General features: G+C 35.9%; 3 protein-coding genes across 6 annotated transcripts; 1 reads left to right on the forward strand and 2 right to left on the reverse strand.

Moving 5' to 3' along the window:
* Window positions 1–2,113: 2,113 nt before the first annotated feature.
* On the reverse strand, window positions 2,114–18,688 carry PLAA (phospholipase A2 activating protein). The gene is made up of 14 exons (XM_058827667.1): window positions 18,479–18,688; window positions 16,021–16,214; window positions 14,972–15,072; window positions 14,774–14,894; window positions 14,286–14,453; window positions 13,153–13,288; window positions 12,496–12,665; window positions 10,968–11,125; window positions 9,650–9,869; window positions 7,518–7,586; window positions 5,893–5,964; window positions 4,973–5,074; window positions 4,222–4,386; window positions 2,114–2,830 (listed from the first exon to the last, which is right to left on the reverse strand). Exons 1-14 carry the CDS (start codon window positions 18,625–18,627, stop codon window positions 2,265–2,267), a joined length of 2,391 nt encoding a protein of 796 aa, XP_058683650.1. The 5' UTR covers window positions 18,628–18,688; the 3' UTR covers window positions 2,114–2,264.
* A 44-nt stretch (window positions 18,689–18,732) lies between these two features.
* On the forward strand, window positions 18,733–57,472 carry IFT74 (intraflagellar transport 74). 3 transcript variants are annotated; one of them, XR_009276221.1, is made up of 21 exons: window positions 18,733–18,857; window positions 19,428–19,574; window positions 20,016–20,151; window positions 20,662–20,710; window positions 21,529–21,627; window positions 21,803–21,863; window positions 22,297–22,356; window positions 23,321–23,382; window positions 34,018–34,156; window positions 35,188–35,250; window positions 36,001–36,144; window positions 37,270–37,310; window positions 38,590–38,669; window positions 41,762–41,815; window positions 45,245–45,342; window positions 46,291–46,417; window positions 50,223–50,386; window positions 50,945–51,070; window positions 53,435–53,495; window positions 55,135–57,022; window positions 57,371–57,472. XR_009276221.1 is itself a non-coding variant. In XM_058827668.1 (20 exons), exons 2-20 carry the CDS (start codon window positions 19,452–19,454, stop codon window positions 55,248–55,250), a joined length of 1,803 nt encoding a protein of 600 aa, XP_058683651.1. In that variant the 5' UTR covers window positions 18,783–18,919; window positions 19,428–19,451; the 3' UTR covers window positions 55,251–57,129. The 3 variants fall into 3 exon arrangements, 1 of the variants encoding a protein (XP_058683651.1); XR_009276220.1 differs by having other exon boundaries at window positions 18,783–18,919; XM_058827668.1 differs by lacking the exon at window positions 57,371–57,472 and having other exon boundaries at window positions 18,783–18,919; window positions 55,135–57,129.
* LRRC19 (leucine rich repeat containing 19) lies at window positions 21,500–30,796 on the reverse strand. 2 transcript variants are annotated; one of them, XM_058827669.1, is made up of 5 exons: window positions 30,510–30,796; window positions 28,034–28,126; window positions 26,590–27,100; window positions 26,197–26,391; window positions 21,500–24,971 (listed from the first exon to the last, which is right to left on the reverse strand). In XM_058827669.1, exons 1-5 carry the CDS (start codon window positions 30,534–30,536, stop codon window positions 24,646–24,648), a joined length of 1,152 nt encoding a protein of 383 aa, XP_058683652.1. In that variant the 5' UTR covers window positions 30,537–30,796; the 3' UTR covers window positions 21,500–24,645. The 2 variants fall into 2 exon arrangements, with proteins under 2 accessions (XP_058683652.1, XP_058683653.1); XM_058827670.1 differs by lacking the exon at window positions 28,034–28,126 and having other exon boundaries at window positions 30,510–30,567.
* Window positions 57,473–63,833: the final 6,361 nt, after the last annotated feature.

A 63,833-nucleotide genomic window follows, 5' to 3' on the forward strand; every position in this document is an offset into this window, starting at 1 on the left:
CAATGCAACAGGAACTTCATGCTGCTGACATTCCTAAGGCATTCTTCTTATTGGTGGTCCCAGCAGCAGACTGTGCAGTACCCTAGCATGCATTTGTGTGTTTATGCATGTGCATGCTGACATGAACCACAATCAAGCTCTAAACAGCACCATTTAAAACAAAACAAAAGCAACTCCCCACTCCCTGTTTCCTCAGATGATGCTAGATCATGGAAGAGTGGGTATCACAGTACCCTGAGGCAGCATGCATCTTTCCCTCCAAACAGTCCTGGCCTGCTTTATCTCACCTAACACTTAGTGCTGCAGTTCCCAGAAGGATTTTTTGCTGTGCCCCATCATTTCTCTAAAAATTTAAGTGAATTTTATCTTTTAATATACCATTTCTTGGGAGTTGCCAGAGTATGTTTATTAATATAAACATAAATTTTTGGTCTGGGAAATTCATAACAATTTTCATGTAAAGAGATAATCTATAACAGAGCAATCCCACAATAATAGAACAAAAGTATTAAGACAAGTATAATTTTTTAAAATAGCACAGGTACAAACACAGTTGAAGAGTACAACATTAGAAAGCTGAAGCTTCAAGAACAATTGTATAGTAGGCAACCAAAACTCAACAGACAGGCACATTATTTCACAGACATGTTTCCTAAAGGTAGCTTCTTAGATGCTTTCCCGAGAAGGAGTTCATCTATTAAGCACTGTAAATCACAAATAATTTGTCGGATTGTCTCATATAAGAACCTCCAATGGATCAAATCAGGAAATGTGTGACTCAGACCATGATCAGGACTGTGAGGGTATTATTCTGGAAATCCATTCAAAGTGTAACTGTACAAGTGTGCAACCAAGGATCTGAGAGACAAAGTTTGCTGCAAGCAGTTAACTCAGTTTAGGTAACTGGAGCACAATAAATGTTAAGAGCTCTTGGTCACAAAATCCTTCATATCTGGCATAAACATAGGCAGGTATTGTGATATGGAGCTCATGTGCCAGGATTTTGCTCTTTTTTTTTTTTCTCCTCTTTTCTATTCTATAAGTCTAATGAAAAATGTAACTTAAACATTGTCTTCAGTTCATCTTAATTCTAAACCCAACTGTAACACTTGCAGGAGTAGAAAATAACATCTCCCTTTTGAGCTGAACATCTCAGATCTGCTGGAACAATCTGAAAAAGTATTATTTTCCCTTTTAATAGTCACCACATGAAGTTAATGAAGTTTATGAAGTTAAAGCTATTTCATAAAACTTGACTTTAAATTTGAGCAGTTTACAACAGAGTATTTCAGTTGAAAAGGACCTGACCACTTCTGGACTAACCAAATGGCAGAGCCTCTTGTCAAGGACACTGTCCAAATGCCTCAAACACTGACAGGCAGGAGACACTGACTACCTTTAGGAAGCTTCTTCAAGCTTCTGCTGTTCAACCTCTTCTCTGGACGTAGATTGCTGTTCCACTCTTCAAGATGACTTTTTAATCATCTAGATTTTACAACATAGAGTAAGACACCTGCTATTACCTAGTGGGGCATTCCTGTCCTCAAAAATTAAAAAGTCAAGTTAAAGGCTTCTCTAGAAGTTTATGCCATTTTACAAGCTGCAAGATACAAATTTATGAGTGAAGCACAACATCTGTATGGCAGGTAGAAGTTCTACCTTTGAAAAAGTCATCTAGCCCTAGGGTTAAAGGCAGTAAGAGCCATAAAAGTTAAGTGTCAAAAGGAAGTTGAGGAAACCGACAAAAAATTTTCTACCAGTCTGTTTGACAAGGGTTAATATTAACTAATGTTAATATTAACTAATATGCTTGCAATAATAACTAATATGCTTGTAAAATGCACTGTTGAACTTAAAGAGATCTCAGGGCCTCTCATCTGAAAAAAACTCCAGTCAAGAAACAGATTAATCATGCTGAAACACAATATGTGATTGGGATGGGTGTCAGAATTGACAGTCACAAAATAACAGCCATTTCCTACTTTTCTGTCTGGATGACTTGTAAATACTGATATGGTTTGACTTCTTGGTGATCTATTTTTATCTGAGCAATGTCAGGACTCCTTGCAAAGTTCCTGTACACTGATCACTTCAGAAAAGCAGTCCAATGACAAACAGTGAAAAAAGTTTTATTTGCTCTGTGTCTTGCAACAAGTCAAATGTAATTAATCCACAGTATTTTCCCAAGTATAGTCTGTCATAAAATATGAACAAAAGCATCTTTTTTCTGCATACACTGTCTTCCAAATGCTAAGAAAAAAATATTATAACAGATTAAGAACAAACCTACAGCATTCTTTGACTTTTGCAGGTTCTGATACAGAGGCATACTTTTTTATTTGAGAATCAACTCCCAGAGACTTAGCTAATTGTACAGCATTTGTATCATCACTGATTAGCGTCCCAAGAGCCACAAGCAGTCTAAAAATGGCTTCAAGATCTTGAACAACTTCCATAACTGTGCTGATTACTGATAAACATTGAGCTTTTCCCTCAACGTTGTTGACTTTATGTAAACATACAGCGTAGTTCAATGTCAGCGTGGCCAGTGCAATGTGGATGTTCTTATTATTGCCTGATTTAGTTTCTATCGCTTGTGTCATTATTTCATCCCTCTGTTCCATCATGAGCTTCTGGCCTGCATGGCTGACAAAACAATTGCAAAGAGCTCTAAGTGCCAACAGCTGGTTTGCTTGCTTGCCTTTAGGATTCAGAAATTTAAGGAGGAGGATGATAAATTGTACGTGCTCCTTTTCACTGCAGAAGTTTTCATTCACAGTGGGATGCCTGACAGACAATCTAAGAATGTCTAGAGCTGGAAAGACAATATCTAAGAAATAAAACAAAACAAAATGTTAGTATTAATACTGCATTATGTGTAAATTTATCAGTGAGTTTCTTTCAGATGCAGATGTTCTTAGCCCTGCAGGTTTGGGAACAGACAGTAACAGTTTCATGCATACATAAAGTATAAATTGTTTCACATTCATAAAGACAAATACTGACAAATCCATACTAGTAATGCCTCAACTATCATTAAAAAAATCCATAATCCTTAATTTAGGATTAACATAGCACTTTGCAGAAAATTTTAATATCTCTTCTAAAATCTCTAATTGATAACACTGAAGGCAAGCACAAGATATGGTAACTAATCCAAAAATGTCTCTGAAAGCTGAAAGTTCAGTGACTAAACACCCCTATGCAGACAGCATCTCCCTTTGTCGTCATTCCATAACTTACAGTACAGTATAGCCACAAAACTCCTTATAGGAAAAGAAAATGAAAAAGACGTCCTTAACTGATGAGTTGGAAATCTTATTGGAAATGTAAGCAAACTGAAATGAAAGCCTGTAGTGTCCTTCCTTTGCCAAATTCTAAATATATCTGGCTCCTTGGATCTACTACTGGTATCCAGTGCTCACAACCAAATCAAAGCTGAACCTGCCCAACTACTTACAGAGGTTTTTCCTGCAGATATGCAGAAACTTCAGAATTAATGCTTTGTACAATACTAAGAACCTGGAAGGTATGACATTGGCCATCACCAGCTCCTTGTTATGCAAAACAGTTTGATTAAGTGATATTATAAAACGAGCATGAATTTTTAATATTAAAATGTTTTTCCTGTTAGTAAATCTTTAACTGCAATTTTAAGAAAGTGCTTAATTTTAATCATGCTTAAGATATTTGTATATGCAAACAATTGTTTTTTCCAGAATGTGCTGTAACAACCAATATTACATTCTTCCAGCATGTCATTTCACTAATGCAATTTTGATCATAAAGCCTAGCATCAGCAACTTCTTCTCTACCACATTAAACAGGAGCTACATTTGATTTTTTTTCCCCATAATTTATCTCCATAATTTCATCTCTTATTTGGTAACATCTTAGGACGCCAAGTTCACAATCCCTTTATTTCTTGACAAGTCTCACACCTTTGTGAGGATGGCCCTGCTAATGAAATTATCATAACTGATTTTTATATGAAGTTTCTCCTTTATGTTTATTATTGTGCCAACAAAACCTGACAACCAATTGCCAAATTTTCCCCTGAAGCTCATCACTGCTATTAGCACCTTTTAGTCCTCTTCTGTTTTCTACTTAGGCTACACCAAGTCTTTGGGACAGACTCAGTGTTACACACAGCATGACAAGACTTTTCATTCATGGTGAAGGACTGAAGAGATGACACATAAAACAATTGCAAGAGTTTACCTTCTGGCCAGTTAACTGCTCTCCATAAAGTCTGAAGTTGCTGCGCTGTAGGTGTTTCCGCAGAGGTGTTACATGTTGCAGACAGTAACTTTTCTAGGATTATCAAGTCATCTTCAGTGAGTTTATGTTCTTCAGCTGCACTGCCATTAAGTTCCTTTAATTTGCCTATAATACCAATAGAAGAGGCACACCTTTCTGAAAATAGAACTTCACAAACCAAGATCTCAACTAAAATCCTACAAAATCCCGTTATAAACAAGTAACAACTAGTGCAATTCAGCATTTTTGGAGAGGTCAGATTTTTAAACACTTTTCCCAATTTGATAATTTCTAATTTAAGTTTTTAATTATCAGTGATTGCTATTATTAATTCCACTTTAACAGTGCAACACAAAGATTCAGAATTTTTTCAGAAAAATTTCAGAAAATGCCTACATAAAGATAAAAATGCAGATAAGAGTCATAAGAACATTAAAGCTTTCATAACTGACATACAACTTCTTTTTGTTCTTCTTTCTTATTAGGTAGTAAAAAAAGTATGTGATCACAATTTTTTTTATTTTTACTTAAATCATGTGATTATCTTTTGCTTATGACAGGTGCTATATTCAAACTTCAGTGTGATTTAAAAATCCAAATATTAGATTAATGTAATGGATCTAGCATTGAGGGTAGTTTTTTAAAAAAAGCTCAGTCAGTTAAGTTACTTCAAAAGCATTTAAAAAAACATCCTTGATATTAAAATACTGACCCAGTATCTGTGTAGGATTGGCCTGGTCAAAGGTGACAGCATCTTTCTTCGGAAAATAAATATTTTCAACTTTAGCCGCAGCTGACTGGTAGGCACCCATTCCTACAGAAAGATAATACAGAGCATTCAATGGTGTACAAAGGAGTCTGACATAGAAAGATGTCCTAGCAGTAACCCTCTACTTTCTCAGAAAAATACAGCTTGAAAAAAAATTAATGTCTATGCAAATAGCTGTCATTCCTTACATTACTTTTACACTCAAGGGTTAAAACTGAAAGCAATACCTTCAAAAACTGTTCCCCCCTCAAGTAAAAATTCACAAGTTGAAATTATTAACAGTCCTTTCTTAATTATGTGAATTAAATATACAGTCACTTAAAGCAATGGCTACTGTGGTTAACACATGAAAATGGCAAAGGTCTTTTTAGAAAAAGGATCCCTTCTGCCCCTGAAGTCTTGTATTTTTCTTATTTTCATAATGAAAGTGTTTACATATTAGATACGCAGATATGACCAACTTATGGCACATGTAATAGTAACCTAAAATTTTTTTTAAGGAGTAATAAAAAGCTTTCATCATCACCTATAATTATTTCTTAAACTGACAGGTCGTTTAGTGGCTGATATTGTGTAATGCCCATTAATTATGTATCAGTTTCTGTGATAACAACGTAAGTACTAGGAGATCAATAATCCTCCCAGATTATTATTATACATTTTAAAGCTTGTGTGCGTGATTTCTGCACATAAAGGAAGGCTCTGTTGTCCCTATTTTATGAACGATTTCAGAGTATAATCAGCTTCAATCTGCTGTTTTGAATATAGTATGAATTTGCATCAATGCAGAATTCACATCAGACAAAAAAAAAACCAAACCAAAAGATCAAGAATGTCTTTCAGTGGCAGACATTGTCTCTTACCCGTAAATGGATCAACCCCACCCAGTGGAGGTCCTGCATTTGATGCTGAACCAGGAACATAGCGACCAGCACCTAACAAAGATGTTAAGTTTTTAAACACCACCACCAATAAAGAGGTAACGTATACCTGTTTAAAGTACCTAAGTAAATATATAAATTATATATTTATATTATATATATTGATAATATATTTTATATATTTGTATTTATTGACATTTATTATTACTATATATTTTATATATTTATAATATATTTATATATATATTTATTATATAAACAAAGTAAATTATACCTGTTAAAAGTAGTTTAGCCGCTACTTTTCAAACAAGACTATTAAAAGGGATTATTCTGCACTAAAGGAATTACAAAGTAGTGTTTAACACTTCTTTAAGGATTAAATCCATGCTTGTGTGAGGGTGATGACAGCATTCACGAGCTAAGTGAGCCCACAGCTGGGAGACACTCTCTTGCACTGAAGCCTCAGTGAGGCCTCCATCTGCAGAGACCACAGAGCTGCAGAAGCCAGGGAGGAGGAACAGCTGGACACTGAAAGACTGTCAAGATAGGGAAGACCGAAGACTGAGTTTTTCTAACAGCACAAAGGCTTCTGCTCTACCTGTACATCTGCAACTGCAGAACAGGGAGTGAGTGCCCTGGCACTGGTGAGGACTAAACACCCATCAGTGATGTGTTAAGAGTCAGCTGAGACTGCACCTCACATCTGCAAAAACAGGAAAGGCAAGCAGCAGTGATGGATGCAGAGTAACCTCCTGCAGGGTAGGGAGGCACCTGCCTATGCATGTGGCCTGGTAGCTTGGGAGATGTGTGTCTGGTGGGGGTAAGGACTTAGGACGCCACAGACACTGCCAAGCCTTGCCTGGCCTTCGGACTGTTATCCTGCTACTCATCTACATAGCCTTCAATGGTTTTGCCATGATATCCTCAAGGATATCAAGAGTGATTAGAGAGCTCTGAGCACATGGATGAAGAGTGCAGGATGTTTCTTTGATACTCTGAACAAAGCAAAAATGGTTGAATAGAAATGGACTCATCAAGCAGGTCAGCAACCCACTGCATGGCTCGTTTTGCAGATGAGACTTTGGCATTGAGTGATTACAGGAACCTCTCTGAGGAGCAAGAGCTATTAACCAGAGATGGGGTAAGTCTGCCAATGCAGGGCTGGAACTGGGAATGTCTTTGCAAGGTTGCTAAACTAGTGAGGAGGACTTTACAACAGCTATACCAGTGAGGATCAGAATCTAAAATATAGGGTGGATGGTATCAATAAAGATCATACAAAAAATAAGTAAAAATGAAAATAGAAAACTATCTCTATGAATTTACCTAATCTTGTGTGGTTCATTCATGTGAAGTCTGGCAAAACAGAAGGTTTAGGTCCTTACCCTTCTACTGCATTGGACAGAGCGACAGACATGAGGCAAACCCGACAGCAGAGGGCTCCCCTCTACTGATCAGATCTCGGTAGGCTTTGCTGTGGCCAAGCCAAACTACTGCCACAGAGAACTGCAAGAAACAGCTATCTGGGGCTAAACATGGAATGCAACAGAACATGACTCAAATGCATATTTTAAGTGCTAGCCAGACAGATGTGAATTTTACATTACCTGTAAATGGGTCTGCCCCAGATATCGCAGTCGATCCAGATGAAGACCCTGGAACATAACGTCCAGCTCCTAGTCAAACAGTGAGAAAAGCAACGACTATTAAACACACCTTGATCGTTATTAAAATCCAGAGAGGGGTTACAAAGCTGGTGAAAGGCCAGGAGTGCCTATCCTATGAGGAGTGGCTGAGGCAGCTGGGTTGTTTAGCCTAGAGAACAGTAGGCTCAGGGGACACCCTACCACACTCTAAAACTCCCTGAAAGGAGGGTGTAGCCAGCTGGGGATTGGCCTCTTCTCTCACACAACCAGCGACAGAAGGAGAGGGCACAGCCTTAAATTGCACTAGGGAAGGTTTAGGTTGCACATGAGAATTTCTTCACAGAAAGGGTGATTAGATGTTGGAATGAGCTGACCAGGGAGATGGTGGAGGTGTTTAAGGGGAAACTGGACGTGTGGCACTTAGTACCATACTCTAGCTGACATGGTGGTGTTCAGTCAGGTTAGACTCGATCTCAGAGGTCTTTTCCAGCCTAATTACTTTGGTGGTAACTGCAGCTCTCAGAGCTACACATAACCTAAAAAGTCTGTATTCCCATTTACAGTCCCTTGAAAGAAAAAAAATTAGCTAAATTATTTTAAAGTTATTTTCTTCCTAAATTCATCTTTGTGAAATTAATTGAATTAGTTTGTTCTGTCAATGTGATAAGCAGGATGCAATTGATTAATATGGTTTAGCTTATCATTACTCAACTTATTCTAGCTCCATTTCCTGCCTGAAAAAAATAATTTAGGTATTTCACTCAGTTTTGATTAATCCTCTGGTTAAATTCTTGTATTTTATTAATTGCCTTAACAGCATCTTGCACTTCTTATACGAAAACTGGACCTTTCTTTCACTGGGAAAAAAAAAGACTAGAGTAAAAAATAAAATTGGTTTGATTAGAATTTTGCTGAAGATTTGTTTTTTAAATTTTTTTTAATGTTTTTTAAATTTTTTTTTTGTCCCGGAGCTATCTGTGCCTTTGCCCTCAATCACTTAAGGGTATGAAAGTATCTGTAGAAGTTGTTCAAGAGCTACAATACTGAAGTCTGCCTGGACAGACAAGTCTATGAGGTTGAACAAGACCAAGTGCTGGGTCCTGCCCTTGGGTCACAACAACCCTGTGCAGAGATACAGGCTGGGGGCAGAGTGGCTGAAAAGCTGCCCAGCAGAAAAGGACCTGGCAGTGCTGATCATGACCTGCCTGACCATGAGCCAAGAGTGTGCCCAGGTGGCTAGGAAGGACAATGGTATCTTGGCTTTTATCTCAGCAGGACCAGGATGGTGATTGCCCCTCTGTACTTGGCCCTGGTGAGGCCACACCTCAAATGCTGAGATCAGTTCTGGGCCCCTAATGACAATGAACACATTGAGGTGCTGGAGCAAGTCCAGAGAAGGGCAATGGAGTTGGTGAAGGGTCTGGAGCACAAAAGAGAAGCAGCTGAAGGAAATGGGAGTGTTTAAGCTCCTGGAGGAAACTGCAGGTAGACCTTACTGCTCTTTACAACTATTTGAAAGGTATCAAGTTGTGGGTCAGTCTCTCTTCTCAGTAACAAGTGACCGGATGAGCAGAAATGGTCTCAAGCTGTACCAGTAGAGGTTTAGATTAGATATTAGGAAAAAGTTCTACACTGGCAGGGTGGTCAGGCATTGGAACAGGCTTCCCAGGGAAGTGTCTGAATATCATCCCTGAAGTATCGAAAAAAACTACGTGGCTATCTCACCTGAGGATATGATTTAGAGGCGACCATGGAAGCAGTCAGTTAATGGCTGATCTCAATATTCTTAGGGGTCTTTTCCAATCTAAATGATTCTATGATGTGAGGTGGATTGAAAACTGACTGAACAACCACAACCAGAAGATGGTGATCAGTGCAACAACACTACTGGAAGCCAGCCATCGATCGTATACCCCAGGGGTCACTGCTGCATTCAGTCCTGCTCCACATCTTGGAGCAGGAGGACTGGATCTCCAGTCTTTCACTCATCTAATGATGGTGTGGAAGATTAGTCAGAGTGCATCTTCAGCAAGTGTGCTGAAGACACAAAACTCGGAGGAGTATCTAATATCACTTAAGTTTAAAATATTTACCTGTAAATGGATCTGAAAATTGATTATTTGTACTCAACAGTGTTTGCCCCTTAGTGTTGTCCATAATAAACTTGGCCACTTGATCCAGAAACATAGGATTTAGATCATTCTTTTGCAGGAAGTTGTATGCAGTCAGCCAAGGATCATCAGTGATGTTATATGGCAGTTTGTAGGAAGGCCCATTTTCATTTACATCAATGGTGAAAACATAGTCATATTCCTTTAAGCAGAATAAAAAAAAACCCACTTTAGAAGTCTTCCAGCACTTTTTACACAAAGATGTATTAAATGCAGTCTAACCAAGAGATTATCCCAAGACCTAAGCCTAAAAACTTAAAACATTGCAACTTACAGAACATATCAGTAATATTCTCCTGAGAGACTACAAGTAAACATTTGCTGATTTAGGGTAAACACTAAACGTTACTTAGCAACAGCCAAAACATCAGTGCGTTATAACACTGTTGCTATACTATATCCAAAACACATACTACTGTACCAGCTGCTAAGAATACAAACTCTGTCCCAAAACAAAACCATATTTCCAGAATTCTCTGCTCAAGAAGAGCAGAGTAAAAAAACATATCATGATAATGTGTGTACAGATATATTACAAAATAAAGATGCATCAGGTCACTCTCATGACTCCCTCCAAAGCTATACAGCAACCAGATGACTCAAGAAATTTCAGATTTCATTTTAATGAAACTAACATTTTTAATGCTAACATTTTTAATGCTAGCAAATGATTTCTTAATGTTTCTTTAAAATCTGTGAAAGTCAGTATCTTGGAGGCCTTTCTTCTGTGGTGGACCCTAATAAGCTTTTCTGTGTATATTTCAGTAAAGGGAAACATTTTTCAGCTCATATGTCTTTAGGCCAGCTTACCTGTCTTTAGGTTCTATAGTTACTATAGAGAAGTGTTACAGAAGGCCTGGTACCTAATATTTTAGGTAAGCCTTGCATTATGAATTATGAAGTTCATTTCCTTTGTGAAGGATATTAAAACTAAATTCTCAAGGTATTAACAATAAATACAATAGAACTTGACAATTTCTCTACTAATGATTTACCTTTCTCCAAAATAATGTGTCCATTGGTTTGCTCATTTTACAAAATGTATTTTGTAAGCAATAAAGTAAACTGTACTTACTTATATTTCTACCTCTGAGATGTCTAAATTGTATTTTATCCGAATATCTGAAAATTTTATTTTCTGAATTATATTTTATCAGATAAAATTACATTTTATCTGATATTTTATACTAAAAGTCCAGTAACTTAGGAAAGAATGAAACAAGTTTAAGTTTACATATACCTTTCCTTCAAATAAAACTTTTCCAGATGTTTGTTGTGTAGCTCCAGAAGAACCAACAACATCACCAATCTTTATCCATCTTCCCTCACTAACACTCCATTGATATGCTTCTACTTTCCCATTATCTTTAATAAGCCGCGTCTGTCCATCTCTTGTTCCTGCAGGTAGGAGTTCAAACAATTTCAAGGATATGATTCACTTTCAGACAGAAAAATATTCAAATGGTGCTCAGCATTAAAAGTTAAAAAATAGTTCAACAACACTTGAAGTAAGAGCACAGGAATTAAGTAGATACATGCCATGGTTTAACCCCAGGTGGCAACTAAGTACCACATTCACTGGACTCATGTCTGGGATGCAGGAAAGAATCAGATGAATAGAAGTAAAAAATCTGGGGATTGAGATACACTTAAAAAGGCAAATCAAAAACCACATGCACAAGCAAAGCAAAACAAGGAATTCATACACCACTTCCCATGGGCAGGCAGGTGGTTCAGCCAAGTCTACATGTTGAGCATAATGCTGAATGGTATAGGATATCCCTTGGGTCAGCTGTGCTTGGCTGTCCCAGCTATGTCCCCTCCCAGCTCCCACCACTGGTGGGGTGGGTGAGAAGCAGCAAAGCCCTTGGTTCTGTGTAAGCCCTGCTCAGCAATAACAAAAACATCCCTGTGTCATCAACCCTGTTTCCAGGACAAATCCAGAACACGGCCCCATAATAGCTACTGCGGAGAAAATCAACCCTATCCTAGCAAAAAACAGGCAAAATACTACATCTCACAAAAAGAATAGCAGCAATCTTAAATGAGCATTTTTCAACTATGGTAATTATATCTGTCAGCAGAATTAGTAGCCAAACCAGTACTTAGGTCAAGTACTTCAAAAGTTTATCATCCTCTCAGTGAGATGTCAATTAAGAAAGGATATTCTCCCATACTCTAACAAGATGTAAAATTTTGTATGGATGTAAGATCTGTGTCACTTCCTGATCATAGCCAAGGGCTGAAATCACTCGTTACTTCATCTTGGGAAAAAGCATTTTGTCTGTTTAAGAATAATGTTCACTACTGCTTCTACTGCATTCTCAAGAACCTCTCAATTACCTACAAAGTGTGAACTGAGCCCATCAAGACTATCTTTCAAGCCAAAAGCTAAAGCAGAAAATTTGGATCTACTTTTTATTAGGAAGAAAGCTGCACATTCAGTACTCCTTTTAAATATTATCTGTTTCACATACTGTTGGTACAGCTGGCAGAACAGATAGAAAACATCTCAAACACACTGTAGCATTAATTTCACCTTTTTCTAAATTATCTCATAGGAGAATAAAAAACCCCAAAAACCAAAAGACCTTGAGTCCTGTTTCCAAAAGAATCACTGAAAGGATAGTAGAGCAAAATTAAGCCATTTCCTTCAGTAACCCTATTGAAAGGGATTAAGCTCTTAAATTTGGAAACCATGAGAAGTTTCAATACCTCAAACCAAGATTTGGAGACACCTCTAATGTGACAGAACTACAATAATTTACCAGGATCCTTAAGGTGCTCTCTTCCAGGAAGCTCATCAGAATTGATATCTCCTAAATCACCAGTTTTAGGGTCAATGGATGCTTGGGCAAGCTCATTTTCAAAAGCTTGAATCTCCTCAGCACTTGCTGTACGTTCCAAGGATTCTGTAAACACCCTTATAATTCCATCACTGAACAGAGAGAAAACATTCAAACAGAAATACTATTTTAAATATCACAGTGACTGCATAAATTCTAATGGTGACTTCTATGTCACAAGAAACGGTAACTCCCAATTATTGTTATGAAAGGAATTCACCCTCATACTAAAACCACATAGAGAAGGAATCAAGCAGGTAACCCTGTCTTCAGTATAATTTTAAAATCAAGATACAATATGCCTGTCAAAAGGGTTCTTTATACTGTGCTTGCTAAATTTATTCTCAAGTCTATTCATGATTTAACACATTTCCAAAGAACTCACTCTACCTCTGTGAATTACATAAAAAAAATTAGTCTTTGGATGAAGTGTAGCACATGACTAAATTTAACACACACACACTTTGATGGCTGTATTTTTTAATATAAATGAAACTGACATCCAAAGTGATGCTGGCAATTTCTTCAAGGATTGTCAGATTTGGATCTACAAATATATTGAAAATCAAACTTCGATACCTTGCACCAACTACGATGTCACCATTGTCTAATACACAGCAGCACCATACAGACTGAGCTGGGAGTCTGATTGTTTGAGCACATTCCCCTTGTTTCCAAATTCTAAGAGATCTATCCTCTCCGGTAGTTACAAAATCTGAAAATAAAAAAATAGAAATACTTTTGAAGTAAATTTTTAGCATACTAGATTCTAGATGCCATTCTGAAACTGGGTATCTCACAGTAAAGGAACCTCTCTGCAATTTAGTACTTCTCTCAATTACAAGTAGAGAGCAAAAAGAAAACCACTGTTCACTTGTCTTCTCAAAACATCCAAAGCGTATAAATTGCAGATTAAGCAGCAAGACAGTGAATGAAACCGTGCCCAAGACAAAAAATCCCTTCAAGGGCTTAAACAATTTTGTAATCATAGTTTCATCTTGTACTATACTTGCGTAGGTTCACGTTTGTTTCAAATTGAGTTTGGAAGGTAGGCTTGATTTATCAGAAAACATGCATAAAGCACTTTCAAAAGTCTACAAACTCAATGAGGAATTTTAAGCCACAGGAGGTGTACAATATATGCATCGACTCATATACGTGCACTTTACTCGCTGAACAAATGTGCAAGTCTCCCATACACCACACGAAGGTCACTGATTTAGAATTTCTTCTGCAACTGGCTCAACAGTTAGTTCTGAACCTCTAAATCACTAACTTTGTAAACAAATGTTATTAAGCCTCATACATAAAATTCTTAACCTAAACTACATATAATGAATGTTGTGGAAGTATCTAAATTTACATTATCTCAAACTGGCATGCCACACATTACTATTTTACTAATCTGCAACAGCACTGAAATACAGGTGGCAGGTAAGACAATAGTTTTGCCTACCACTTCACCTAAGTTTTACTTAAACCTTCAATTAGCCCTAACCCAGGACCTTTTATCCCACATACTGCCAGAGCAGTTTTGACAGCAGGGCAATTTGGAACCAATCACAATGTCCTTTTTAATATATTTATACTAGGTATAAGAAAAAGATTTAATGCTACCCATGCTTTTTAGTTGTGGCAGTGCCACGGAACATCTGAATATGCACCCTGCCATTTCATTTTGAAGAATGTTCTGTAACAGGAAGGAATCCTACCTTTACATCGAGGAAAGACAGAGATGCTGTATATGTAATTTGTATGTCCATAATACACCTGCAGACACTCGCCAGAGATCTGCCATCTTCGAACACTAGCATCATTAGCACAGGAAAGGAACTCCATTTCACTGAGAATAGCTAAACCTCTGACACAATCTTCATGTCCTTTACAAAAGTAAGAGAAAATTTTAATGCAGTTATTGTTTCCATTAGCAGCAGTATCCCACATCTATATAGCTCATATCTAAATCCAGGCAACAAATATTTGCAGGAGCTGTCACCAAAAAAAATTAATTACTCACAACTCTCTGAAAAAAAATCATATTTTTTTAGAAGTAGTGTGGCTTCTGGGCATACAACTACCTCACGACTTAAAAAATCTTGCCGAAATATTGTCCAGTTTATCCATACTTTTATGAGATTTTAATGTTTATTCTCTTCTGACAGATCACACCAATGAAATTATCAACCACAACAACATTTACCAGTGAACGTTCTTTCACATCTGCCTGCCTTCCACAGTTTTATAGTTTTGTCAGCTGAACCAGTCAACATTAATCCCTGTTCAGGAAGTATCTTCACTGCCCATATTGCAGCTGTGTGACCCTGCAAAAAACCCAACATTGTTAAGACTTACCAAATCAAATTCAGAGTACTTATACTCATGTAGAGGAACTTCATACCTGTAATGTCATCATACATCTGTCATTCAACCAGACTTTTGCTGTTGTATCCCATGATCCACTTAATAACGTGCCAAATTTCCCAGATGAAAGGCTGCAAACTGGAATGAACATTCAAGTCAGAACTGACAAGTATCCTGCACTGCCACAAATCTTATGCCAGCAATTTCAAGAGATTCATTTAAGAGGATTTATTTGGTATTAGTAGCACATTTAGTGTTGAGGAGTCTAGAGAAGAATTAAGTGAACTGTAGTTGTATTGCAACCTAGAAAGAAGCTGCTTAAAACTCTCTTAATTTTAGGTTAAAAAATTGAAATATTTTTGTCACTCATATTTTTAAATTTCTCTTAGTCACAGATCTCTTCTCTCAGACTAGAATATAATAAGTTAAGATAACTAGTCAAGACACACAATTAATGCAAACGTGTGGTTTTTAAGAGAAAGAAAAGTTTTGTCTACAGGTATTAATTTATGTCTTCAACAAGTTATTTCATATGATAAATACTTAGCTCATCTTCTTGGAAGGCAAAATACTGCCACCAAAAAACTGTGGTGACATTCAAAGATTTAGTAAAAAGATAATCTGCAAATGTTCCAGTAACACAGTGAAAAGCTCTGTATTTAAAGCACCAATTATTATTAAATACCCATCTAAGTAGCAAAATGGGTAGAGGAAGTTTATTTAGGAAACTGACTTTTTCTACTTGTATCACCTTTGACAAAAAAAGTAAGTTTAATACATGAAGAACTAACTGCTTCTTAAAAGAGCAATTCTTTACGAAAGATTAATCATTCTGTGAATTTCTGGGAATTCAGAGACAGAAAAAGTTCAAACATTCATCAGGATAAACCTGGAAGTCCTTGCAAGGAATGGTCACTGCATGAATTAAGATTAGAAAATCCTATTTGCAGAGGCCATAATAAAACAGTTTGCTATACTGTATCCCAAATAAATCAAAATAGATTTTTACAAATAAGATTTAGTTTCTTCTCTAATAAATCACATTAACTTCTGTGTAAAAAACTACAAAGTACAATTTCTACATACCTGTGTTTTTATGACCCTTAAGGACATAAAGAGGAGCTGGGTTGTCAACTGTGAAAATGCAAATATTATGATCATTGCCGCCAGTTGCAATCAGCCCACGAGGATAGAGGTCACTTGGAGGTATGATGCAGACACAAGATACAAAATTTGAGTGGCCACTCATACAGTGCATCTCAGTAAAACCCCTGTTAAGACTTAAACATAGGTGATAGTTTAGAATTGTGACAGAAACAGTACTTTGTTTGAGTAAAATACAATTCTTGAATTAACAACTACCCTTGCTTTGTGCTGAATAAATACTATGTCTGGCCTAGAAAGAAAAAAAAAATTAAGACAAAAATTACATCCCAGAATGCCTCTCCAGTACACAATACTAAAGCTTTCCACTTATTTTTCAATGCAATGATACACCTGGAAGGGTGTTTGTTTTTTCTTGCTCATTTTCACACACTCTGCCAAATTTGATTAGAAACAGTTACAGTCTGTCTTTATGGCATCTTCTTCTGTCTGAAAACTCAAATGTATATGCTAAAGTAAAAGCACATAAATGAAGTTTACTGCCTGCCAAATGTATTCACTGTCTCTTCATTAGAAGCACTACAGAGGAATAACAGTTATACAGATAACTGACTTGAGCAGTACCCTCATTTCCTCACCCTGAGCCAACCTCAATAGTTACAGCACTAACTGGAAAAAGCTACTTACTCCCATAGAATAAATATACAGTGGTGCAGTGTGCTTGTTTTGTTTTCCTGCGCTTGTTTCCCCCACCCTCAAAAACACAACCTGTCATATTTAATCATACTATTATCCTTAATACCCCAATGCTTGGCAAGCTTGAAATATGTAAGGAAATCATGATACTCTTCTAAATTCTAAAACATCTTCTCCCCTTAAGGCACGTAGAACAAATGAAGGTAACATCTCTTCTTGGAAAAGCTAAACCAAAACAGTATACAGCAGTGTGATCACTCACTGAACCCTGACTACTGTAGTCTCCAATCCTTCAAAGCAGAGAAGAACAATCAATATCAACATTGTAACTTGATACAAGTATGTCTTCTCATGTCTTCTTCCTCACAGAGTTCTCAAAAACTATAGGTTAGAGAATTCCTTTCCTGCTGCAAATTTCTGTGCAATTTAGCAAGTTCTTTCCCTTGTGATGTGAGACTTAATAAGACCAACTTAATAAGATTAGTTTTTCTTCGCCTCAGATGCAGAGCTCCAGAGATCATGGAAGCATTCAGAAAATTTGCAAATTATTTCTATTTCACATTAAGGCAATGGGAAGAATATTCATGCCTGGTAACTTCAGAACAGAGATCACAATGTAAAACTAGTGCAGGGACAAGGTGTATCTTGTAGCTTCCAGCAATACCCCACACCTCCTATACACATTGCTTAGCAGTACTGCTTCTGGTCAAGGTAATATGCAGAAAAATTCACTTTGTGAATTCAACTACACAAATTCAGTAGGAGACTAACCTGTGAAACGTGAATATCAGAAAAATTAATGTTGCTGTGTTTTTTCTATTTGCAATGTCTTTGCGTATCTAATTTTCTGTACAGTCTTTTTGTTCACATTCCAGTTTATGTTTAAAGAAGTTTGCTTAGCAAGGGTGAGAAAGGATAGGGTTTTTTTAAACATTCAAAGCAATCTGCCTTACTGTCAAAATCACAGCACTGTTACTTAGCAGGATTACTTTGCGGAAACAATTTTATTAACAACACCTAGGAAAAAAAGATACCTATAAAACTATTAACATTGTTACCAGTTCCAAAACACGCTACAAAATCGATGTACAGCAAACTGCTTAAAACCATACATCTTTCCCCAAAAGCAGGCATGCAAAGTTGGGCCTTCTCGGCCTGAGAAAATTGCACGGACATCTCATAGCAACCTTCCAGTAGCTAAAGGGGCGTACTAAAAGGAATCTGGAGAGGGACTCTTTATCGACTGCAGCGACAGGACAAGACGTAAGGGGCACAAATTGAAAAAGGGAAAACTTAGGCTAGATATTGGGAAGAAAGTTTTCACTGTGAAGGTGATAAGGCAGTGGAACACGTTGCCAAGAGGTTGTGGATAGCCCATTCTCGGAAGTGCTCAAGGCCAGGATAGATAGAGCTCTGAGCAAACTGCTCTGGTGAAAGGTGTCCCTGCCCGTGGTTGAGGGACCAGGTCTACATGATCTTGAAGATCCCTTCTAAACCATCGACGTGATTCTATGTAAGTGACAATGCCAATCACGAACGCCTGCGAACAGTCTCTCACGGCCCGCGACCTCCCTCGGCCCCTGCCGTCAGCCCCTGAGGAGAACTCGGCTGCAGAGACGAACCCGGCGGGGCATGGGCGGAGCCCCTACGGCGGCACGTCCACGCTCTCCCTCCTGCGGAGCACCGCCTGGAGCGCCCGGCCCGGCCCGGCCCGGCCCGGCCAGCGCCGCCGCCCAGCACTCACCCGTCAGGGGCCCAGAGCCGCGCGGTTCTGTCTCGTGAGACGGATACGAAGCCTCCGTCCGGAAAGAGGCCACGGGTGAGGCCCCGCACGTCCTGCCCGTGCCCCAGCAGGGAGCAGCGCAGCCGGAACGTACTGCCCTCACCCGCCATGGCGGCAGCGCCGGCCTGACACAGCACGGGCCGCGCCGCGCCGGAAGCCGTGCAGGAAGTGCCGTCATAGGGCGCGCCGCCAGACCAACGCGAGACCTCTCATCCCGGCAGCCATCGCGCGCCACGCAGGCAGTTGTGCCGTCGCTCTTTTCTCGTGAGGCCCTCTGGGAGTCGTAGTCTTCGGGAAGCACGGCAGGCTGGAGCGAGATTTGTGGCCATCGCGATACCAGGTGCGGGGGGTTGCTGCGATACGGCGGCACTGCCCGCGGGATGATGGCGGCTGAGGGGCGCGGTGAGGGGACAGGGCCCTCCGGAGGGTCGGGGCTCTGCGCTGCTGTGCGGCTGGGATGGGCTCTCTCGGGGGTGGCAAAAGTTGCCGGGCTTTGTCAGGGATAGCGCAGTTTGGGATCGCCGTAGTGACGGGTGACGGTTTACAGACCGTTTGTAGATAACCGGCATGAGTATTTGCAGCAGTTACTCGCTTCCAGTTTCATTAAAGATTTGCATTCAGATACTGAAACAATAAATGCCACAAGAATAAGCTGAGGGCTCACTTAGCACTGAAAAGTGACTGCTGCCTCAGTTTACTCATCGACGTTACATGGTCCTTCCAGAGCCCTGCCGCTGTCTTGTACCATCCAGTAAAAGGAAGTACTTTGCAGATCAATAAAAAAAACAAAAAAAAACAAAACAAACCAGCCCCCCCTCAACATTCTAATAAGAGTTATGCTTTAAAGACTCGGTTTCTAATAGTCTTAAGGACCCTACGCAAATCAAAGGATGATTTCTTTCCTCACCAGAGAGAAGTTAAAAAGTAAACGAATATGGCCAGCGGTAACAGACCTCCCACAGCTCGTTCTGCTTCAAGAGCAGGAATAGGGCCGACCTCTTCATCAAGGCCTGCCTCTTCATCAAGGACTCCATCAGCAGGCAGAATAGGAACAGCGGTATGTTAGAACCTGTTAAAAATCAATATAACATTAATTTTGATGTATTTAGGTTGGTTTTTTTGTTTGCTTTTTAAGTACTGTGACGTGTTAGGAGAAGTTCTCTTCTATGAAGAATTTAAGATTTCAGTTTTGTGTAAAGTTTTGGTAACCTTGTCTGGGAGAGCTGGGGACATGCAGCATCTGGAGTTCACCTGGGAGACCTAAATAGAATTAATGTTGAAGATAGATGGAACAATGAACAGCTGCTCAAAGGTAATCCCTTACCTTCTACGGCAGATGTTTGGCTGAAATTTTGCTTCATTGAAGAGATGTAAATGCTAAAAGATTCCTACAGAAAGTGTATAGGCACTGAAATTTTTAACTGCTCTGGAAGTTGCTTAAGGATAATAAAGTAATCATTCAGACTTGGTAGATTTTTCATTTGTTTTTTTTTTATAGATGCCTCCTGGTACAGCAAGACCTGGTTCTCATGGGGGTTCTTTGACTCCTGGAGGAGTCTTATCATCTCAGATTAAAGTTGCAGACCGTCCAGTGACTCAACAGGGATTAAGTGGAATAAAAACTGCAGTGAAAGGTATTTTATACTGAAAATAGCCCTCAAGATGTCTGCAAACATTTTGAAAGAATATTTATTTTTTTAAAGGAAAATTTTTCATCACTGTATAAATTGCAAAGTGAAGAGTTGTGATAAAAAAGAGCAGCAAAACTAAAAAGAAAATTAAAGCATCCTTCTTTCTGTCATTACTCTTGGCAGCTGAAGAAGATAAGCATTTCTCTGACACTGAGCTGTCTTTAAAAATAATTCAGAAGAGTAGAACAAGGTTATTGTGTCTTCTTCCATCATTACAGAATACTTAAAATACTCTATTATGGAGTAACTATTCATATACTTGTATAAGCAATGTTATCTTCACAGCAGTCTAAAAATGCCTTATTTTTTAAATTAGATAATAACTTTAATAATAGTAAAAGACATAAGTTGTATTTTTTTTTAATATAAAATTTTGCAGATGGTTCTCTTAATTTACAGTTCATCTAAATGAGGGGTTTTTTGACGAAATATCTGTGCTCTCTCTTTTATCAGGTCCTCAGAGACAGATAATGGATAAAACATACTACCTTGGGATGCTAAGGTACGTCTTAACAACAGATTTAATGGTCTGTTCCCTTTCAGACAGAACTGAAGCTTGACAGTTTCATGCAGTAACTGGTGTTCACATATAATGAACTTGATATATAATATATATTCATATAATGAATAAGTGCTGCTGTAGGAGTGAAGGTTATTTTGCATATAGATATTCTGTAGGAAGAAAGGAAGTAGATTCCCTTGAGATTTTGTTGTTAGGCTTGCTAAGTTAAATGTTCTCTCAGAGCATTAGTAAGAGCAGGATCAGTGATTCTGAGCTTCCACCTCCAGTGTTTGTTAGGCCTGATAGCTCCATTTTTAAGAAGTAGCATTGCAAACTAAACATTTTTTATTGTACATTTCAGATGGTTTACTTGGATTATACATTCAGCTAGCAGTGACAAAAGCAAGACCTTGTGCGGACTATTGCATGCAGAATTTTATCAGTTGCTCATTAATCCTAAATTAGTCCTAATTAGTCCTTTAGTTACAAATCAGTCCTGAAAGTTGTCATTTTAAATATGGATGATTCCCACACTCTGACTTTGCACTGTCATTTTTTTCTTTCCACATCTGTTTTACCAGCAGAGACAAAAAGCTAATTAAAACATTTTTTTTCATACCAAAGTTTTTCAGCAACTACTTAGGACTTTATCTGATACAACCATTTTGCTTTTTTCCCCACTTCTTAGAAATGCTGAGTTGAAAGTGCAGTGTGAGGGATACCAATTGCAAATCTCCTATAGTAAAATATATAAAATATAAAGCTGTGCTTTAATAGTATACCCCAATGTTAATGATTCTTTTTTTTTTTTTTTTCAGAAATAAAACAAATGAACTTACAGCAGAAATTAACAAGCTGCAGGAAGAAGCAGAAATGTACAAGCAAGAGAAATCTGCCTATTTGTCCTATGAAAAAAGGTGAGATGTATTGCAGCTAGTGCAGAGCTAACTTTCTAAGTCACAAGACTATTTTCAAGTATTGGGCAGGCTTCAAGGAATCAGTGAATAATTATTTCTTTCATTATTTTATTTTTACATATATAAATCTTAAAATTTGAACCATTTGAAATTTGACTTTTTGTTTCATATATAGGGCAGAGGCTTTAGCTGGTGAAATCCAAGATTTGCAAGGTCAACTAGCAGACTACAACATGGTATGCTGCTGTCAAATTTTGATACTGAATGCTATCATTTATTCTCCTGCTTGCTTTGTACTGCTTTTGCTTTATTCGGAAGAATTTTTTTACATTTCTATGTAAGAATGTACATTTTAATGGCTAATGCTGCCTTTATTCAGTTATTGGAAGGAGATGGAAACAGAAGAAAAGGAAAAGTATACTATACATTAGAAGAAGCGACTGCATATGGATTTAAGAAATTGGTGCTGTGTAATATTTCTGTACTTAGAACAGCAACATATAATGGTTGTTTCTGAAAACGACATGTGATCTATTCAGATTCCCAAATTATGTTTTTTTCCATTTGCAATAACCAAAATTTGCTGTGTTTTCATGAACTCTTTATCTGATTTTTTTTTTTTTAAAGAAAAGGAGAGCAGTAACTGGTTGGAATTCTGTCTTGTTTCAGGTTGTGGATATACTTAACACCAGAACAGATATGGCAGAGGTGATCCGTGATTACAACATGGTAAGAATTAGGATATTTGCTATGCTTTAACAGTGAAATTATGTGTTACTTTCTTGGTGCTTTGAATGTGTGACACATCTAAGAAAGCATAGCACTGACTTAAAACAGGCATTTTTTTCCAGTTAAATTCTTATAATGTTGGCAACATGTTAGCACTAAGACAATTGCCTGAAGTCTTGTGCTAATGGCCCCATGATATTTTTCTGTGATTTAAATTTGAGAGGGCTGTTATCCCAACGCAAATTATGAGTGTTATAATATCTTTTTTATTTTTTTATTTTTTGGGATGGCATAGAAAACAAGTCTTAAGACAGGCAAATTTAAGCAGACTGCACTGCCCTGTAAAACTACCTGGTGTTCTGGTCATTAAGTTCTCTTTTGTTTTCAGCATTTTAAATGTTTCAAGTGTGAAAAAATAATAAATATATCTCTGGCATAGCTACCACAAAATCAAAGAGTTTTGTCCTTCCTTTGCTTTCCTTACTTTCTAACAGATCCTCTGAGTGTTAAGCGTGAATGGCATTATACGTATTTTATTTCTTATGATCAATTTGTCCACAAACAAAAGGATCCAGCTTCAGTAAAGGTTGTTTTGGTAACCTGAAAAATGGCCTAAATATTTCTTGGTCAAAACAACTTTTTTTTCCTTGCATTTGATTGAATAATAAAGATACAATGTCTGTGTCATAAAGAGGAGAATGCTTTTCATCCCATCTATGTAGTTTTAAAGAGTATATTACTAAATGTTTCAGGAATAGATATCACAGAAATCGTAAGTGAATCCATTTCTCTGGAAGTATTTAAAAGATGTGTATATTTTGTATTTAGGGATGTGGTTTTATGGCGGACTTGTCAGTGCTGAGTTAGGGTTTGGACTTGATGATCTTTAGAGGTGTTTTCCAACCTGTATGATTCTATGATTGATTATAAACTTGATTATATTTAGTTTTTATTTTTTTTTAAGTTAAAGGTTAAGAATGACCGAGACGCTCAGGATATAGAAAAAGTTTTCACAAAAAGACAACTGTAAGTACATTAAGTGTATGTTTTTTGTCTTTGAATAACTCAATTTCTCATAACTCAGCTTGGGAAAGTTGACATGTTACCTGTTACCCTAACAGTTCAATACATATCACAAGTGTTACCTGAACAATTTCAAGGTGATACATTAGTGCCAGATTGCAGCTGGATTTCGTAGTGTTAAACTCTGGTTACTCGTCTGAAGATAATTACCATTACATCCAAGAACAGTTAGGTGGCAGTGGGGACTCCTGTCTTTTGGCAATCTGCTGTCAAGTTTTGGGAGTTTTGTTGTGGAGTAGCAGAGAGAAGAAAGCAAGCAGGAGTGAGAACTAGACCTTTACCTGGCTAGTTAGTTAGGGCTGTGTAGAGGGAAAGATGAAGGTGGTGAGGTGCTTGCAATAAGAATTTGAAAACCATGAAAATGGCTTGTGTATTGATAGTTAATTTAGGCACAAGAGAGGTGCAGGAGAAAACTGTATGAGCCTGCTTGTGCTTGTTCCCAGTGAAAGCAATCTCAGCAGTGAGATTTTGTGTATCCATAAGCACTCCAAAGCAAACAATTTACCAGTTAATAATGTCACATTGCATTAGAACTGTAGTTTTCAACAGCTTGCAGATGTGTCAGTTCCACCTTGAATGCATTTTTAAGTGTTAAGAAAATACGAAGAGAAAATACTTGGTTCAGTAGCAATGCATTAACGGTAATTTATCATTTCACTGTACATACACATTTTTGGGAATAGAGCAGCTGGTCTTTCTTGCTTTGCTAATTTGGGTAAAAAATATCCAAATGCTCCATTCTCTGATTGTTACTTTTGCCCAATAGACTGCAGAACTGTTACAACACTGATTTGGAGCAAGCCCCCAGTCTGTCTTGGTCTGCTTCAATATTTTAGAGAAATTAGTTTTTTCTTCTAGACTTCTTCACAATGAAATCATTAATGATTATGCCGACTTCACCTGCTACTTTTTTCGTGTTAAGCAATATACAGTAAGCCCCCCAATATGAATAGCCAAATACATTATTATAAAAAGTGGATTATGAGTATTTTTTGTAGGTGTTGTATTTTTTGTACCAATAATGCATGCATATGATCCCATTTTTTAACTTAATGCTTGATGCAGTAAAATCTTGTTATGGATTTGGCAAGATCAGGGAGGTAGAGTGCATAACTTCATTCTGTATTGTATGTAATAAAGCATAAAATGGAAGTACAAGTGTACTACGTTTTTGAATTGTTAGTTCAGCATCTGTTGTATAAGACATCAACACTCCTCATTTGCATAAATGTCTATGTATTTATCCTCAATAAATCCATGTTCTTCATCTCCACATGCATGAACTTTCTCAAATATTACAATGGGTTCTTCACTGCTTGTACCCAATACTGAAGGAGAAGGGCTGATGTCAGCTGAGAACTCCTGTTCAAACCTTTCTGAGTCATTTTCTTCCAGACGACGGTGACGGTAGCTCATCAAGTAGTGATACCATGCCGGGCATTTTACAGCAGTAAAAATCAGGAGTGTCGTGCCTAGAACAAATCCTAGGACACCCGCTAGGAAGGTCCAACTTTTGCCAACAAGTGGTAGCCCTTTAAAAAAACAGGAAAAAAAGAGCAATCTTTATGAGGAATACTAGCAAGAACTCAAGTATAATTCTTTTTCATAGTTAAATTGAGAACTCACTAAGTAAACATTGATAGGGGATTTACAGAGTGACTCCAGAACTTCAGTAGAATTTTGTTGCTGTGTTGTTAGGGAGTCAGTAACATCACAGAGTCTAATAATGTATGTCCATCTCGTATTTCCTAGCAGTATAAGTCTACCTTGCATATTTATAAAAAATAATTGTTTCAAAGCCTATTTCAAAGATAAAGCTCTGGGGACATATAAAAGATAAAAATAATAAATACATATAAAAGATGGGTTTTTTTCCAAAAGTTATATTCCAAGATTAACCTTTGGAAAAAAATAATCAGTATTTCTGGCTTCAAATCCTACTTCCCGGGCTTTACTTTTTGCATGGTGTTAATGTCTGAACCCTGAAAATATCATGTCTTGTTTGGCATATTCTTTCAGTATTTATTTTATAATAAAAATTTCAGTAAACTGTAGCCAATAGTCCTTATCTAGCATCTGGTTTGGTGTGCTGGCCACTACCCTAAAATAAATTGTAAAGTGGTACAGCTAAAGGAAAGTGTCACAGTGGTAGCTTATAATTTGTGTGTATATCTGTAGGTAATTTTCCTGCTTTAGACAGAAGAAAGAAGTAAAGCATTTCAGGATGGAAGAGTTAACTGTCATGTAAGGTTAACATTGAAAGGTGAAGAATGGTGAGGAGACTATCACTGAAATTTCCAAAGAGTGTGCAATGAGCACCTTCACATCCTTTATACTGAACACAGTTAGGAAATGTGTAAAATCTCTTAAGTTCATGCTGTCACATTTTAGGAAGACAACTGCATCTAGAAAGCAATTAGTTTTGGAAAAAAACTATTTTTTTGCAAGTTGCTTCCCTAGTTCTGTTAGGCAGAGATCTAGACAGTTATGGGCGATTTTAGGGCTTTGAAATTTCATCATAATTTTTTAGTATCATTTGAAAATTGTGGAGTTTATCTGTTTTGAACACTTATTCGGTAGACCTTAACATTCACAGTAATCTGTGAGACTGTCTACCTGAACATGGAAATATGCTTGTTCTGTACCCCTGGCTTTTATGAAAGAGTTAGAGCATACTAGGAAGGTGAAACAGTATAAAGTCATGAAGCAGCAAATCAAACAGCTCATAAGCAGTAAAGTGAAATATCTGTGTGTTACCTGCACGAGTTCCATTGTTTCCAGTGATGTTCTTTGGAGTCAGAGCTGTTATTAAGGCACTACTTCTAAGATTAACAGCAGGAGTGGAAGTTACTATGTTTTCTAAAGGAGTCTTTTCAGTTTTGCAGGCAGCTGCCATCTTGATGGAGATCTTTTCCTTGTTTGGAAATGTACATGTAGTGTTGCTTTCATTTTCTGTGAATGTGAGCAGTGAAAAGGCTTTGAGATTCTAGTAATTTTTGGCAGTTTAATAAAAACAATCTCATGGATATCTTTGTATTACTGCATAATAGGGGTAAATTGACAGTGGATTTTATCCACATCAGAAAAAAATGCACAGTGAAGTTATTTGATGTAAAAAAGATATGAAATGCTGCTCTTACCAAAACTTACCTAATGTCACACTGGAGGCATTTAGCCATATCTGTAAGTCAAGGAGGTCACAGGAGCAGATCCATGGGTTTCCAGCTAAAACAATTTTAACCAGTTTAAAAGATGATTTTATATGAAAATATTTCAGAAAATTATACTGTAGATTTAAAACTGTCAGGCTTTCTAGAGAAGTGAATGTATCTGAATCCAGTTGAGCAATCATGTTATAGGATAGATTCAACACTGAGAGTTGATTTAATCCTGCAAAAGCTGCTTTATGAACTGTGCTAACACAATTGTTGCTAATATCCAGAGTTATAAGTTTTTTCAGGTTGTAGAAGCTGTTATTGTTCAGTACAGTAATGTTGTTTTCATTCAGCTGAAGTTCAGTGAGGTTAATAAAACGTCCAAGAATCTCTTTGTCATGATCTTCTAAAGTGATTTTATTGTTTTTGAGGCTTAATTTAGTAACATTTTGAAAAAGGTAGAATGAGATATTAAAGAGGTCCTTTCCAGACTCCTCACAAGCAACCTGTTGAAAAGAGAATGACAACAATTAAAAACTGTAGAGAAGTCTGCTAATGAAGATGTCTCAGTGAGGACTGTTAAGGGCAAGAGAAAATGAACTTCTGGTTTTTCAATGCTGTCACTTTAAAAGAAAAATTATGTTGGTCTTCAATAAGTTTTATTTACATCTTTCTTAATTAACTCATGGGCTGGTGATACAGTGGAATGAATCCTCCTAGTGTCTGGAGACCTGATATTCCAGGCCACTTAGTGCTGAGCTCAGTGCTTAGATGCATGGGTCTTTATGTGATGGTCATCCAAAATGTAACCAGTTTTGGTTACAAACCAAATGCATACAATTTTGGAATTAATATTTGGAATTAATTATTTGTTGGGTAAAAAAATAATTCATTTCCTACATAATGTGGAAAGAAGGTGTCATGGAGGAAACTTATTCAAGACTGCAAATAAATTCAAATATGCCTTCTAAAATGTATACTTTTAAAAACATCTATGTTTACTCTTCATTTAAAATAACATATTTAGAGCAGACCTTCAACAAAACATTTATTATATATATTTTTGCTATAGCACTTCATTTTTTTTTCCGTGTTAAAGTTTAGTATAGCTACAGTTTTCTGATATGAGCCTTTGCTCTAATACCTTGAAATATTTTTGTTTTCGGAAAAGAATACACTTATTTATATATGTAAAGAGGCATTGCTGTTGTCTGGAAGAAATTAAGATACAAAATCATCTCAAATATGTTTAGTGCTATTTACCCACTTACAATGACTACCATCAGCTAATTGTCCATTACACAGAAAACCACTTCTTACTTGCATTTTTGTATTTTTTTCTTCAGGGTTTTTATGCTTATGAAACAATTTTTAAAATGCCTTCTGCTTCAGGTGTATGTTTCAAAAATAAAAGTAGTTCAGATCAATGTAAAACTTACGATTTGTGAAGTAATGTTGCAGACAGCAGTGACTGGACTCAAAAACAGTGTTCCAGCCCAGATCACAAGCCAATACTGTTTCATGTTTGGAGCCTAGTAAAAAAACAACACTTTTGACCAGTGTCTTCTGTAGTGGTAGTTTAAGAAATTAATAGATACAGTTATTTCAATGATAGCTTAAGAAATTTTGTTCTATATAAATACTTTGTAATGTAAAATTAAGTGAAAAAATAGGTGTTATCAGAATTGATGAATTCAGCTTTCACTTAATTGAGCCAAGTCTAAAATCCAGTATCAGCAAATAGAAAAGGGTTGGTTAGACAAATTAATAGAGAAAAGTATCATGAATATATAAAACAAATAGGCAGGGCTGTACTCATTAATATCCCTGTTAAAGCAATTATGGGTACTGGAAGACTATGATTGGAGTAAAATGCAGAAAGTATTGATGCTTGCATGCTCTCCTTATACAGTTTCTCTTGTTGCTCTGACAAAATACTAGACAATATTTTATTTGTCCAGTCAGATTTCTTTTACGTACTTCTGTAAGTTACTAAGCATTTTTTTGAATTTTTAATTAGAAGGTCAATCTTTTAATCTCTTTTTTGTCCATAATATAACCTATAATATGACATAAACCTCGACTTGTCTATTATGAAGGTATAGTTGTTGCTCTGATCTTCGGAACTAAGTAAACATTCAATCTCTAGTGATGGAGTTTTTGTACAGATTCAAGCCTAATTTTTTGGAAGTTAGGAAGGGTCCTACAAATGGTATTTTCTGGAGCATTAACATCTCTCCAAGAAAGGGTCTCTCAGTCATTGCCTTTGAGTCAGACACTATTTGCAGTATCTATTCATTTTGAGCAGAAATGTTATGCAATGTCTGTGAAATGTTAAGTTTGTCCCTGTTTATGCCACACTTGAATGTAAATGTTATATGAAAGGTAATGAACCTTTAAGTTTTCCAGTTTTTCTTAAGTGTCTGAAATGATAGGGTGTTGAGTTGATTTTAGTATCTCCTTGCCAGATTTCTGTCTTCCAAAGTAATAGAAACCCAAAAGGTAAAGTGTAAGATACTTGTTTAAAGTGAGCTCTACAGAGCATTCACTGAATTTAACAGAAAAAAATGGGGGAGATTACACGAGGAAGTTTAATTGCACAAACAAGGCTACATATAGGCAGCCTGTCAGATTTACGAAACCTCCACTGGTCCTTAAAATGAGTGCTGGGAGGCCTTTGCTGATCCTAGTGAAATAAATGAGGTCATAGAACAAACTGGTCAAGTCTGCTTGATAACTTCAAGCAGTATATTTGCATGTCAGAGGCTTGACCTCATTCACCTAACTGAGTCAGCCTGGAAATTTCATAACTTCTTGGAAAGAAGAGGAAGATAAATGCCACTTAGAGTGCTCTGATACATTGTGTATTTCTACTTCTGTCAGAAACTTATATTGAATACAAGAAGAGTTCATAAAGCTTTAGCCATTATCTGTGGCAGGGACAAACAGTTCTAGCAGCAGCAGCCACTGTGGAATTATGTTCTGTATTAGGTTTTGCACTTGTCAGTGGTGATACTGGTTGCCTGCATATTTTTTTAGCCAGTTTCTGTATTGTTAGTGGAAGATAAGATGCACTTTTAGAACTCCCTAAATGACCATTTTAACATCTGGCTCTTGCATTATTTGGACTTTAAAGATATAGCTTCCCAGATGTTCAGAAACAGAGCAGGTCTTAACCTGGTCATTTATAAATATAGATCAATAGTAGTTTTCAGATTACAAGACAACAGCCATCTTAAATAGAATGGGAAAAATATATTAAATACTGTTTTTAATGTTTCTCTCCAAGTTAGTAACAACCAAGTTGAAAATTTAAGTTGTACATAGGTCTAAGTCCAAAACATAACTCCTAGCTCTTACTTCAGTTTCTGCTGAAAACGTAGGGATTTCTTACAAATGTGACTGCCTGCATTTTGTGTGTGTAAATCTATATAATCAGTAAGAGAACAGGAAAGCATCTGTAATTTTAGTTGAGGTTTAGCATTTTAGTAGAACCAGATTTTACAAGCTACTATTTAAACTAACTGCTTTGGAAAGAGACTTAGCCTGGCAATACACTGGTAATACATTGCCAATACTTTGATATTTCCTTGTAATTAGAAGTGCTTTCTTAAAAATTTCCATCTGAGAACTTTGAAAATTATATAATTTAAAAATAATGTAATGTTTTTTATTTTTCTGGGGAGGTAATTGAGTTTATATAATCATATAATTATATAATCAGTCTGGTTTTCAGAGTTTGTTCCCCAGGTTTCTAATGGAGTAAAATTTACTTAACAACTCAGCGTGTCCAAGGGCTGTACTAATTCCTGAAATTTTAATGTACCTTGAGATGTGTTTGCTTCCAGTCTAGCAACAAAGTTACAGTAATAAATCTTTGTCTGCATTTTGAATTAGACATGCCAAGTTCCTTACCTTTCTGTTGCTTCTTACAGGTATCATGTGTACACATGTGTAGATTTTTCAGTGCACTGAGAAGAAATAACACGGTGAAACAGCACTTTGTTTTTCTTCAACCTTTGTACCTGATGAATAACCAAGCAGTGTAAAAAAAATAATAAACCTAGAAAATCCTTAGCAAAAGATTGACTAAGTTGAGCAACTTTTTATAATCATCTTGGATTTAATTGGATCAGCAGCCAATAGGAAAGCCAGTAGGAAATATGCTGAAGTGTCAAGTTCCAGATCATAGAGGAAGCAGTGACTTTAAATGCCACAGGTGGTTTACAAGTATGTTGAATTATAATCAACTGAAAAATGTTGGGAGACAGAAAGTCTTGCATTTTTAATTTGATCATTCATCAAATGAAGAAAATGTCAGGATATTTGCATACTGAAGTAAAGCTTTCTAGTAGCCAGTTAACTCTGTATTATGCTTGTATTTCGGAAACATCGTCAGAGGAACTGCAAGGTGATACATAAAGCTCTTCATTTACAAAGAGTTACACACACTGTAAGGATGTCTGTAAAAAGGGCTGTATTTCAGGAAGAAATTCTAAAAACAAATCATACTTGTTCTGGAGTAAATGTCTATGTACAGGCTGAAAAAAAGGGATTATATACAAGCACTTTGTCCTATAATTTTAAATTGCATTAGTGCTCATTCTGTCCAATGCATGCCACCAAACTACAGAACAGTTCATCTCCTTTCCATCTCCATTCCTCTCCAATATGTGTCTGTATAAATTGTCTTACTTCACTATGTCTTTGCTGTTGTTGGCACTTTTGTTTTGCATAATATCTCAAAACATACTACAATTTTCCAAGCCTCATCCCTGATTCATCTTCATCCATAGTGTTCAAATTACTTGTGGTAATGAATTGTGTTTCTGTGACAGCCATTGCTGATTTTTTTTACTGCCTTTTGAAAAATCTCTAAGTTGCAGCCTCCCCTCAGATGGTGTCTGAGAAGATGCATCACAGTCAATCAGACATTTCTAGTCTCAAGGACATACTTGAAGTATTCAGCTAGGAGTCAATATCATGTCAGAAAAGAAGAATTGCCTCGTGTAAAGAGGCTACTCTATAGTGTGTCCACACACACTTTAAATAGAGGGGGCTGGAAAAGTAGGTTTCTTTCCGTGTCCTGCCTTGCACACTTTAAATCTCAGTCATAAATGAGAGAAATCCCATCGAGCTTGGAGACACCACTGCCCTCAAGAGTGGTATTGCTATACATGTAGCAAACTGTATTCTCACTCTATTGAAGGTTCCAGTGATCTCCAGGAAAGGCACCATGTTTGTATTTAAATACAAGCTCCTTCTAAGTCATGCTGCGTTGTCTCCAGGAAAACTACATCTAGAGTGGAGATTTCTGCTGAAAATCAGCACCCTTAGCGTTATGTTGAATTTTTTACTGCCATTTCTCTATTTTCTTTCTTCCATGTCCACAGTTGGGCTTAATTTGAGAGAAACTGTCACTGCTGAGACCTTGCAACAGCTTTCATTGGCCCAAATTGAGGCATGAGGATTATTCAATAAAAGATGCAACATGAAAGCTCCCTGACACAGAGCTCCTAGCTCTATGCCTTCCAAAAGGTCTTGGATCAAACTACTCCTTGTAGCTTAAAAAATGGCTTATTTCCACTGCCACATGTAACTGTAACATAATTAGCCATTTATAAACTGGTACACTTGCGGTGAGGGCCTCATATTTGGACTGGGTCTGAATAAATTTGTTTTAGTCTCAAGAGAGAATTAAATTCAATGTCACGTTACAACCATCCAAATTTGCCATATTAAGTGGGAGATCATCGCTTCAATTGTTTTCATCATGATCAGGTCCAAAGCACTTTTGTGGCTTGGCCTGTTAACCTGACATAATTTCTACATAATATTCTCATTTTCCTGGAGATTATAGATCTTTCTCGGAAGCTAGTTGGAAGTGGTTATACTTTTGAAACTCTTTGGAGAATTCCTTGTAAGTGATCAAAACTCTGGGGAAAGGCTGAGGGAGCTTGTTTAAGGCATTTTTTAATGTCCAGAACAGAAGGCTTAGTGGGTATTTTGTCAAAGTAAATACCTGATGGACAGAGGTTAAGAAAATAGAGCTGCTCTTAGTGGTGCCTAAGGGCAGGACAAAAGAGAATGAGCACATATTGAAGAACAGGAAAGTCCATTTAAATATTAAGAAAAACTTCTAGGTTTGTAAGAGTGAAGAAATATCAAAGCATTGCCTAAACAGGTTGTGGTGTATCCATCCTTCAAGATACTGAAAACCTGAAAAAGACATAGACGACCTGCTGTTTTGAAGAGACTGTGCTTCAAGTAGTGCACAGCTTGTAACAGACAACCTTCAGAAGTCCATTCCAATGTCAACTCTACTCTGCTTCTACAATATTTTCATTAGTGTCTTACCCTGAAATTATCATTATGCAGTTCAACTATTTTGCATCATCTCTTAAACTTGAGGGCATTCTTGACTGCAGTCCTTGATCCAGTCATGTCAGTTACACAATTTACAACTTGTCCTGTTACAACTCAGGAAGAATTAATGAAAAGGAGAAGAAAAAAAATCCTGAAGGAAGGTATTCAGCTGATTTTGACATTCTTAACAGGAGAAATCACTCTGGAAACAAACAAACCGTTTAAGCAATCTTTCATGGTCAGTGAAGGGAATGAAGGTATACTCTTCAGGGTCACAGTAGTGGGTGTTTTTTTAAAATTTCCTTTTAGTATGTTCTGAAATTGACTCTAGCTTTCAGGAATTTCATGGTAATTACTAGACTTACTGTAAAACAGTGAGAACAAGTTCTTTATGTGTCCTTTAAATCTGTTAAGACAGTTGCTTATAGCTCACTATAGCTGGACTGGTAAAGCTTTTATATTTGCAAACTATCAATTTCCTAAAAAGATTAAAGCTGGATGAAGAATGTAAAAAATGCCTAATTTCTTCTCTACTGCTTATTTAAAAAACTACACCGCTCAGCCCTCTGGAGCCACCATCCATTCTTGAGTAATCAGCAATTCTTTGCGAAAAGTAATCTCTTCATCATCATCTCCTGCTGCTGCCAGGTCCTGTTATCTGCATAATTTATTTTCTTAGTGTGTATTCACAAATTGCATACCAGCTTCTTTATTTGAAACTGCCAGTTTTTACTCCAGAAATTCACTTATTGAGAGGGAGTACTATACTTTTGCCAGTGTTGAGACTAATGCAGATCGACAGCGTGGGAATGTTGGGAAACACCATGTAAGTATTATAAAGGAAGATAATTCTTCATCTTCTCTACATTTTGTGAATGTTTGTATAGCTAATTCAGCTCCTCCAAGATTAGATACAAGTTGGTTACTACTTTTTAAAGAGTCTAGGCTTGTTGTGTTACACTGACCACTTCAGTGAAGCTGAAGAATACTGGAGTTTGAAATGAGTGCTTACAATAAATACTAACTAGTGAAACTTAAAAAACCCATATTTTTACAGCTTGGAAAAGAGAATTAAAGACTTAGAAGAGAATATTGAATGTGAAAAGGTTGCGGCAGATGACATAATGAAAGACATGTCGCAGGAAAATCAAGCTAAATATATGGAGCTAAAAGCTGCTAATGAAAAACTCTCCCAGGTTGGTTTGTTTCATTATACTTACCTAAAATATTTCTTAAACTGGCTTCATGCGGTTTAGATAAAATTTAAGTACTAAAGAGCTCAGCAACAGAGTAATACAACAAAAAAGCTTGCTGGTATCTTTATCACTTGTAGAAGTTACTGAAAACAGAGTGATTGACTAAGACCAAATACTTTGTCTTTTTGTATTTCATATTTCAAGAAGAAATAATGTTTACAATGTTCTGTTTTAATTTAGGGTTTGACATGCAGTTTTTAAAAGCTACTGCAATATTTAGATATTCATCATGTGTTTCATCATGTGTAAAAAGCCAGCAAAAAGAAAAAAGAACCCCAGCAATTTTTGTAGGTCACTTGAGTAGAAAGTTTTCTTGTGGTGTAAAAAAGTGAATCTCTAGCTTTTTCTATTATTATTATTGTTATTATTGTATGTCTGAATGTATCAGAAAAAAATGGACTGGGCTTTATAAAATGTTTGTTCCTTCACTAATCCTAATGTTAACAACAGGAGTAACATTTCTAGGCTCTCTGGAACGATCTAGTTCAAGCCATACAGTCTTAAAAATTTCTCTGTATAGTCTGTACAGAGATGAGTTCAGTATTTCTCATCTGTCTTAGAATGAGCTGAATCAGTAGTCAGGGCTTACCTGTCTCTTTCTGGACTATGAAGAAACTGTCATGGCTGGTTCAGATTTTAAAATCTGACTCTGACTTCTGAAGTACAGATAATAAGTTCCACCCGTGATATTGATTTTAAGAAGAAAATAGTAGGAAAAGAGACAACAATTTTTTGGTAGTAGCCCAACTGCAAACAACAATGATTATGGTAATGGAAAAATTGTGGGCTGAAAGCAAGTGTCTACTACATCTGAGTTATGTGAAGGAGCTGGACAGACTCTTGTCTTTCAGATTTTTAGGAGCAGCAATGGGATGGTTAACAGCATTTGATACATACTGAGGTTTAGAGCAAAAAATTAGGTAACCAAGTAGTAACTTTTATCTGAATTCTGCATTTTGCTTCCTCTTTAGGAGTTGGTTGTTCAACAGCAGGAATTGGATGCACTAAATGTAAAGGAAGAGAGTCTAAGAGCTGTATGTATGATAACAAGTGGTCTCTGTACTCACTTCTGTATTCACTCTACTGTATTCACTTCCTTGAATAGTAGTGCAAAGAATAAATACCTATATAGTATAGATAAAATAAGTAGAGATAGGTAGATAGATAGATAGATAGATAGATAGATAGATAGATAGATAGATAGATAGATGGATAGATATAGTAGATAAAATACCTATATATTCTTTTCCTTTCAGATATTGTAGGATCATGCTCTAGTATGGTAAGGCAGATCTGCCTCTTTGGTTTCCACTAATAAAATCTAATAAATTTTTGGGTAAAAATGCCTTATGATGAGAATTTTTTCATACTGGGTCTTTCATGAACAAAAAGATCTATGAGCTGAAGCATACAGTCAGAAAGTATAATTTTCAAATACCACTAGATATTTTTCAGTCCTTTTGAATGTTGTATATAGTTGGAAATCCTCTAGAAACCGTGAAGTAATAATTCTCCTCAGAAAATTGGCCCAAGGAAGAGCTTGTAAATCAAAAAGTAACCAATAGGGATATACTATTCTAGAAAATGTTGTATTGACAATATGTATTATAAATTTTGCTTTTTATAAAGTACTTTATAAAGTGCCTTTTACTGTCTCTGTGCTTTCTGTAAGGAATAAGCTTCATTTGCAATGTATAGGTAATTTTTGCTTAACTAAAGCAAGATTTCCCCAATGCTCTCTTCCCATCTGAAAATACCTAGTAGGCGTTTGCTTTTCCCAACAGGAAATAGCACACTCTGAGGTGAGACAGAGAGCTGTGCAGATGTACGAAAAGCTCCATGAACTTAATGAACATCGAGATCAAATGATTGCTGAGGAAAAGAGCATGGAGTCTCCAGAGGAGGAAAGAGAGAGATTACTAAAGCAGGCAAGAATAGAAAATGTTGTTATGTAAAAGATTCTCCAAGTCAGTATTATTAGGGGTGATAATACTTGAAAATACTTTTTTGAACTTTGCCTTTATTTGTGCTCTAGGCAGTGCAAATAATCTGACATTAAAAATAGTTAATGAATTGGAAGGTTGGGATATTCCATGTTCAGCCAAAACCTAGAAACCTGTTGTAGTGGATTCAGAGGAGGACTGTGAAGATAATTCCAGGGCTGGAGCACCTCTTCTATGAAGGCAGGATGAGTCAGTTGGAGCTGTTCATCCTGGAGAAGAGAAAGCTCTGGAGAGACCCTATAGCAAAGTCCAGTACCTAAAGAGGGTTTATAAAAAAGAGGGTGAGTGACTTTTTTACACAGGTAGAAAATGATAGGATGGGGAAAATAGTTTTAAACTAAAAGACAGGAGATCTAGACTAGATGTTAGGAAGATATTCTTTATTGTGAGGATGGTGAGGCACTGGAACATGTAGATGCCCCATCACTGGAAGTGTTCAAGGCCAGGTTGGATGGGGGCCCTGAGCAACCTGATCAAGTGGTATCGCTGCCCATAGTGTAGGGATGGGGAGCAGGGGGACAGGTGAACTGGAACCAGATGATCTTTAAAGTACCTTCTAACCCAAACCATTCTATTATTTTAAGAAAACAAAATTTTCACAGTGAGGTTTTCAGCTGGTTCACTTGCTCCTATTCATGCAACTTGTTGGTTGGAAAAACTGATCCAGCTGAACAGCTATTGTAGCCTAACTCCAGAAAGTATCCTTGTGGGGTACTGAACAGGTGTACTAGTCCAGGAGTAATTGGATCAGTTTACAATGGCCTATACTGAAAATAGCCATTTATACTTTTAATTAACTAGACAATATAGATTATTGGTTTGACTGATCAATGATAAGTAAGTGTATGTGATTTTTTTAAGGGTTGATTTTTAAACATTTGGAAGATATAGCACTTATATCACTTCTTTTTGGACTATGTCACACATTTGTAATTTCAAATGTTAAGTTTTTATTCTTGTTATTTTGAATTCAGATTTTTTTTTAAAAATTTTCCATTTTTCATTTGTAGATTTAATTTCTGATGTTAAAGTTGTTGAACTTTTTTATAGGTTAAAGATGATAGTCAGAAAATTGCAAGCATGGAAAGACAGTGAGTAACCCCATTATATTGTTGCTATAAATTGCATGCATGTCCTAAAGATACATAGTTGTGTTCCTTCACAAAGCCTGTTTCTACAGACTCGTAGAACATCACCACATCTTCAAACCTGTACTGGGCTTAACCTTCCACAGAGTATAGAATATGTTCTTCTGTTTTGAGTGAAAAAGATTTATAGTGATGAGACATTTAGATCTGCGTAGTAAGGTATTTCCATCCCTTATGAGCACATGAGGGATAGAAGAATATAAATATTGAGAATATATATTATTATTGAGAGTATAAATATCTCAATATTTATATTGAGAATATGAATTGGTGATAGCACTGACTTGTTTAAGGCTGAGCATGACATTGATTTGTAAGAGCTGCTCCTCTGGGACAGCTATGAAATGGAACTTGCATTACACTGCAATCACATTTGTAAGTTTGTTTATGTGTTCTTAAAACCTAAGAGTTACAAAATTTCCATTCTGAAGAGGGACATTGCCTTTGATTCTTGGGTACTGGGCCTTTCCAAAGACTGGCCAGAAAGTCAAGTAAGTTTTATGATAAATAGTAATATATTGAGGGGTAGATAAAAGAATACAATACTTTCTGGTTTTGAGCTTTTTTGATTTCTCTTTCTTGAAAGAAAAATTGAAGTAATTCATAAAATCTCCTGGAAATAATTTTAACTTTTTTTAAGCAATATTCACCACTATGATTATTGGTTAATTTTTAATACATTTTAATCGGATAATAAGTTGCTTAACAGAATTTTTTGAATAGATAACAATAACAGAGAATTATATTTGAGATTTTACACAGAAATGTGTTAAAGGTGGTTTCATTTCAGACTTTGATTGATTATGTAGGAGAGTTTTATTTGGACATTTCTTAGTGGATTTTACTGAATACACTTTAAGGAATAGTTATTGCAGTTTAACAATTATGTTGTACCTCTCCAAAGCTGAATAGCAGCCAGCAGAGGGACTAGTTGAGTAAGTTGAGAATGATGTTTACTGATTTTACTGATACATAGTTTACTGATGACTTAACAAAAATTGGTTTTTAATTCAAAGGAGCTACAGTACTTCTACTTAATAAACAGAGGACTGAAGTGACAGATGATTTACATATACCTTTTATTATAAAAAGAATCATCCTGGTATTCTTTTGGTTTTGATAAATTTATGTATTTTTTTTTATTGTTCTCTCTGCGGTTTTGTCTAAAATAACGCAAGTAATTTAGAACACAGTTTTAACCTTGACTTTATCTGTTTCTTAGGTTGTCAGAAGTAAAAGAGAAAACAGATTATTTTAAAAAGGTCATTCAACGAATTGATATGGATCTGGAAAACCAACGAGGTAATATGATTAGAGTTATAGCAGAGTAGGCAGAGCTGCTTCTGTTTGTTCTATAACACCTATGAGTTGCTTGGAACTTTCAGGCTTATGCAAACAGCCAGTGCTTATAAGCATGAGAAGTTCTGTGCATACTGGTACAGCCTTTGCTTTTCAGACATAGTAAATGGGGCATATTCACTTTAGTGATACATTCAACAAGTTCGTATTGAAAATTACCGTATAAAATGATAGGACAGCTGTCTGGTTTTCCATCCAGTTTTATTTTTAATATTGTTTGAGGAATAGAAGTGTATCTTATTGGAAGCACTACAGAACAAGCTTATATTTAGAAATGCTTTCATTAATTTTAACTTTTATATGATCTGTTGCACTGTCAGTGAATGTGGAATTGAGAATATTTAACAGCAATGTGTAAAGCAGACTGCATTCAGTAGTATTTTTATCTGTCTTTGAAACTTTTTGGGTTAATCTTTGCAGGAAGAGTTTGTAAGCTGCCCAGTATTGCCTTAGCTTATATTGAATTCCAGCAAATATGTGCTGCTAGTGCTTAGGCTAGGTTAGTTTGGAATTTGTCCTAGCAGTGGAAGTTATGGTTCTGGAAGAAGTAACTTTAGTTTGAGCACGGGCCCTTAATAGCTGTGAAAGGTTCTCCATAAAATGAATATTCATGAAATGGAAAACCTTCTTTTGATGATAAGAAGTCTTGTTCAGATAGGAATTACATAAATACACGCTTGCATTCTGAAAGTCTTTACAGCAGGTTATTTAAGGAATTGATATTCTTCTTACTTTATGCCTTTTTTTGTGCAGTTAGTGTAAAATCTAGCTGTAAGTTTCTTCCAGGTGAATAAGTATCTAAATATCTGCATCTAAAATGTTTCAGACATCCCTTTATCATCTTTTGCATAGCAAAGTATTTAATATCTCTACAGATATTTCTTCTTTTTTTGCAAATGATTTATTAAGACTGCTTTATTAGCTTTTGTGTTTCCAGATAATACCATTGCAAACTTTATTGTTCTTTAATTTTTCCTTTTTCGTTTGGCTTGCAATCATTTTTTATTTTAATTTTGGAGAAATGCAGAAGGTAAGAAGCAAGTTGCTTTTCACTTTTTATAGTTCAGTGTACACACACAATCATTCATTGCTGAACTGGGTTTTTCACTGTTTTAGAAAAATAAGTCTTTTGAAGAAGAGAGTTTGAGGAGAAAGCACGTGCTCTCTGTCAGCATATCAGAAGCAGTCAGAATATTCAGAATCAAGTTACTTTGTGTTATAATGCAGAGGGAATTATACCTCTCTGTGTAACACAAAGGGAATAAAGGTATTCATATAGAATAGCTTTAAGACACAGAAATGTAAATTCCCAATGCTGCCTTCTCTAGTGAATGGAGAGAGAATCACAGATGGCCATTCATACTTGTTCTCTAAATCAGCATCTTGGTGTGTCCCTGAAATTTCTGTGCTCCTCTCCCTCACCAGTGACTTTACCTCTGGATCAGTATTTAAACATCATTACATAGCATTCCCCAAATTCAGCTCTGAAGTTTTTTATAGAAATATCAGGTGAAATAGGCAGTAAAAAAAAAAAAAAAAAATAAACCAAGGATTTTTTAATATTTTAGGATAAATATTTCAGTGTTAGAAATATTTCTGAGCAGGAAGAAGACTAAACAGACCATGTTGAAATAACTATTTTTAGGTTTTGCCTGAAAAAAATATAAATAAGTAAATAATTCACCCACTTATTACATGGTCTATATACTACCAGGTAACTTTTAATGATTAGTCAGTTAGCATTAAATCATAATGTAGCAGACTTAATCCTTCATACATTGAAGAAGAGGTTAAAATATTTGTGTATGAATGGCATATTTTAAAGAAAGCTTAATGAAAAGACATCTCAAAGCTGTGGTCGTCAAATATTTTTTTTCTACAATTTTTAAGAGTAGAACAGGCTAAGTTATTAACTATTGGAGCCTTGCCTTGCAATATGAGAGTCCAGCAAGGAACAAAGCCACAGCTGCAAGGAAGCTGAAGAATCAAAGTCCCTTAGGGCCCCTCAGGTGTTCTGATTGTATATACTAGATAAAAAGGAAAGCATGGGTTGCATAAATAGAAAGTCGTGGAGAAAATTGCTTGCTCAGTTTTATCTGTACCTGTTTTGATTCTTTTACTTTGTATCCTTTAAAATTAAAAAATTATATTAAAAATAAACTCAATTAAAAATTTAGATGTTTGAAACTTAAAATTATTTCTAAGAAATTAATTGTCTCATCTTCTTGTGACAAATATATCAGGTGTCCCACTTTACTAATGCATATAAATTATGAGTTAATTATTTAGTAGTTTAATTTAAAAATCAGGGGAATATGTATGTTATTCCTTACTTCTAATACCAGTCTATTGAAGGTGTAGGGAAATGGTCTTTCAAACTTAATTGTAGAAAGCTTTCTGTACATTTTATATTCCTAGGCCATTGCTTGTACAGTACTCCTGTTTATTTCGTTGAGATTATCAGTTTCTTGGAAGCTTTATGAAAGTCCATTCTAATAGGTAAAAGTGCAGTTGAAGTAGCTTATATATTAAACAGGGCTGCAGAAAGTTTTAACTAATCATGATGCTGAAATACACACAAACATTTGTTCTCTATTATTGAAATTCACTTGACTTGAGAGGAACCCTGTGAACTTCCTTTGTCCAAACCAAGTATTATCCCACTCTATCTATCTATCTATCTATCTATCTATCTATCTATCTATCTATCTATCTATCTATCTATCTATCTATCTATCTATCAGAAATTGTAAACCCTAAAAGGTTGTCAAAATTGCATCGAGGCTGATTTATTAAGCTGTCTTCTTTTTTAATATATGTAGATGTATATGACATACATATATGACATATGACATGTATACGTATATGTATATGACATACAGTTAGTTGAATACTGACTACAGTAAATGAAATAGGATGAATCCTGTAGTTCCTAGGCATGTAGAGATTTTATTTTTGAATCAGACATTTTACCTTCCTGAAGGAATCCAGGCCTGAGACAGTATAAAGTTAAATCAATGTTACATCTCTTGTAGGAGAAGAAAACTGGAAATACAGGGAATTGAAGAAGAGGGAAGAAAGTATGGACAGTAAGTTGTCTAATATTATTTACCCTAATAATATATATATATTATTAGGGTAATTATATTATAATACTTATATTATTATATTAATATATTATATATATTATATTATTATATTGTTATTATAATTATATTATATATAATTTCACTAAATTACACATTTTGTTTTATTCTTAAAACAATTAGTTTATAGCTGCAAAGAATTGGTATGCTGATCTTTGCATAAAGTTCTGTGGTCTTGTTCTGTGGACAAGATAATTGATTTCTTATGGACAGTCAGACATTTGGAGCTTCTTTCAAGGTTTTTCATCAACTATTAAATGTCTTAGGAACACAACTTTATTTTATGAGAACATAACTGTAATTAATTGATTGAGTGATTAAAAGCAGAACTTCAAAATGGAAGACTGTAGATATAACGTAATTCTCTAAAAGTAGGGCTTCTCCTAGCTATTTACTCAAGATGAATATTTCTAAAACTTAGATACATGTCAAAAAGTTTTAATGTTGTAGAGACTTTAGTAGCAACTAACAGAGGATGAAAACAAATTGGTTTAAATATACCTTATTCCTTGTATAATGTAGGAGACAGCTTACAAAAAAAGTTGGTCTGATATTCAGCAAAAGGGAAAATGGTCAGTAAACAAGCCCTGGAGACTCAAGGGGTATAATACCTTTTTTTAAGTGTTCTCTAAAAATGTTTGATACAACTTAGAGCTAGCATGATACTGAAAGAAAGATCTTAGGTAATAATAAAAGAAGATGAGTAAGACAAAACAAGAGGAGTTTCTGTGTTTTCAGGTTACCAGATTTCCTGAGAAGCAAAAAGACAAAAGCTCACATGACTTGCATTTTCATTATTAGTACAGATGGTGTCCACAGGGCTTGACTTTTTGAGTTTTGGTTCTGCTTCTACCCTTCAATAAAGATTATTGATAAACTTCCAGACCAGTTAGTGATTTGGGGGACCTGAGACCTAAGAGATTGGTGGGAACATGCCAGGAGTCTTAAGGATGGGAAAAGAGTAAATATGGTGACTATGTAGAAGAAGAGGGGACAGGGAAATAGAGGACAGTCAGATTAGTGTCAGTTTCCAGAAATGATCTGGGGAAAATATGCAAGCAAACAATAAGTAAATGTTACAGGAATGGGAATGTGAATAACACTGGTATTGACTTGTCAAGTACAAACAACTTGTTTTCCTTTTTTTTGTGTCAGAAAAATATTTCAGAAAAAGGAGGGTGTAGCAGACGATATATACTTTAACTTCAATGCAACTTCTGTTGTGTTGTGGTGTTTTTAGAAGCAAGCTAGCCAAATATTGTCCATTATTAACCTATACTGTGCTTTAAGTTAAAAAAATATTAATTGTGAAAGATTCAATGCCAAAATGAAAGGATGCATTGCATGGAGTTTTGCAGTGTGTCAGATGTTCAGGTTTGTCAGTATTTTCTTGATAGGTTGGATGATGGGAAAGAGCATCTGACAGAACAGTTACAGAAAATGGTCTATCAGAAAAGCTGAAATCAGGTTGGAGGACATGGTTAGAATTTAGTACACTTCTGTTATGTTAGAAAGTAATTACAAAAAAGTCTGAAAAGGACTAAGTGTAAGTTTCTACTCTTGGGTGGAGTAATCAACAGCAAAAATCCAGACTAGAGAACAGTTCATTCGGTATAGCTCTGTGGCATGGCTCAGAGAGTGAAAGACAAAGTGAACATTGCTGAGCAGTTTCAGACTAACAAGAAAAATACCACAACAGTAGGTATACATTGGAGTGTGATTTGATAGACATCTGAAATAATCTTCCCTGTGCTTCAGTTTTCTTCAGATGGGAGTATTGTCTCTAGTTCTGCACATAAAGAGGGCCGTCAGTTCTGAAGAAAATTGATGGGGGTATGCAGGAAGCATGACTGGCAAGGAGATATAAAAGAATGAGTATTTTTTTTTTAGAAAATTTATGGCAGTTGTCAAATGTGTAAAAAGGCTGTTTCAAATAATAATGGAAAAATTTATTTCTGCATATATGTGGAGGATAGGAAAAAAGTAACATACCAGAAAGATTTCAGGTCAGGTATTAGTGAAAGCTTCCTAACAATAAAACTTACCAAGCATTGAAATATATTGTCCAGAAGGACTGTATAGTATCTGTCAGGAGCTGTGTGTGTGTGAAGAATATAGACAAGCCTCTGAATTACTGACATAGAGCTCGTTTAGTCCAGGAGCAAGTAGATTAATTAGATGAGCTCTTGCATTCAAGAGTTTTTATGAATGTGTGAAATACACAGCATTCAAATGAAACAAGGTCAATCAGACCAGTGTGATAAAAAAGAAAGTTGCTTGCAAAAAAAAAACAGTGCAATGAGATGTAAATACAGACTTTGCTTAATGTTTCTAAATAAATTCAAATGTTTGAAACAAAAAACACATGAAAGTCCAGAATGCCAAAGGAGAAAAACACTAGCCAAATCATATAGCTACTTTTCTGAGGTCCTAATTTCACTGTTGCAGGCTCAGCTTTGTAGAGTTGAATACATATCTGTGGGTATTATACATGTTAGTTTCATTGTTCATATTTATAAATGTCTGAAAATGCTTTTCCATCATTATCAAATCCTTCTTGCCCAAACAAGGACTTCTCCAGTTTCTATCCTGATAGAAAGTGTGCAAACTCTTTATGGTTCCCAAGTGCTCCTGTGTGTATAAGCTGTGTTTCAGGAGACCCTGCAGGAAAGAAGTGATTGTAACTTAGAGCTCTGGGTGGCATCTTACTGGGCTTCTAACTTCTGTGTGATGTGTCCCACTCATTGCATTCTAGAATATTTGTGTCACCAGAAATACAATGTTGTATTCTTAGAACACAGAACTCTTAGGTACAGAGTACCTACCACTATTACAACTGTGTTGTCACATTCAATTGGAGAACTACTAAAATGAACATAAATTAGACATATAGCTAAGGGACATCACACAGAATAGAAGAGGTCATACCAGGTCTCAAGTCTTTCACAGTGTTTAACATTTAGTCCAGGCCATAAGAGATAATAATCCTGTTTCCTTTATTTAGTAAGCTGATTCCTTTCAGAAAAATAAAGACTAAAAACTGCTGGAGAAGCATTTATAAAAACATCAGAAATAGTAGGGATGAAATTTCTTTCCCATTGGGTGGTAACCCTCACCTAAATACTGTACAACAAGGTGGTGGCTTCATTTCCAGTATGTGTCACTGGAAGAATTCTTCTCATTTTCATTCCCTAATTAATTTCATTCAACCCATAAGTTGACAAGTTTCAATGTCTCTACCACCTGGCTTTTAAATAAACAATTAAAGTAACCTATCTGAAACTGCTTCTTAGCAATTTAATACAGGTTTTGACTGGTAACATTGCAACCATGTAAGTAAGAGGCTTCTTTTTCATGTTTGTCAATCTCTAGATTTTCTAGAAACTTTTGAAGATGTGAAGAATGAGGAATTGGAAAGAAAGGCCCAAATAGAAGCCAACATTGTTGCACTCCTGGAGCACTCAAGCAGGGTAAGCATTTCCTTCCTTTTCTTTCAGGCTAGGACTTTCTAGACATGCAGAACAGGAGAGTTGCTGGATAAAGAAGGATGATGGATTTTATATAGTTATACTTATCTACATAATAGTCTCTGAAAATTATAAAACATTGAGCCGTGCACAGCTTTAGTAGTAGTTAAAAAAAGGATTCGTTTAATTTCTCTCTTTTTCTGGGGGAAGAGTTTTGAACAGTATGTAATATTGTGACCAGAACAAAGAAATATTTTCATAATTTCTATAACTTTTAATCTCTGCTATAACTAAAGTTAATAATGATAAACGTTTCCAAATACTGCAAATAAAACTATTTTTAGTTACAATAAACAATATTTTGTTTATCCAAAGTTTGCAAGTTCATGGGTGTTCTGTCACTAGTGTTACTGAGCTAAATATATTTCAGATGTCCCTCTGATCTACTAAAAATATGTCTGAAATATCCTGATGCATAATATTTAATGTAAATATTATAAATGAATAATGTAAGTGTTCATAAACTGTTTCCATTTGCAGTCTGCCATTTTTTTGACTTTCAAGTCTTCTATACTTTTAATATTTTGGTCTCCCATGGATTTTTTTTATGCTATAGAAAACTTTCATCTGAGTAATATTTTGATTCTATGATTATTTTAATTGTCTCACACCTTTTTCAGTATAGTATACCATAAGGTATATTTTAGGCACTGTCACTTACTTTACAACAGAACTATATGGCAGCACAGTTCATATTTGCTGGGTTTTTATTTCATCTGTGCTGGCCGCTCAGTACATCTTTTATCAGAAGTTGGCAGAATAAAAGTTATTCACATTTAAATCACTCAAATAACAGACAGTGTCATAGGACAGGAGAGGTTGTTACTTGTTCAGTTACCACTTGTTTCAAAAATACGGCATGTTCTTATCATTGCTGTTGGTAACACACAGAATCTGAATCATATGAAACAAATTTCATCAGTTACCAATCAAGAGCTGAAGATTATGCAGGAAGACCTCACGTTCAAATCAAACGAAATGCAGAAATCACAGAGCACTGCTAAGAATCTGATTGCAGGTGAGATCAGCAACGGATTTTCTAATTAATTCCTTAAGATAATAAAGACTACCTTCAGAGTTACACTGATATCATGTAGAAGATTTGTGAATATTAGATATCAAGTGATCTCCAAATATTAAAATACAGTGGTAAGTTCACAAATTGAAATGCTTGTGGATAGCAAGCTATTTTTATTTTCCACAATTCGTTTCCAATTATTATATTTATTTATTTATATCTATTATCTGTTAGATATTGTATACTATGTATTTATAGTAGGTATGTATACTTATTTATAGTTACCTTACTATTACCACTAAATTATCTTCTTCCTTGCACAGATGCATGTTAAACAAGTGTATTTCAATACAGGGGTTGAATTGAGCTAGAATTTGATTTTACTAATACTTATCACAAAATAAGATCTTCCATGATCTTGAAAGAATGTTTAATTAATTGAAACAGTTTTCCACTGTTATCTAACTATATATTATTTGTAAAAGTAGTTCTTAGTATCACTTACTTATGGTTTATGCTTTTCCAAAGGGATATGTACCACAGGCAATTAACTGACAACACCTGTGAATAGCTCTCAAATCCTGAGGCTTTGATTCTGCAGAGTGAATGCTCATTTTGACTTTATTTTCAGAATACTCAAATGCTTATTAGCTTCTTGAGGATATTCTCTGTAATTTCAAAAAGCAGACAGTAATTTTCTCTCATTCCCATGACAAGTATCTCTTTAGTTCTTTATTTGCACTGTATATGGTAGAATTGTCTTCACAATTCTGTGTCTTTGCCAGTATCATTATTAGTTCAGCAAATCTTTCCTTGTTTGGCTGAAAGGAAGGGGCAGGAATTTAGAACAATAAATCATTTTGTTAGAAGGCTGTTACGTGTTGTACTTCATAGTAATTTTTAAAATAGGAGCTGGTATCGTGACTTCAAAGTAGCTATGAGCAAATAAGTTGTTCGGCAAAAGATGTTAGAGAAATTGATTTTCTGTTGTATGTTTCAACACTTAGTGTTTACTTGTCTGCAAATACTCGTTTTGCAGTTGTAGTGTAGTTTAAAATTTCTGGGCCTTATATTAAAAGTTCAAATATGACTTTTTGTTCTTTCCTATAAGCATCACTTCTGACTATTTTACAATATAAGGATGTTTTGGAAGCAGGTAGTGCTATAGAGGCATTATTGAAAGAAAAAATTCTTTCTCTGCAAGAAAAGAGGAGGAAGTTACAGTACATAATTTTCAGCAGACAATTTAAATTATTCCTAAGTAAATGTCTGATAGCTAGGATTCACAGATAGTATAACAAACAGCTTAAGATTCTTTAAGAAATACAGTGAATCCTCAGTTTGAAGTTCCTTCTAACCTTTGAATTATAGCACGGTCATCTTCAGGATTCTTTTGTTATGGTTAAAATCTGGATTTCTATATTTTCTTGCCATAACAAAGATATAAAAAGTCCACCAGAAGAATCCTTAAAAAAAATAAAAATAAAAGGAAACCATGAAGGGTAAACAAAAGTGCTGATGGCATAGTTTCCCAAAAACATTTCCCTGGGTCACTCTGCTTTGTTCTGAGAATTTACCACTGTGTACACACTGCATGCAAGATGCTGCAAATTCATGGCCTATCAGAAGGAACTAGGCTGCATCCTCTTCCTGTCTCTTCCCCTAGAGGAATTTTGAGGTTTTTTCAGTTTTAAGGTTTTTTCATTGACTCTGCTGCTGGATAAGGATAAAATTTGCCCCTTCTAGTTTTTTCTTTTTCTCCAGAAAGTGTGAATGGCTAGGACTGTCCATTGTGCTCTCATCATAGTTGTATTAGACAGAACAGTCCAAGAATTTTTTTGCCTTTTTGGCATTAATGTTGGTGCTGCTCTTTACATGTAAGATAAATTTTAACTGGTCAACTATGTATAATTTTAAATAACAAAATACAGATACTAGAATAACTATATAAAAAGTGAAAATGCTGTGATAAGATGTCTTACTAAGTAAATTCTCATGAACATCTATAGTTGTCTTCTGCTATTTCTCTTCAATCTGAATTTATTTTATACTATTGTATTTTTTATTGTTTCTGTTCGAAAACTGTCATTTATTGATGTCCTTAAGCATTTGTCTTTAAAGCACTGTGCTGCAGGAGCAAGAGAAGTAAAGCTGTGATCTGTTCAGTTGTGGTTTACAATCTGTCATTGACCAATACTAGAAACTTCATTGTGAAACTCTGAGCAGTTATGAAATATTGTAGACACACTGAAAGTGTTTTCTTAAGGCCTTTGCAGGAGGTGGCAGACTGTGGATTACTTACATGCAAAGTAATAAAAAATATTTTAATTTAAAATCCTTCTTTTAATTTGCATGGGAATTTTTTGTATTTGTATAAATGCTCCTTTCTCATAGAGGACACTTTCTTACCTGATGAATCAGCTTTCCTCAGGATAATTAGAAATGGTACACAAAAATCTTGGTTTTTCTTTTATTTGAGGTTCCTAAAGAAATCTTGAAAGTGCTCTGTAATAAGACAGAAATGTTGATACAGCGTTTCACTCTAAAATATATGGCATAAATACACAACCAGAGAGATGAGTAGGAAAATCTTTCTCTGAGAGTGTTTTGATCAGGCGATATTTTCCCATATAATTCCACTCCCAAACTATACCCACAGTTTTTGTAAAGGTGAACTCTCCTTCTTTCATGTAGACATATCTTTCTTCTGCCTTAAAGATTTATACTGCCTTAGTTAAGTTGTGGAGGAAATTTTCTATCCTTTTTCCAGTAGATCAGCACAAATCTCAAAATCACAAACCTAAAGAAAAGTTTTCTTGTGCAGTCTCATCCCCCCTAATAGCCCATGTTGCCTGATGCTTTAGAGTGTAGGAAAAAAACTGCATTGTCTGTATCATTCTTCTCAGTTAGACACAGATCTGAAATGTAAGAAAATGTAGCCATGTGTTTAATGTTCAGGAACCTGAATGAAATACAATGACAAGTCAGGTTGCAAAACCATCCAAACTAAGTCTAGCCAACATCTAGTCTTTTCCCACTCCAGGTAGGTAACTTACCCTAAGACTGAGTCAAAGTATTTTTATTAGTGTGTGCATCTGTATTGTTTCTTCTCTCACATGTCTCGTGTCTGGACAGTTTCAGTCTCCACAGTCCTCTTTATATCAGAATGCACCCATAGTTCTAATTCCTGTAATCACCTGTAACTCTGTTGTGTTTTCAATGGAGTCTCAGAAGTAAAAACTGTATATTGTAGCCCACATTGATATTGTACGCTCTGACTTTTCTGTGGATATATGAAAGTGCTTTCCTGTACAAAGCAAATGTTAAAGCAAGTTTGGCTATTTGTTGTGCTAAAACTAAGCCTTATCCATATTCAAGCAGCACAAATAAAAATAACATGATGCTAAAAACTAATAAAAAATGCTTCTTCAATTTGTCTGCATAATTGCAATAAACTTTTCACAAGGTATCACCACTGCTTTAGTACTGTGGTGCAGTAATTAATTGTGTGGTTCTATCATCAGTAAAAATAGAAACACTATGATACAGAAGGTCATCACATTTTCATTATTCCTCGCTTATGGATTATAATACAGTAATTACAGTGTATGAGTGACTTACGGCATGGTTGTGAAGATCAAATTTTTATTTTCTTCACATTAATAGTCCCATACATGTAAAAAATACGAAGTATATTTAGGAGCTGTTTATATTGGTTAAATATAGCATAAATATTTATGTAATAGGCTGTGTATTATGAAACAAAAAGTACTGTTAATTAGAGATTGTGTGTCTGGTGATCTAGAGAGTCAAAAACTGCAGATGGACCTACAGAAGATGGAACTGTTGGAAGGCAAGATGGTTGGTGAACTGGCTTCTCTTAAAGACAAAATGGAACAGACAAAAGCAGAGTTGGAGATCTATAATAATTTACCAGCTCTGAAAGCATCAGGAGAAGAAAAGAAAAAGGTAATGAAAGGGATGAAACAAAATGTATGCTTTTGAATAGCTAGTGGAGGGGAATCCAGTTTTGTGATTAACAGTCCTTCCTGACAGCTGAAAAACAAAATTGTGCATCAGTTCAAATGAATACAAACACTATTTTGCTTAAATATGTGACATATTAACTGAGTACATGTAGGAGGTATTCAGCTGAGTATCTTTTGATAACCTCCTTACACAAAATCTCCCCATTCTATTTTAGTGATTCAGCTAAACTCTTATGTAATTTACAACTCCTCATAGGTTTGAATTTAGCAATCTAACACAGAACACAAGCAAAAGAGACTTTCCTACAAATTCTTAATACCAGCATTCCCACTGGTGCTCTTTTTTCTCATTCTTTTTTTCTCATTACTGTCTAATGCAGTGCTAGAGAAAAGCCAGTGAGTTGCTTATGCATATGCATGTGGTCTTGTTCTAAAAGGAAAAAAAGTAGCATCTTGAAAGGTAAATTGAAGTAATGTGCCTGAAGCCTACAGCAAATTAACTCATTCATCAGTTTGTATTGGGTTTTTTTCTAACTAGAAACTCCAGGATGACAAAGAAAAATTAACAAAACGCAGCCGTGCTTTTAAGAAAATAATGGAGCATTTGAATACAGAGTATGAGACACTAAAGAAGGAACTGGAAGAAAATGAGATCCATTCTCAGGTATAGATCAAGTTACATATTATCCCTTCAGTTGTTTCTTGGTTTTCTTATACATATGAAGCATTGTTCAGTCAGAATCTGTTTGTTCCTTCCCAGTGAGTTTTCTAAGTCATGCATTGTAACTGTATTTGCTGTTTTCAAACAAAAGTTAATATTGTGCCAGCAAGTGGCTTGCAAGCTTTGGATTACTAGCAGAGATCTTTCTGAGCTAAAAGTTATGTGAATCCTTTGTTTAAGTGTTTGTGTCAATCTTGCTCAGATCTCTCTACCATCTGCCCTTCCTTTGCTTAAGCAGTTCGAGGATAAACTTAGAAAGAAACTGTAGGAAAAAAAAAAGTCACTACTAACTAGCAAAGATCCCTTTTGCTATTAAAGTCATGGTGATATTTTTTTTCTTTAAATTTGTGCTATTAATTCCATTTTCCTTTTTCAAATTCTTCTGCTCCTTGCAGGCCATTGAAGTTTTAGGGTCTGTTCACATTTAAACAACTTTGGTGTACATGTACATTTACATTTCAAAAGCGAATCAGGAAAGAAGATGTTTATAACCTCTTGAGTGGCTTATATTCTTTCATTATAAACACACGTAAATTGATGTCATTTTGGCAGCAGAACTTTACCAGCATATATATTTGAATGCACAGAAGAAAAATGGTTAACTTTAAAATAAGATGGAAAGGGAAACTGATTTTTTTTATGCATTTCAGTGTTTTTTATTGATTAAGGTTGCTGAGATATTTGTCCTTTAGAACTGCTATTTTTTCTAATACGGTTAAAAGATGAAAGTCACATTGTACATGTTTAATTTCTTCTGAAATGAATGTCATGAAGCAGATGAGAAGGCATAGGTCTGACTGAGGCATGTGTCCATTTGTAACATACAATTATTATAATCATTCTAAGGTGATGATATAAATCCTCAAAGCTACATGCCAAAGTGTGCAAGACTTCAGATACTGTGCATCTTTTTTTTGCCAAGATCAAATTCTAGAGTTTAGGTAAATTAGAAATGCATACCCAAAGAATGTTATGATACTTGCCTCATGAGGCTTAATATTTTATATAAAACAGTAGTTGTATGGCATTTATTTAATTTATTGTCCTGTTCCATTTTTATGTGTGTGAAAAGGATTTGTTTCTTTACTGTTTATGTCCTGAGTGTAAAAAAAATGAGGGTGAATTAAGGTATGTCTTAAAATAACTGAATTTTTGATATTCATCAATCATTTTGAAGTACAAACAGTGTTCATAAATATGGATGACTCATGCACTTTTGCAACAGGTCATTTGGTCTTCAAGCAGTTACTATAATAATACATTGAATCTTTCCTTTTCTGTGTGCAAGATAGGAAGTATTTCAGTTCCAGGCTCCTTTACTGGCTGTGTTGTGTGCAGCAACATCTACAAATAAGACAGTAAAAATTCTAAGTGGTCAGAAATACCAAGTCTTGGAAACAAATGATTGCCTTGCTTGCTGTGAACAAATTTCTAGTACACTAGAAAACTGATTCTTTACTATTAAGGTTGGAGTTACACAGAAACTATTTTCATCTCTTCCAGCTTAAGGATAAGCTTTTAAGTAAAATACTGTAATATTTTCCTTATTTATTACCTTAGTTTCCACTTAGTCTCAGAATGATTTTCAGTTTTAGTTTTAAAAATAACATCTTCATATCTTGAAATGCAGAACCTTGAACAGTAGCATCAGAAAAACAAATACAAAATTGTATTGTAAGGAAGCAGGCATCAATATAATGTCCACATTAGTTTCCTGTTGATGCTGAAAGTATTGAAGAAGTGCCAGCACTGAACCCACACTCGTACAATCTTCTTGCTGCAGCTCTGTTCTTATCACAACTTCTGGCATCAGACAGGAAACTTAACTATGGAAGTAAGGAAGTTTCTTCTGTGTAGTGCAAAGTCCAAGACAGTGTCAGGAAATATTGAATCTTTGGTGATTTTAGATCCTACTGATTCTAAGAAGAGATCCATCTAAATGATAGGAAGCATAATGAGAATTAGTATCTCCCTGAATGGTTCACTTTTTAATCCTGACTTGCCTGTTAACTTCCTTATATGACAAGTCTTGAATTCTCATCTGATTTTTTCATCTGTCACTGCAGTTGCATGCAGTGCTTTTATATAGATTAATTATGAAGTGCTAAGTTATATGTGCAAGTTAATCATCAGCAGCTTTAAAAACATTTTGCCATTGTTTCATTTCTGTGTTTTTTTAATGTGAAATAACTTTGATCTTATAATTTGATAGAGTACAAGGTGCTGATACAAAATCATTGGTGTAAAATATGTGTGTAATTATTACAATTTTCATTTTTGGCTCTTTTTGTGGTTTTGTGTTTTCAGCTTACAAATTTGGAGAGGAAATGGCAGCACCTTGAACAAAATAACTTTATGATGAAGGAGTGTATCCTTTTCTTTAAGAAGTAAGAGTCAAATTCACACACTGTATTAATTGAGGAAGAAGTCTGTTTCCTCCAGCAGAATAAGACAGGACGGAATGGGCTGCAGAAGACAGGGGAGGAGGGGAAAGGCAATCCTTTGCAAATATCTGGTTAGCTGATAGATATTTTATATAGCAAAACTTGCATGTGTTGTCTGAAACAATTTTACAGGGTCCTAAAGCATGAGCTTTGCCTTGCAGTCTAAAAGTTTTCCTTGGAGGACATCTCTCCAGTCCTATCTGACACTAATCTGCCAGGATAGCACTGTTTGAAAACATGCTCGAATGAGGGAGCTGTCTTGTAGCTCTCTCTTTATGGGATTCAAATTAACAAGTTGTGTTACAGTAATCATATCAGCAAAATCATTACTTGCTGATTTGAAAAGGGCTTTTATAAGATGGTTTTTAAAATTAAAGTCACTGATACTTGTTTTAATTAGAATTGATGGATCTTCTCATCTGGTACTATTTTTCTGTTTTTCTTCTTAGTTATGATAGAGATCTGAATAGTACTAGGCTGTGCTTTTATTTTGTATTCTAGGGACAGTGAATTCACTGCAATAAAATGACTTCTTTAAAATTATTTAAGAAATAAATTTTATTTAAAAAATCTGAAATCCCTAAGATGCACAAATTCATATTTACATGATCACAGTACAAATGTAATTGGTAAAGATAACATCAAAACTAGACTTCATCATCTCGTGTAGTGTATTGGACAGTGAGCATTCCTTCATGTCTCAAAAAATGGCAGGAGATACATTTCAGGCAATTCTGTGATAACCTAGCCATCACAGAAATAATACTGATGATGATGATAATTATTATTTAGTAGTTAATGCATATACATATAGCTATATATTTATGTATATATGTTGTTTTCTGCATGTACCAAATATCACATTTCTCAAATCCAGTAAGTGCTCTAATTCTTAGAAAAATATCTGAAAAAAGTCTTGGACAGTGTAATACTGTTGGAGCCACCTTCTCTTTGAAGGAGGCTCTACAGAAATATTTTATCAAGGCTGTAGACTTAAATACATTTTTCTTAACAAAAAAGACTTTAAGACAAATCAAGAGAAAAAGTTGATCAGGATATTAAAGTATTTCCTAACTTGGTATGAAATACTGCTTATCTGAGTGCAGACCCTTATAGTACGTACTTATATCAGAGTACTTACATCTGATTGGGCTACTGGAGGGAGGCTGTTTTCTTGGACTGGGACTTTTGCAGCCAGACTGTATGGCTGTACATAACTGAGTACCTTGAAATGGTTTGGTTTGCAATATAACAATAGGCAGAGTCTTTCATGAGGGACTTAATGCCTATATATATATATATATATGAGTGTGTGTGTGTGTATATGTATATAAAAACAAAAATGACTCAGGCATGTAATCAGTTCCATTTTCAACAGTGCTTGGCATGAGATAACAGTTAGTAAATTAGTGCAAGTCTTTTAGCCCCTGTCTGAGTTTCTTCCACTATTTTCATCCTTGATATTTTTCACAGAAGGAAATGTATGGTGGTGTGGTTCCCTTGTGATCTGTGATTATGCTCATATTTACACTGGCAGTTTGTTTCCTTAATTCTTTTAATCAGTCATAGCAACAAAAAGTCGGGAGAGTGACTACCAGCCAATAATGAAGAATGTGAGAAAGCTGGTCAAAGAACACAATGAAGCTCTCATAGAAGCTTTACAGAACACCAAGAACTGAACCCAGGCATTTCCTTCCTGCCCGAATGGACCAAAAATGAGAGATGTTACGGCTAAGGCTGTATGGAAAGCTGGACTACTGAGATCATTCATTCACCACTAGAGTGACAGATATTCTCAAAATTATTTTTTCCAGGTTTTTAGAAGTTACAGGTGTTAATACTGTCTGTCCTTTTGCACTGTTTATCTTTTTTTGTAATAAACAGTTGAATTTTAGAAACAAAAAGGAAATACTGCCCAATGAGTTACTGAGGCCCATGGCTGAATCACATCTAAAATGTGAAATTTTAGTCTGCTTTACACACTGAATTTCTAATTGCCTTGTAGTACTACCCCTGCCAAACAGAACAGGAGGACTGCTTGACAGGCTGCCATATGCATTATCTTAAATTACGTGTATAATAACATAAACTGTAGTATCAGCATACCAGACCTCTATAGATAGCAAGTAAGGAAAGTATCTAAGGATGACAAGCATTTTCTAAAGCCAAAATTGCATCATAGTGTAAAATCTCACAATAAAAGCAAATTTCAGCAAATTCTCCAAAATAAGGGAGAATTAACTTCCTTATTTTTTAAGTGTAATTCTAAAGATCAAACTCAGATAAAAGAACACTACTAACAGTGATTTTGTGTGGAGCATTTTACTGCTGTAGTATTCACCAGTAAAGGAAATAGCAGAGCAAATTACTTGTATTTTCTGCTATGTTTTTTCCCTCAAGTTTCAAGCAGCAGTGTCATATGGAACCTCTGACAAAAATCTACAAGGAAGAGTTTCAACATAGAACAAAAACAGGACTTGTATAGAAAATAACAATGTGCTTTGTGATACAGAATTTTCAGAAAATGTTCAGATAAAAAAATATTTCCATTTATATATTTGTCTCACATTCTACATGTCATGTTTTTATAAACTGCTTATTGATCATTTCTTTCACCTGGTGTATTGTAAGCTACTCCTAATCAAATAGAAAAAGCACAGTTCAATATAGATAGAAATCTTAGCTAAACAGTAAGCTAGCCTTGTGAAAGAAATGACTAAAAAGCAGTGGGATCTGTATTTATAGTTGTTCTGATCTCTTATAAAAGTTTTCCAGAACAGAGGTAGACTAAGCATCTTACTTTATGAAACTGGAGTAGAGAAATTATTAGGAAATATTCTGAGTCCATTAAAATAGTTCTATATTTTTGTCACTAAATTTCTTCAAATCTGAGATTATAATTTTGAGTATAAAGAAATCTGTAAGCTAAAAATATTGAAATTTGTGCAGAAAGCACTGTGTTTGCTAATTCAGCACACTTAATTGTGTTGCTCTATATATTTAGAATATTTAGAGATAATGGAACAGGATTTCTATAAACTAAGGACTGTTATCTAGGGGAAATTCCCATTAAAGTCTCTTCCTTCCTGTCAGAGTTTCAGCTATTCCAGAGAAAGCCCATTATTTGCAGAGATAAAGTTGAAGTCTAATATTCTTACCAATCAAACCATCAGCCAGAGAGATCATCTCCTGAATTCCACTTGTGCTAGAATAACATATTGTAATGAACAGTGGAAAAAGGCTGCAGGCTGAATAAACAGACTACTTTGACTTTGCTTTCTCTGAGGGCAGGGGAAGGTTTTATTCCTTGGTAGTGATTCTGTAAGATAGCATGGTAAAGTTTACAGGTTTTTGCTGTGTTCCCAGGAGGTGCCTGTCATGAAACCCCTTTCTCCAGCATGCTTTTGTTTTCCTTTTTCTACTGAAGGATCTTCAGATAACATGTTTCTGTGTAAGAATCTTATCACTCATTCTTTCTCTTAACAATTCACCCTTACAGTCCTTGATAGCAGTCAGTACTCATGGCTAAAAGGAACTGTATGGTTTCTGAGTGATGAGTTATACTGCAAGTGTTTCATCTCACTCTGGAAGATTATTAACTCACTCCTAGTAGTGAGCTGAGTAAATTGTACCATTATGTAGTTCCTTAAGTATCAGTGAAAATCACCTTTTCTTTAACTCTTCAATCTTTTTTTTTTTTTTTTTAATGTGGTTGAAGTACGAGACAATGTTTTTTCACTGAAGCTCCTACGTGTACATCAAGACAATAATTCAGTAACACAGGCCTCTCTCTACCCAGGCAGTCTTTTGTCCATTTTATGCTATGACTTCAGACTGAGAGGACATGAATTAACTGGCAGCATCTGCAGAGTGGAGATATGTAAAATCTCTTCTGCCCACCTCTCTCAGCAGGGCCGAGTAAGTATCATCTCCCTCAGTCTGCCTGACAATGCTCTTCCTAACTTGCCTCAGAATATTGCTGGCCTGTTTTGCTGTGCATTGTTGGGTCTTGGTCATCTTGGTGTACACCAGGAAGGGCCCCAAGGTCCTTCTCAGTAAAGCAGGTTTCCAGTCCCTCAGCCCTCAGTGTGCAGGAGTGCCTGGATTGTTCCTCCATGGGGGCAGGACTGTGAATGTATCTCTGTGGATCTTCATGACATTCTTGGCTACCGACTTCACCCTGTTTAGATCTCTCTGAACAGCACTGCACCCATATGGTGTATCAGCCACTCCTCCCAGCTTTATGTCATCTGCAAGCTTCCTGAGGGTGAACGATTGTCATCTGTGAAAACGTGAAACAGCACTGCCCCCATATCCATGGCTGTGGTATTCCACTACTTTTGGTCTCCAGCAGGACTTCAGGCCACTGACCACACAGTGAGCCCCAAGTCTGCTTATCTAACCATACCTCAGCAGCTTATCTGTGTGGATTTAATGGAAGACTCTGGTAAACACCTTGTTTATGTTGAGACAGACAACATACACACCTCTCTCCTTGCACATTGAGTTAGTTGCCTCATTGTGGATGGCTATCAGGTTGGTTAAGCATAATTTCTGCTTCATAAATCTGCTCTCTGCTCATGATCAATTTCACATCCTTTATGTGTCTGGAAATCATATCCAGACTTAGTTGCTCCATAACTTTCTCAGGGATTGAGATGAGGCTGACCAGTCTGTCATTCCCTGGATCACTCTTCTTGCTCTCCTGAATGCAGGAGTGACATATTCTAGCTTTCATCACAATCTTCTCCCTTAGCACCATAGAAAAAGACGTACTCAGGAATGACCTTGCAGTACTTTAAGTCAGCTACCTCTCTACACATGTGGGTGCATCTCAACAAGATCCATGGAATTATGTGTATGCAGTTTGTTGAAAGTTCCCTTACCTAGTCCCCATTCAGTAAGATGCCACTGAGGCATTAGAATACCAGGTTTGACAATTACTGACTCCATTTCCCGCTTCAATGGCACACTATATGAAAAGTAGCATTTCAATTTCAAAGCCTCCAGTCAAAGGGTCTGTTCCTGCCATGTTATTTGTGCTTGAGAACAAGCACAGGAATGACTGCTGTTGTTCCCAGCTCATGATGGCATAATCAGGTGCACCAGCCTTGTTCCCATATATTTAGGGGTATCATCATATCTCCAGGCAAACTGTATTTGTGTTTGCCAGACCAACCTCTTGTTGGTCTTCCTGTTTCATCTTGCCTTCATTACTTTTCATGGTGATTTTAAAAAGCTTGTTTTTCTTTCAAAGAAAGTTTAATTTTTATTTCTTTTAGTGAGCTTAGAAAACAACAGTGCAATATTCCTAAGAGCAATTCCAGACAGGCAGAAAAATGAGACTTCTTTCTGCCTAACAACTTCAGTTAATGTCTCTTAGTGCTAGTATGTGCTGTTTCACAATTGTGGGGATGTTTCCAAGGTGAAGTGTTTGTAAGTTCTTACAGTACATTTCTATTTTCCTGCTGGAAACATTAAACAAAAATACAAGGCATAATGAAGGCCTTATGAACAGGTGCTACCCATTAGAATGGCTTAGTTTGAGGAGAAAGACTCAAAGCTTACTTTGTAACTGTTCTTAAAGTATCTGTTTTGAGTGAGCTCTGTGGAAGCCTTGTGTATGTGTACCATCTGGGTAGCAGGTGGACCTAGCAATTGGAGTGAAAACCCTTTAGATTCTGAAGGTGGTCCTAAAATTGGAGCTCGCTTGAACAGCTGCATGATGTGAATAGCAGCTGAGCACCAAATGATGCATGTCTTTTATGTGCAGAGCAAGGCTCTGAAATTCAGGTCAATCACTCAGAAGGGAACTGGATTACACCCAAGCAAAATAGTTGTCATCTTTTTGAGTAAAGAGGAAGGAAGCCTTTAAGCATTCAGTGCTACAGAGATGAGCTGAATTCAAATCCCAGCTTTGATCAATCATTTGTTGGTATTGACAGAATCTTGGAGTTGTGGAAGAAATGTTCTCACCCTGAATTGTGCTCAACAGTCAGAGGTCCTCCTTTCAGGAAGGAGGACTAACTGGACAATATGCCAAATATGTGTAATGGGAGGAAATATTCCACATTAACAAAAAAAAAAAAAAAAAAAAAAAAAAAAAAAAAAAAAAATAAAAAAAAAAAAAAGAAGAGCCAGAAATGTAAAATTATACACTTCTGTTTCCTCTTGTAGAGCTAATTTCTTGAAAGCTACATTCATTTAAAGTGACTGAGCTTGACTCACTGAGCACTGGCATCTTTGTATCAGCCCCAAGATTTTTGCTGTGCAGCAGAGGATGGGTTAAGTACAAGACCTCTGTCTCCAACATACAACTCAAGTTTGTCCGCGAATACTTGTAAGGGGGGCTCAGCACCTCTTAAAATTAGGAAGAAAAATAAAATAGTGATTATAGTAGAAATTATCAGTTGCATCACTGAGTTTAACAGTTGTGCATGAGAGACAAAATTCTAAATAAAGTCTTCAGATTTCCAAGATTCCTGCAAGATTGCTAATCCCAAATTTGGAAGAGGCAGGTGGAAAGCAAATTTATCAGTAAGTTGTACTTGTTTAAAATCACCACTAAAACATACAAAAATTGTGATAATAAGTCAGTGGAAAATAGTAGGTCCTGCAAACAGGACATTAAGAATGAATTTTTGTTATACTAATGCCTAAGAGCACTACTCCTGAGATCTGGTTGACATGACCCATTTCCTGGTCCTTGGAAACAATAGTCAGATCTTCAAAGATCACATGCATTAAGAGGCTTATGAAATTAATCTTTATTTCTCCAGATGGAAAAAATAAGAAATTTGCCTTGTTCATGCCCTTTTACTTTAAGCAGTAATAGTATTATTGCTGTGCATCATTTGGGAAGATGTAATATCAATATCTTAAAGATATTTGGATATACAGTTGTTGCCATTAAACATAAATACATAGACTCATTTGTCCTTCAAAATATATTGTAAAAAATTACAGTGAAAGTAGTAGAACACAGAAGCAATTTTTTTGTCCTGCTGACAACAGGCAGGCCAATCTAAAACCTTAAAATTTCTCAGAACCAACTATTTCAATAACACCATTCTTCCATACTGTCCTGTCCGTGTTTGCATGACATGTACCCCAGAAACTTTTACCTCCCTCCATTTACCACTGCCACTCAAGTGGTAGGGGCAGTGCTCATCCTGTGCACTTACACCAGCTGCTGCACATGGCCTCTCCCTGGCCTCCTGGCTGCTACCTCCCACTTCCAGGTCATCCCAGATAGATGGCTTAGGGGCTGCAGCTGGCCTCAGTGGCATAGACCATGTTGCAGAGAAAAACAGGATCTATTTGAGAAAAGAGGCATAAACCCCATCATTTGTGAATCTTTGTTTCACATTAGCTGACTGTGATGAGTAATAATTCCTAAAGTTCCTTTACTGCCTCTTACTAACACATATTAACATCATGTCAAGGCCAAAGTAATGGCTTGGTTCCAAAAAATGTAATATAACCAGACACTGCAAGAGGATATGTGATTTCTGCTAACACATCTACCTGATTAAAGAAGTGCAGTGGTATTGTTTCTTTTTCCTCCTCACATATTTCCATATGGTACAGCATGTATGAATGGGTTGTCCTTGAGACAAGTATGCTGCTTATCTAAAGAGGAAAGCCTGGTGTCAGGAGTTCAGGGTATTTGACATATCATAAAATTAGCCTTCAGCAAAGAGAGTTATGAAAAGCCATGTTTAATGCTAAGGTTTTATTTACATGTTGGAAGACAATTTGTTTCCCTGCTGCAGCTAATTTGAACTTATGCATGCCATTGTGTTAGGGGTTAAGATGTGGATATGTTTGAATCAGTAGTTAACAACCAACAAAACTGATGTTTCTGAGGGGAACTCTTTTGAAACTTTTGAAGTCTTTCCAAGTACCTTTAAAAAAGACAAGAGTGGGAACTATGGGGCCAAAATACAGCTACATACCTACCTGAGGATGTGGCAAGGATGCTCACTGGACAGCCTGGTAGTCCCAGCCCCACATGCAATAAATGTTAGAGTAACACAGTACCATATTTTATTCCTTGTGCCATCCTTACTCCTAGCCCAGTTTCTTTTGCTGGCCATATGGTTTTGCCAAAGGCTATTTGGAATTCTTTAGGTCATTAATAGTGAGTGCAGGCTGAGACTCTGTGTCCCTGTTAGGTAAGGACTATCTACTTGGTGCTGGGGACAGACAATTCTACTGCAGTTCTGTGTCATTCACTAATCAGGGTTATCAGATAATGCAGTTTTTAGTTCACGGGACACAAAATTAATACAACATACCTTAAAAAATACATTCTAGTCTCATAAAATTTAAGGATGAAGATATGAAAGGTAGACCTAGCAGACACTTCATGTTGAGTGAGAGTAAGCCAAAATATTGAAATCCTTTAAATTCTGCAATAGGAAAAGTTTATCATGTGATTAATTTTGACTTCAGTGGGAGCAGTATTTAAATTGTGGCACTTAAAAGCTTTCCAAATAGAAACAGACCTAAGTTTAAACATATATTACATATAAAAGAGTACTTGATATGTTGTTTGCTGAATTATAGATGTTATTCTTTATTTCTTCAAAAAAGAAATTTTGTAATGGAACAGAAATCAAATACACAATCCTGCTCATGCTGGTGCCCTAACCAACTTCTGACTTGTGTTAGTATGTATCTCCTCTCTTTTGGCTTCAGCAGGCCTTTGTAACCATCTTGCATTTGTGGAATGCTGCATGTTTAGACTATCCGCTCTGTCCTGGAGATAAGTAACTACCTTGACATCATGGCAGATGAAATTATCAGTAAACACAAGTTGGTTCTTCAAAAAAAGAATGAACAGCTCACCTGGCCCATTTTTCATACTGCAAAAACAGTATCAGGAGCATTGCTTTGTATATAGGTGTATGGAGACATGATGCATTTCTCCTCAGTGACCTCTTCACAGCAGGAAAGTGAGATTTAAGTGAAAACTTGAAAAACTCCTCTAAGGTTACAACAGCAATCTGAGTAACCACAGCCTTATCTACAATTGCTTAACTCCCCTCTCCTTCTTCCCTGCTCCCCATCCCTCAACAAATCAAAAGACATTAAAAAATAATCAAGGATTGGCCAACTTATAAACAGGTTAAATGAATGACAAAACAGAGTTATCCAGTCTCCTATAGGAAATATGATAGTACTTAGTTATCTGCTAATACAGTATTCTGATATTGGAGGGATCTCTTCTCTCAGGCTTATAAAAGCTAAGGTGCAGTTGGAAAGGAGTAATCACTGCTGCTTCACACCTAAGAGTAAAAAAAGAGTAGATGCTTTCCAAAATCGAGAATGAACGAAGTGTGTAGATTTTTTTAGTCTTAAACCAAACCACATAAATATCTTATATTCTGCCTCCTTTAAGGATCAAAAAGGAATTTTAGTAGTGTTTGTACCTCATACTGTGGGTTTTTGCACCTAAAGGGTATTTTCAGTATAAATTTTCACTTGGTTTGGCTTTCAGTTATATGAAGGGACAGGAAGGACACACGTAAGGATCTTTGGGCTGCTGCCTTCCCATTTGCTGCAGTTGTAACTCTTCGCTCCATGTGGCAATAGATCTTGGGTGTGAAGGACTTCCTCTGTGAAATCTACACTACAAGCGAAGGCTAAAAGGAAATTAAACCAAAGCAGGATAAATCCATACACCATTTCCAAAATTATGCTTAGCATTCCTTTTTCTGTACTTCCATAAAAGTAATTTTGGCTGTTGGCATCTTGGCAGGACTACAGAAATTACAAATGTTATATTGCCAGGGACCATATTTAGTTAAGTGGTAAATATGATTGCTCTTTGTTTTCAATTCTCTATATATTTGAGTGCTGTTTTCCCATTTATTTAATTTTTTTTTCTGCTTTTCTTTGTATTTTTTCTTTGTGTTTTGTTTTAACTTCCTAGTTTCAAGACCTCCCTGAGTGATGCAGGCATTTTAATCCCACTGAAGCCATAATAACTCTGTATGAGATTTATTATTGCAACAAATTTTCAGTCTGTTACCAATTGTCAAATGTAAAGAAAAATGGTTTCCAGTAAAACACATGAACTAAGGGAGTAGTTTGCTGGATTGTGAATGGCTTTGGTCTACACTGGATTCAGCTGGCTGCTTTGTTACTGTTCACTTCATATTTTCATCACTGTGTGCAGAAATGCATTGTAGCCAGCAGGTTACATGTGGATTAAATAAATAAGGGAGAACACGATAGCGCTCTGAGAAGTTAGC

Source organism: Poecile atricapillus, chromosome Z, assembly GCF_030490865.1.
Source record: "Poecile atricapillus isolate bPoeAtr1 chromosome Z, bPoeAtr1.hap1, whole genome shotgun sequence".
Classification (NCBI taxonomy): Eukaryota; Metazoa; Chordata; class Aves; order Passeriformes; family Paridae; genus Poecile; species Poecile atricapillus.

Excerpts from the sequence above, each read along its gene's own strand:
- PLAA (XM_058827667.1), bottom strand. The coding sequence starts at position 18,627 with ATGGCGGGTGAGGGCAGTACGTTCCGGCTGCGCTGCTCCCTGCTGGGG. Across the intron at positions 11,126-12,495 it reads AGAGCACCTTAAGGATCCTG|GAACAAGAGATGGACAGACG; the intron begins GTAAATTATTGT and ends TCCTACCTGCAG. Across the intron at positions 7,587-9,649 it reads ATTTTCAGATCCATTTACAG|GAGCTGGACGTTATGTTCCA; the intron begins GTAAATATTTTA and ends CTGTTTGACTAG.
- IFT74 (XM_058827668.1), top strand. The coding sequence starts at position 19,452 with ATGGCCAGCGGTAACAGACCTCCCACAGCTCGTTCTGCTTCAAGAGCA. Across the intron at positions 21,864-22,296 it reads AACTAGCAGACTACAACATG|GTTGTGGATATACTTAACAC; the intron begins GTATGCTGCTGT and ends GTCTTGTTTCAG. Across the intron at positions 37,311-38,589 it reads ATTGCAAGCATGGAAAGACA|GTTGTCAGAAGTAAAAGAGA; the intron begins GTGAGTAACCCC and ends TCTGTTTCTTAG.
- LRRC19 (XM_058827669.1), bottom strand. The coding sequence starts at position 30,536 with ATGATACCTGTAAGAAGCAACAGAAAG. Across the intron at positions 28,127-30,509 it reads CTGTAAGAAGCAACAGAAAG|GCTCCAAACATGAAACAGTA; the intron begins GTAAGGAACTTG and ends TTTTTTTACTAG. Across the intron at positions 27,101-28,033 it reads GCAACATTACTTCACAAATC|GTTGCTTGTGAGGAGTCTGG; the intron begins GTAAGTTTTACA and ends TCTTTTCAACAG.